The sequence below is a fragment of the Falco punctatus genome (genome assembly GCF_963210335.1).
Source record: "Falco punctatus genome assembly, chromosome: Z".
NCBI lineage: Eukaryota > Metazoa > Chordata > Aves > Falconiformes > Falconidae > Falco > Falco punctatus.
The window spans coordinates 23051497-23117463 of record NC_137586.1 but is presented as its reverse complement, the minus strand read 5'-3'; the positions used below and the strand labels follow the sequence as shown (position 1 = coordinate 23117463).

General features: G+C 41.9%; 1 protein-coding gene and 2 long non-coding RNA genes across 3 annotated transcripts in view; 2 read left to right on the top strand and 1 right to left on the bottom strand.

Annotated features, from left to right (window-relative positions):
* Positions 1 to 19345: 19345 nt before the first annotated feature.
* On the top strand, positions 19346 to 27586 carry LOC308056913. Its single transcript, XR_013925020.1, has 2 exons — positions 19346 to 19529; positions 19566 to 27586. It is a non-coding gene; the product is annotated as an uncharacterized lncRNA (long non-coding RNA).
* A 17923-nt stretch (positions 27587 to 45509) lies between these two features.
* HTR1A (5-hydroxytryptamine receptor 1A) lies at positions 45510 to 47989 on the top strand. The gene has a single exon (XM_080372847.1). The coding sequence runs from the start codon at positions 46347 to 46349 to the stop codon at positions 47982 to 47984; it is 1638 nt and encodes a 545-aa protein (XP_080228973.1). The 5' UTR covers positions 45510 to 46346; the 3' UTR covers positions 47985 to 47989.
* A 10971-nt stretch (positions 47990 to 58960) lies between these two features.
* LOC308056914 overlaps positions 58961 to 65967 on the bottom strand; it is a 26966-nt gene continuing 19959 nt past the window's right edge. Inside the window, exons 2-3 of the long non-coding RNA XR_013925021.1 lie at positions 59332 to 62179; positions 58961 to 58990 (exon numbers count right to left, since the gene is read on the bottom strand). This is a non-coding gene — a long non-coding RNA (uncharacterized lncRNA). The remainder of the gene's footprint in view (positions 58991 to 59331; positions 62180 to 65967) is intronic.

The window sequence follows — 65967 nt, the reverse complement described above, 5'->3', positions numbered from 1 at the left end:
AAAACATACTGTAACAGAGTTCTTCAACAACAGGCAATACTAAATCACAATCTGAAACACACCCGTGGAGTTCTGGGTAAGTAATCCAATCTGTAGTATGTACAGGTTGGTTGAAACTTGGTTGAAGGGGACTTACTGGTATTGATCCTTAGGTCATGTCAAATGCCAAGGTATTATTTACTTAGACTGTTGTCATTGGGATAGGTAGTGAAAGGATGTTTTTCTTTGTTGAGCAGGGATTACTTTGGTTTGATAGCATGTTCTCAATATATTAAAACCTTATTGTAAACTGTGCATGTAAATAATTTAATACATAGAAATACTTCTAGAATTCAATGCAAAGGTGATGGAACCCCCCAGCAAATCCATCTGAAAATTATCAGCATTGTTTAATTATTTACTATGTATTTGTTCAGCACTTGCCACAATAGAACTCGTCATGGCTTTGGTCATAAGGAGATGCTTTATGAATACCTAGTAATACTATTCAAAGGGAAAACACACAAACATCTTGCTCAACATAATTAATTGCAAAATATTATATTAATTTCACAGTAGCCACAGCTGAGGGAGGGAGGCCTGTTGTGCTTGGTATCATATTGAGATAGAATACTTCTCCTAAAAAGTCCTGTCTCAAGCTGGGAACCATCAATGAGTGCAATCCTACATGTATTGTCATCTAATAAAACAGAAGCATTAAATCAAGCGATGGATACCTGTGACTTACTTCAACAGTCTGTTGCAGTCTGAACATAAGGCTAGGAATTAGCAGTTTGATAACATCAGCCAAATTTGTATTCTCCTCAGAAAGGCAGGCGATGTTTTCATCTTAATTTCTTTTCTTGACTAGAATCCATGTAATCCAGATCTTAAAGGAAAATAAAAATGTCAAAAGGTAAAGGAGATTTCAGTTGTTAGCAGTGAAAAATATTAAACCTGAAGTATTACGGGATGGTAAAGACTGTATGCATTGGCATTCTCAAAAGAACACAAAGATTAATATAAAGATTTCTACATTATGTCATTAAGTCTGGTAAACATGTAATATCCACAAGAGTAAATGTAAATATTGGCAGGGAGATGCTTGGTTGGTGACCCACTAGCTATTTTTGGCTCTAGCCGCTGTGATTATTTTAGGATTTATATTATACAGAATTTAAGAAGCCAGTTCTTGTGACTTGTTTACATAGTTAGAGGGTTTGAAAGACATAATATGTTATTAAATATATGAAGGAGTATTACTGATAGACTGAATGTTTGGAAATGTTTTGCCAGCAAATGTCTTTTTTATTATTTTTGTTTTAATTTGAGGCAGTTTCTTCTGTTTTGGAGGAACACTTCTGTTTGGGAGGAAACAGCCTCAAATTATGCTAGGGGTGGTTTGGATTGGGTATTAGGAAGAACTTCTTCACTGACAGGGTTGTCAAGCATTCCAAGAGGCTGCCCAGGGAGATGGTGGAATCACCATTCCTGGAGGTATTTAAAAAAAGTATAGATGCAGTGCTTAGTGACATGGTTTAGTGATGGACTTGGCAGTCCTGGGTTAATAGTTGGACTTGATGATCTCAAAGGTCTTTTCCAACCTAAACGATTTGATGATTCTATTCTATGATACAGGTTTCTAGGGACAGTTAATAGCTTATCTTAGACTGCCTGATGTGATCAGAAAAAAATAAATCAGTATTTCAGATGGCTCACATTCTTTAAAAGAGACATCATCAGACTGCAGACAACATCCCATTTATCATGATATAAATGTCTTAAGTATTTGCAAGAACAAGACCAAGACAAAGACTTTATTCAGACATGTTGCTATACTTACTGAATTTCACCCACAACTCTATTTTCATCAATGAAGGGAATTTTCACTGATTTTTGGGCATCAAAAAGCATCATCTGCAGTGCCACCACGAGGTTAATTAACTTTTAGATAATTGTCTAATGAAATCTCTTTTTTTTAATGTGAGATATACCAATGACACTTCAATCATGTATCTTAACTCCCACTGTTGTCTCACCATCAAACTGGCTCCAAAACATCCCCCAGAATACAGAGTTCACTTAGTGCTATTTGTATTCTGGAGTTACTTTTTTCCAAGAAACATAATGCATGGTGGAAAAGACCACTAATGCAAATTGACTAAAAAACATATATTCAACTTTTTGTATGGTTTTGAAAGGACATCAGGTTTACGATAACAGAACAGTCAAAATGACTGGCACATTGGTTTTCCTCTGATTTTTCTGGGAATTAGTAACTTACCATTTGGTAAATGCTTTTGGTAGACTTCAAAAGAGATTGGAACCTACTGAAAGAAGTGGGGAAACAGAGTTTTTATAATTGGATCTTCCCAAGAGAAACCACTACTAGTAAAAATAGATATTTTACTTCAGCAGAGGTTGTGTTTCCCCATTACTGCTCCCCAGAGAGCCTTCCTTTCTCTGGCATGAATTTTTCTAGACATTCATCTGAAGTATCTTTGATGGATTTGCTGTTATTGTTTCTGTAGTCACCATTTTATATTTGGTATAATTAGCTAATTAGCTGTCAGCTCACTAGCAGTAGTATTTACTTTGAAAAGAACTTGTAGTAGCTTAAAAAGATGAAGGTGGATGTTATTGCTTGGTTTGTATGTTGACTTGTATGTCAACTTGCAAAATTTATTTATCACTATTAGTAGGAGGTTGCAATGTGTTTGCCAAAGCACAGTAACTGTGTAGTTTCTAAAAGCTCTAAAGGAGCAGTGTTTAAGAGAGTGAGGTCCAATGTTTGAGAGAAAAAATGAATGTATGAATATATGTGTAACAAACATTTGCATACACAGATATCAGTTAAATGAAAATTTTATATTCCAATGCAAAGATGTGATAAAGGTTTGCACTCAAGTGTCTCCTTTTCATAACTAGTTCAGAAAGTTGTTTCTCCCCTCTCCTATATCAGGCAGGATCTTTCTCTCAGTATACTCTCCAGGTCATCGTGCAGTGCTTTTCTACAGGCTAGTAAAGACTTGACTTGCTCCAAACTATAGAGGTGTACCAAACCTGGCCTAAGAATCAAAACCTGTCCACTTAAAGCAGCATTGAGTTAAGAACTGGTATTTACCAGGCTAAATTTAACTTCTGCTGAGCTGTGTGGCTGTGGCTAGGCTATCAAAGGTTCCTGAGCTAGCTTCTTTTTAGTTAGCATGATGATTGCTAGTACTGGTGCTGAATGGTGCTGAGTGTGAGCAGACTTGTATACATACTTGAGGGTTTCTCAAGCATCCTGGCAGTAGGCTTTCACTGTAAAATGTGGTTTCCATTTCTGTTATTGTAATTTCTTTGAAAGTTAACTTTATTTATAAAGTGCCTTGATAGGAGACAACTGAACTTTAGCTGAGGCTTTTTGTTTCTGACTGATTTTTGCCAGAATTTACCCTGTGGCATGGCAAGTGCTTTTAAATAAAAACTGTGATGTGTGTCAGTAATGGATGCTCTGAGTGGGGGTTTAGTGGCTGCTAATGGTTCTGCCAGGTTTCATGTGTAAAGTGTACACAGATTTGAATGGACTGTGATTCCCCTCTCCAACATGTACCCTAACTTTAGTTTTTATATCACACTAAAATAGAACAAATAAATACACCACTCTCTGATTATTAGCTGTCCTAGGCTGTCCAGAAGTTACAGATTTTTCCCTGAACAGAAGACAACCACAATAAGACATCAATAATGTGCAATGAACCTCTTTCGTTCCAAAATATTGGTGGAGGTAAAAACACAGAACAGATTCTTAGAAAGGTAGATTCCCCTTTTCCTCAACCAAACTAAACCAAATGAACACCAGGAAAGATGATGGGGTTTACAGGTCAGCCTAGGGCACTTTATAGCTCAACACAGGTAGCACCACAACCATCGTTGGTTTTTATGGGCTAGGTGCTGGCCATGCTTTTCCTTATTATAAAGGTATGCAAGAGAACACTGAGCCTTAGGATTTCAAACAGAGACTCTTATTGAACTTCTAGAATTGATACTGAAATCACAGATCTCTTCTGGGCTGCTTTTATTGCAAAAATATTTCCCACTTTCAGTGGGATATACTAAGTCTCTTTCTTAATCTGCAACCTAGTGACAAGCCCTTACTTCTTCAGGGATATAAAAAGTATATTTGACTTCATCTTCAGCTGAATGTTTTTAACTTTTGGCTGCTCCTTTCCCATCTGTTGAAGCGAACTACCTGAAATGAAGAAAGAGAGAGACAGGAAGGGGATGAGGGGATGAAGGAAGAATGGGAGTAATAGTACTGCAGCTTGGAATGAAGAGACACAGAGGAGACCCCTAAGTAGTCCATCCAAGAAGGCTTCCAGAAGTTGCTGACTGCCGTATGGATTTGAGTGTGTAGCCAAATGTAATACTAATGCTAATTAATACTAATTTAGCATGAAAATTCTTAAAAGCTTATGATGGCCTTTAACCCTTTCTTTGATGAACTAAAATTCCAGGGTATAGCATCTTAAAAATGAGATAACTATACCAATTTGATGATTTCTTTCATATAATTTTAATGTTTGATCTGGTACCATCTTTACATAAGGATGAGTGCACTGTGTATTGCTCTTTTGGAACCCGGCTTGGATTCATTACAGTGAGCCCTAATCCTTCTTGCATTCAAATAGAGTTGTATCAGTAATCAAAACAGAAGGATGGTAAAATAGAAGCAGCACATATGGTAATAAATCCCATGAAAAGAACACAGACTGTAGCAAAATCTACCATCTGCTCTAAGATTTACAGACTCCCTTTTTGCTTACTAGATGACAAACAGATAGATTACCCATCGTGTTAGCCCACGCTGAAAAGGATTTTTCCACTGTCTAGTAATAAAATTAGCTGGGCTAAAATTTGCCTCGTACCTAGGCTTGCTCCTCTGAACCTCCTCAGTGTATGGAAGAAGTCTAAGGTGTTAGTTCTACAGAACAATCTTCCCTCCTGCAGAGGTGTTACTCGAGAATAGTTGGAACAGCTTGTGGTTTCTCAAAGCATGGTGAGAAGGAGGGGCAAAAGTTTCTACAGATAAGACAAATCAGCTGTACACCCTCATTAACGATTTAGAAAGGCAACAGGATAAGAGAACAGCACTGTCTTCTCTAGCTAATACTTCACCTAGCCACGAATATTTTTTACCACTGGAACATCTGCACAGTGGAGCCCTTTTGTTCCAGGTGTTATTCAGCAACCTAACTTGGCACTTTTACATATAAGTAAGATTTACCTCTGCAAAAAGAGGGCAATTCAGTGCTCTTTACTTTCCAAAACTTCAGTTAAAAGGACTTACTTTTGAGCTGCTGTTTCATGCAGCAGAGCAAGACTGGAAGGAAGCTATTTTCCACCTCTTCAGAAGAGGCAGTTATTTGTTTGCCTTTCACAGAAGCCTGCTCCACACCCATGCATTTACTGCCAGGACTGCTGGAAATGTGGAACAATCTCAGCTTCTGTAAAAGGAATCTGAATCAGTATGTCCAAAGCTTAACTATTCTGTTTCTACCCTTTGCACACTGTGATCAATTAACTGGAGGGCAGGAGTCTCCCAGTGGTGAGCAAGTACAATGGTGTAACATCTATACTGGCTCAAGTTCCAGAGCTGGCAATAATGCTCATAGTGAGGCATAAACCCCTCAAGCCCTAATGCTTTGTCATCCCCCTGGAATGTCCCTTCAAATTAATTTTTTGCCTCCGAATATAACAGAATTGACAGTATTGGTATTTCAAATGCCTCCATTTGACTCCATAATTAAGACTTCACACATAAATAATGCCCTTCAACTCCTTCCTCTGTACTCCTGTTCCACATCACTGAGCTGCATTCTCATTTGGATCACACACAGGTTTCAAGCACAGAGCCACAGCTGCAGATACAGGAAGTAGCATCTGAAAGGCTTGATCTGCAAAACTGCTAAGTACACAAAATTTAAGCAAATCCTGATAGAAATCTTTGAAATTCAGAAAACATAGAGAAATTTGTTCTCCTACAGTAATAAAAAAGACACCACCACCACCCCACACACCCCCCAAAAAAACCCAAAAAACCAAAACCCACCAAAAAAAAAAGGCAAAGAAAGAAGGTTTAGGTACTATGTAAAATTTTAAGAGATATTAAAAATGCACAGACGGACCATTTCTTTTTTCGGTTGAACTGGATTTCCAATAATATTTTACTGGAGTGTTTTCTCATTGGTTGAGAAGTCTTGTACACTTCCAAACTCAAAGCATCTTAAGTAAGACAGTATTTTATTTGTTCTTCTGCCCCCTTGAAGGTTTCTGCTAGGAAGCTCATTTGCTCTAGCTTTTCCTAGTTTGAGAATTCTCAGGCTTATATGAAAATAGGAGACATCCTAGAAGGTGAATGGGAATAAAAAATTTCCATTCTGTGCACATCCTTTTAATCTCTGAGGTACTTTCTTTTGAAATGCAGCTTTAGCAGTAAAGCCCCAAATGCTTTTAACTTTTACATAAGCAGCAAAGGCATGGATCATAAAGACATACTTAAGTCAGTTAGACTTCTCTAATACCACCCATTTTCTTTTGCTTAGAATTTCTTTGATAATTCAGGATGCTTCAGATTAGGCTTTTTTCCTCTTCTGTCTTCTGCAAATTTTGAGGAAACTGAAGAACTACTGCATCAGAGGCTGGCTGGCTATCTGGAGCTCTCAACAAGTGTGCAAAGGAATGTTGGGGAAAAACCTCTTGATACTGTTTACCATGTAGGTGTTATTATTGTTGCAAAGAAATGGTGGGGAATTGCTCATGCAAGGGTTGAAATTATATATATATTTATTTATTTATATATATATATATATACACACATACAACTTTCTCACAGAGGAAAACAAACGAGCAATTCTATTTTTCTTTCAGTGTGATGACTACCCAGCTCAACTGTTGTTTTAATCATTGTTATTCTGTTACAGGAAGTAGCTGTAGCCAGCACACTTCAGATACACAGAAACTTGCATGCCTGTCTAGATTATACCAGTACTTAACCAAACAAACTACTTCAAACAGTTCTAAAGGGCAAAAGAACCCCACTGTTATCAATTGCCTTTTTGAAACCTACTAGGAAATTGAACAGTGCAAGGGAACACTCCTGAGCACTGACATTCAACTGTACATGCTGTGAAGTTTTTACTGTGGTTCCTAGAATTCTTTTGGTCCACATGAGCTTGCAGTGTTCCAAACAATCTCCAAGCTCAGTTTGTGATATACTACTATACTATCATTTGCGTCAGGCAGTTTGTACGTGCCCATGCTACTTTAGAGGCTAAGATAATTCATGAGTGTGGAAGTGAACCGTCCTCTCCTTGTTGGTGTCAGCAACTGGTATGCAGGAATATATCAAGTGACACAAGAAAGACTGCATCATTTTGCTCATTGGTGTCATGAAGGCCTAGTAACAATCTCACTCTGTGAGGTTCACTGAGTTCCCCTTTCAGGGTAGCCATCCAGAATGACCTTGGCTACTTGACATCTGGGCTGAGCATCCTAAGACCAGCTGATAGATGAATCTGCTTACTTCTTTCCCTCAAATCTCAACCCAAAGTGATGATACGCACTGTAACAAAGTCTTTACATACTAATGCACAGATGGTTGCCAGCTCCCAGTCACAGCATTTACCAGTGTGAAAGCATGGATTCTGCTTCTTAAAATGCATCTGTGAATGCATTTTATCACCCAAACTAGGCAATAAAAAAACAAGCTAAAAGTGCAAATGCACACTAAAAATCACAGACATCATACATTATTGCAGGAAACTTCATTAGATGTTATAAGTGAGAAATCCCAAAGACATAAACCAGGCAGGATACAAGCTATGTTTCTGAATATCACTCTAAAACAGGTGCCTGCTCTGTGTGTACCCATCTGTTGTGGTTTAACCCTGGCTGGCAACTCAGCATCACACAGAGGTTTGCTCAGTCCCCCTCTCCTGGAGCGATGGGGATAAGAATTGGAAATGAATGTAAAAGTTAAGGGTTGAGATAAGAACAATTTAATAGGTAAAGCAAAAGCTGCACACAAGCAAAGCAAAGCAAGGAATTCACTCCCCACTCCCCACGGGCAGGCAGGGGTTCGGCCATCCCCAGGAAAGCTGGCCTCCAATATATGTAATAGTTTCTCGGGAAGACAAACACCATAAGGCCAAATGTCCCCTCCTTCCTTCTTCTTCTCCCAGTTTATATACTCAGCGTGATGTCATATGGTATGGAATGTCCCTTTGGGTAGTTCAGGTCACCTGTCCTGGCTGTGTCCCCTCCCAGTTTCCCGTGCCCCTCCAGCCCTCTGGCTGGCAGGGCCCAAGGAACTGAAAAGTCCTTGATTAAGTAAAAACATCACCCAGCAACAATTAAAACCATCAGTGTGCCATCAACATTGTTCTCACAACATAGCCAAAACACAGCATTGCACCAGCTACTAAGAAGAAAATTAACTCTAAAAGAGTAGACTACTCTGACTTAAGGTACTCTGAGAAGATAATTTAGCTTTACTTGAAAACAGTTGCTAATACAGTGATGTAGCTGAATGAGAATAGTTAACTCATATTATTAAGGGCTTTCATACTTGTTAAAATATAAAGACATCAGAGAAACTCTTGAACACACAGAAGGCAAGAGATTGAATTGTTAATCACACCTGTCTTATGTTAAATATATTCTGCAGAAATCTGAGATAAGCATTCAAACATTTCGTGTCTTCACTAGTGATGGAAATAGAATTCCCACTTTAGGGCCAAATCTATTTTGCCTCAAATCCTAAGTGGCACTGAAGCACTGACTGAAGCCTTGAGTTTTATATCATAATTGCTAATTGTTAAGGTATCCTTTATCCATTATTCTGATGTCCTTCTACATTCTGGAGCACTCTCATTCTTCTTCCTAGATAACACAGTATTCTGCTTGCAACATACTACATCTGTGGTGCTGCAGATTCTAGCTGAAAGAATCAAAGACCCAAATAATGAAGGTACAGAATCAAGAATTGCTGAAAGTTTGTTGCTACAAATGTGGGAAGGTCTGGAATTATTTCTGAACAGTATTTCTTGCACTTGTCTGGAAAACAGTTTTGAAGACTTCAGTAATTTTAAGGATTATCTGTTGGAAGAAACCACTTTCAAAGTTCTCTGTCCTTCCCTCTGAAGGTCATTGGTATAAGGTATCAATAACTTTTGAATGGGGATTTCATATTAGTCTAGTGTCTGTCCATTGAAAATAAATGTGTTAACATTTAAGCTGCTTATTATTTTTAAAGCTGTGCGTATTTCCTTCATGTACCCTACGACTAAAGATGTGCTAAAATTGCACAGGGATGAGATATTAAGAACAGTTGGCAATACAATTAATTGCTTGTGGATTTGATAGAAGGGGAGGAAAAATACTGTAATTCTTCTGACTGCAAGTCATATATTTCACAAATTATAATGAATACCTCAGAAAAAGTGTACAACACTTCCCTGAGCAGCCTGTTCCAATGCTTGACAACCCTTTTGGTGAAGAGATTTCTCCCAATACCTAATCTAAACCTTCCCTGGCACAGCTTAGGCCATTTTACCCTCATCCTCTCACTTGTTACCTGTGAAAAGAGACAGATCTCCACCTCACTCCAGCATCCTTTCAGGTAGTTGTAGAGAGCCCTAAGGCCTCCCCTGAGCCTCCTTTTCTCCAGACTAAACAACCCCAGTTCCCTCAGCTGCATCTCATACAACTTGTTCTCTAGACCCTTCACCACCTTCGTTGCCCTCCTTTGGACACACTTCAGCACCTCAGTGTCTTTCTTGTAGTGAGATATTCAAGGTATGGTCTCAATATCTGCAAGGAGGGAGACTTCACAACCTCTCTGGGAAACCTGTGCAAGTATTCAGTCACTGTCACAGTCAAAAAGTGTTTCCTGATGTTCAGAGGGAGCCTTCTGTATTTCTGTTTGTGCCCATTGCCTCTTGTCCTCTCACTTGACACCACGATGAAGAGCGTGGCTCCGTCCTCTTTTTATATACATTGATCTCCCCTGAGCTTTCACCTATTCAGGCTGAACAATCCCATTGCCATTGTAAGCAATCACATGAATCATGAAGGCATGTCATACAAATAAGTATTTTTCACCTTTGCTGTTTTCCGAAAATAATTTTCTTATGAGAGGTTTAATTAGAGGAGTGCAAGTTTTTAGAGAAGACATTTATGTGTGGGATTTTTAACAGAACTGATTAATCTGCTTTCTATTGATCTCAGTGTGAGTTACTACAAACCATCTTTCCCTTTTCAAAAAAATACAGAATAAAATTTGCACTTCTCACAATAAAAATAAACACTCTGTGGTTATTTTCTCTTTCTTTAGAATTTTCTTTGGAACAATGTGATTGAACTCAGAATAATAAAAATAAAAATCTGATTTAGGATGCTTTTGAGCCCTAGAATATGTATTATGAGAGACCTACTCAATATCATAATTCAACAAAATCTCTACTGGCTGGAGTAATTTTTTGAGTTAGACAGCTTGTGCATGCCTGTTCAAGTGTGTAGAGAACTGCATAGTTTTTCAGTCTGCTTCGTGAAAGTTCTCATTGCCATACAAAAATCTGATAGCAATTGTGAAATGCATTATTTTTGTTGGTAGAGTCCACTGTGTTCAATGCACTGTTATTTCAAACATCACAATGATTTCTTGATCAGGGAAATGTCTTTTAAAAGATCATAGTTATTTCTGTCTCAAAACTATTTATTTTACTTCCCCCCACCCTCACCGGTCTTCATGTGCAGACACAATTGGGATCAGAAAATCAAACTTTGTTCTTTTCTTCCAGTATTCAGTAAAGATGTAGTTCTGCATGAGTCACATGTAACTGGTAAGGAGTTAAATCCTTCTTTCTCCTCTATAGCTGAGCAATTCTGTTGCACTAATAGGCACAGGAGAGACTAGCCTCTTTTTTTCGTGTTGGATTTTCTTATACTTCACTGAACACGACCCTGTGCAATGAGGGAAGAATTTAGATTCCCAGACTAGTAAAACTGGTGGTTTGTACACATCAGCAACTGAACAGCTATGTTCTTTTATCAGTATTGAAACAATACAAAATGGTAAAAGACTGCAATCTTTTACCATTACAGTAGTTTTCTTCCAGCATCTTTCTCCAAAGTTACCCTGAAAGAAGACAACTTTTGAGGGTTTCAGCTGTGTTAGTACTATGCCCCACCAAGCCCTTGCATGGAACCTCTAAGGCATTGAGGATTGATTCTAGATCCAAAAGTGGTGCCGGTGCTCGGCAGAGGGTGCACTAGGATGCATGGATACACTTGCTTTAATCCCCCTATGTCTAAAATGAGAGAAAAAAAACCAACCCCAAACTGATTTGAGGAATAAGAATTAAAAAATAGTTTCACCATGCATATAGATCACCTAAACTAAAGAATGTGTCTCATGGGAACAGAAGACACGTTAGAACATAATCATCCTGCTTCTACACAGAACTCCAAATATATAGTGATAGTTTTTAAATAATCTATCTGGTTTACTTTTAAAAAGTAGCGACATGCTTTAAGCTCACAGGTTGCTTTTTTAACAGTCCTGTTCTTAATCCACACTTCATGACTAGCCAGAAAGAAATTAGGAGAAAGAGTATTTTTCTCAAGTGAGATGAAGCCCAGTTACAACAAACCGAGATATCTGCATGAAGAAAACTGTTGAAGAGGGCTGTTGTGAGAATCTTCTCTTTGGCAAGATGTATGAGTGAAATAAAAATTGCTGAGTTTGTCTTTTCCACTAAAATGACTACGAAATTATATGAGAGAATTTTCATCTGATCTCTTCAAGTTTCCACTCTTTACAATTAGTTTAGAGGGGGTTTCGTTTTTTTGGTGTATCAACCTGTTTTACTCAATAAATATTATTAGAATAGATTCTGATAGAATTTCCTTTATTACTGAACTGGTCATTCTGTCTTTCCACACTTTCTTCAAGATGCAAAAGGTGCTCAAGAGAGATAGTCAGCATCCAGAGTTCTGCAGTTGAGAATATTTCTTAATTCCCTGACCAGGGGCTTTTCCACATATGGAAGAGCATTCAGCAATAGATTTGCCTGGCTGGGTGTATTAGTGGACATGATACACAAAAGGCTGCCTCCTGAAAGCTATAAACTATATAATTTGTCTATAAAAACATTGACCTTTCCTGACATTTGGCTTATACAACCTTCCATAGTCTTATCTAGTGCTTGTGTATGTATTTCTGTTTTCTGTTCCTGCCTGTCCCTTCAAACCATCGAGTCATGGATTCCTTAGCTCAGACTGCAGCTTGATTCTTACAGTTACAACAGTCCCCCATTTTGTCCTTTACACAGAGAAGTTCAAAGGCCTAACAAAACCATGCTTAATCTATTTTAATTATTGTTTAACTGAATTCACTTGAGTCAGTAAGTTACCTCTGCAAAATAGACATAAACAAGATTTCAACTAAATTGTCTCTTCAGTAAGGGCCTTTTTATAGTTTGGTGAGCAGTAAGAGAAAATCTGAAAATGCTTGTCTTCAGCAACTTAGAAAACAGGAACCCATTAAACATGATTTTTCCTTTGGCTTTAGAAATGCAATGTTATTTGGGCTACTTGGCAATAATACACAGGAGTAAAATATTTTTTGATGAAAAATGTTGTCCTTATTTTCCAATTCAGTACCAAAAGATTACAAGGCTATGTTTAAAGTTCTTAGTTAAAATTAAGATTTCCCTGTGCTCATATCATAGGCTGCACTCTGATGAACCGTATAAATCACAGTTTGTCTTGACACTTACAGATTACCAATTAAGTTCTGTGCAATTCATCTAAAACACCTCTTGCAAACTATTTTATTATTGTAATGGTCTTTGATAGAATAGGATCACAAGGTATTTTTATAATGGTTCTCTTCTCTGTACATCTGCCTCCAGGTAAAACGGAGATTTTTTGTTTGCTTTTAATACACATTAATTAATACCCTTAAAATATAATTTTGAAAATGCAGACATGTTGTATTTTGAATGTACTAGGTAGTCAAGATAAACTCTACCTAAAGAATTTGATTTACCCAGAGTTCTGTTTGACAAAATCTAATATTTTAGATTATAATTTTCCTTCAAAAAGTGACAGATTTAAAAGGTGTTAGCTAGCACCCTAATAAAGAAGCACAGCTACTGACTGTTGTCCTCTGAGGTAGTGGTTTCACAGTTGTTTTCATCTGATATAAATGCCCTTTCCTCTACCTCCAGCCACTTGTTCCTAGTTCCTTTCTTGTCCAGATCTTCATGTTGAGGTGAGTGAGCTGGGCCTGGGAAGTGATCCAGCTGGAAACAGAAAAACAAACAAATAGCTTAAAAGATTAATTTTCAGCAGGATCAGTTTCCTGTTCTGATCCATCTAGTGACCAAACAAATGTTCATGTGTGCTGTGAATGTGCTGATGAGGATTATGTGGATGATGTAAGTCACCTCCTTCAGTAGCAACCTGCATTTATGTTGAGATTAAAGTAGTATGAGACCATATTCTAAATGCACCCTGCAATGGTGTTAGCCAGCAACTAAAGAATCTGGTTTCAGTGGCAGGTTTTTAGAAGTGATCCTAGTTACATTTTGTCTTATAAGACATTCAAGATTGTTCAGTAGATCTAAAATGATAATGTCTTAAGCAAATCCATCTGCACTATATCCAGTCATAGCAAAGCTTTCACAGAACGATAGCTAAACTGCAGTTGCTGAGCTCAAAAGATACTCAGGAAAGAAAATCAGGGTATGAGAATAAGCAGTAATAAATGCTGAAAATGCTGAAAGTGGCTACACGTAATAATTTTTAAAGACTTCCTTTGTTGTAGCCAGTGACAAGTGTAACAGTTTTAAACAGTATTTACTCTTTTTAGGTTTCCTTGTGAACTGCTAATAGTCATTTGAAGCATACCTTCTACCCAGCTTAAAAAAAAATTCCAGTTAGAATTTCTACATCATGGTATCTGAAGGGTTGTTCAGTTCTGCATAACCTTTAGCACAACAGGCAAAAGGAGGAATTATTTGCATTTCATGATGTATTTGAGATCAGATTTTGATGATAATTATTAATGATTTTTCCACAGCAACTGTAATTTATTTGGGGGGGGGGGGGGGGGGGGGAATGAGGAATTGTCAAAATCTGTTGGTGTTGGAAAGGCAATCATTCCATTTCTTCCACAGGCAGGAAAATCTGAAATACAGAAAATTAAATTACTTGAAGTTATACACGCATTCAAACACTGCTGATGGAATTTGTATTCTACTGAGCAGCAGCTACTACATTACCCTCAAGAACAAATTACTATGGTATCAGGCAACTTTGGGGGTTAAAGGATAGACTATTTACACCTTTCTTGTCTTCCTGGTAAATCTGTGCTTTAATCAGGCACAGCTTAATTCAAATTTAATTGACTTAGTGGTTTGAGGTTTGTTCTCCACTGCCTAAACCTGGCTTTAGGCAGATGTCATCAGTGCAATTGTATCAGATCCTATGCTCAGAGGCAGTCTGTGCCCATTGCTACACTAACAAGATCTGGGTGGGTGGTGGGTGGTCAGTTACAAGGTTTTACAAGAAAACTTGCCAGACTTTCATTTTTCCTCAGAAAAAGGGATTACCTTGTACTTAAAATTAATCAAGCAAATTATTTTTTTCTTTTTTTCTTTTTCTTCATGCTGCATGCAAGAGCTGTACAGTAGAATCATCAAATGCTATGTTTAGCACTTTAAAATAATTATATTGGATTTGCTGTTTCATTGATGTTTCAGCCTTTCTTGGCATCTTAGGACCTGCTTAACAAGAAGTAGGATGAGTCCAAACCTTTAGTGTGTGGTACATATAGCATACCACCAGAGTTCACAAATCACATAAGCATTACATAATGTGACAGAAGTGGATCTGTCCATGGAAGGAAGGGATTTTCTCTTTGGCTATTCCCACTTCAGCTTCCTCTCCCCATTATCTTCTTTTTCCAGAAGTGAGTCTGTGTCATTTGTATTACTTTTTTACAAAATTATGGAATATAACACAGATGATTCAGCCTTGCCGGATGTGTTTGATCTAGTTGTCCAATACAAACACCATGCACTGATTCTCAAAGGAGTCACTGCCAGAGTGTGTACAAAATCTCCTAGAAAGATCGTATCAGCTTTTCCTGAATTATACCCGGCTCTCTCTGGAGGTGAAATTATCAAAAATGGCATCCTGATGCCCCTGCATTACAGTAGGTTTTTTCTTTGTTGGTTTTTTTTTTTTTGGTTTTGGTTTTGGTTTTGTTTTTCTTATTTTTACCATTCACAGGCAAAACAAACTCAACTTGAGGAAATTAGTTTAATTTCTTACCAATCAAATCAGAGTAGAGTAATAAGAAATAAAACCAAATCTTACAACACCTCCCCCCCACCTTTCCCTTCTTTCTGGGTTTAACTTTACTCCTGAATTCTCTGCCTCCTTCCCTGCTGTGATGAACGGGAGCAGGCTGCGGTCAGTCCATCACATGCTGGCTGCTCCTTCCTCCTCAGCAGGAGGCTCCTCACGCTCCTCCCCTGCTCCAGCATGGGTCCCTCCCACGGGGTGCAGCCCTTCAGGATCAGACCGCTCCAGTGTGGGTCCCCCGCAGGGCCACAAGTCCTGCCAGCAAACCTGCTACCGCCTGGGCTCCTCCTTCCACACGGCCACAGGTCCTGCCAGGAGCCTGTGCCAGCATGGGCTTCCCATGGGTCACAGCCTCCTTCGAGCATCCATGCTCTGGTATGGGATCCTCCTTGGGCTGCAGGTGGATATCTGCTCCACTGTCAACCTCCACAGGCTGCAGGGGCACAGCCTGCCTCATCACGATCTTCCCCGTGGGCTGCAGGGGAACCTCCACTCTAGTATCTGGAGCACCTCCTGCTCCCCTTCTGCACTGACCTGGGGGTCTGCAGGGTTGTTGCTCTCACACAGTCTCACTCTTCTCTACAGCTGCTGTTCCACAGCAGTTTTCATCCCCTCTTCTTACGTATGTTATCTCAGAGGTGCTACCACCACCACTGATGAGCTTGGCCTTGGTCAGTGGTGGGTCCATCTTGGAGCTGGCTGGCATTGGCTCTGTCAGACATGGGGGAAGATGTGTTTTCTCACAGAAGCCACCCCTGTAGCCCTGCTTCTACCAAAACTTGCTTCTACCAATACAGTGCTTCCAGTAAAAGCTGGCATCTCGCTGGAGGTTTTCTGTAAAAAACATTTTCCAAATTCAGTCTTTTTGTGAGATAGGTTTGCCCTTGGTAGGTACCACTTTTGATGTATTTTCCTTTAAAACACTTAAATATATTGGGCACTAGATTGTCAGTAGTACTTTTCTGGATGAAAAAGTGAAAAGGAAATATTTCAGTATAATAAAATAGAAATAGAAAATCAGCAAAAGTTTGGCCAAGGAAGTATGTTAGTGCTGTTATCGTCACACTATTATGTGATTTGTTCTCAAGTATATTTGGCCCCTGAATTTCAACATCTTCATCCAGCTGTTAAGAGAAAGATGTTCTTAATACCACCCAATCTCCTCACAAGTCCCAAACTAAGAACCTGTTTTCTAGTACATGTGAAACCTGAGATATAAAAAAAAGAATAAAATCTTACAGTAACAGATTTTTTTCTATTTCCTGGGGTTATGGAAGACAGTTACTTTTCAGCTTGTGTTTGTTATGTATTCAACTGTCAAGATGCATTTGAACTCCTCCTGTTTCTTTTATTTAAAAGTTCATATCAAGTTAACTTTTCCTAATGGAAGGTACTGACCTCAACCTAGGGGTGGATGAAGAGTGAGCCAAGAGCTTATAGGTAAGAATTAAGGGGCAGGCTAACAGGGGGACACTGTTATGGGTGTTTACTACAGGCCACCTGATGAAGAAGAGAAAGCTGATGAGGCCTTCTACAGACAACTGGAGGGTAACAGTCACAGGCCCTGGTTCTCATGTGGGACGTCAACCCCTTGACAACTGCTGGAAAGGAAATACAGCTAGGCACGGGCAGTCCAGGATGTTCCTGCAGACCATTGATGATAACTTTTTGACACAGATGGTGGAGGAGCCAGCAAGGCAAGGTCTACTGCTGGAACTTGTACTAAGAAACAGAGAAGGACTGATTGAGGATGTGAGGGTTGGGGGCAGCCTTGGCTGCAGTGACCATGGGATGGTAGCTCAAGATCCTGCGTGGAGGAAGCAGGGCAGTAAGTAGGATTGCAGTCCTGGACTTCAGGAGAGCTAACTTTAGCCTCTTCAAGGACCTGCTTGGAGGAATCCCATGGGTTAGGGCTGAAAAGGGCGGGGGTGGGGGTGGGGGGTGGGGGTGGTCTAAGAGAGCTGGCTAAAACTCAAGCATCAGTTCCTCCAAGCTCAAGGCCGGTGTATCCCTATGAGTAAGGAATCAAGCAAACGGGCAGGAGGCCTGCACGGATAAGCAAGATGCTTCTGGCAAAGCTCAAACGGAAGAAGGAGGTTTATGGAATGTGGAAAAAGGGACAGGCCACTTGGGATGCATATAGGAGCACTGTCAGAAATTGCAGGGAGGTGACAAGGAAAGCTGAGGTCCCTTTGGAAATAAATCTGACAAGGGACATCAAGAGCAACAAGAAGTGCTTCCTTGAGTACATCAGTAAAAAAAGGAAGAGCAGGGAAAATGCAGGCCTGCTGCCGAATGAGGTGGGTGCCCTGGTAATGAAGGACACAGAGGAAACGTAGTTATTGAATGTCTTCTTTGCATCAGTCTTCACTGTCAAGGCCAGCCCTCAGGAATCCCAGATGCTGGAGGCAAGAGAGGAAGTCTGGAGAAAGGAACACTTCCTCTTGATTGAGGAGGATCAGGTTAGAGGTCATTTAGGCAAACTTGACACCCCCAAGTCCATGGGCCCTGATGGGATGCACTGCTGAGTGCTGAGGGAGCTGGCAGATATTGCTGCTAAGCCACTCTCCATCATCTTTGGAAGGTCATGGAGGACAGGAGAGGTGCCAGAGGACCAGAGGAAAGCCAGTGTCACTTCAGTCTTCCAAAAGGGCAGGAAGGGGGACCCAGGAAGAAGCTACAGGCCAGTCAGCCTCACCTCCATCCCTGGAAAGGTGATGGAACAGCTACTCCTGGAGTTCATCTTGAAGCATGCAGAAGAAAAACAGGTTATCAGGTGTAGTCTACACAGGTTCTTCACCAAGGGGAAATCATGCCTGACCAATCTGGTAGCCTTCTATGGTGGAATGCCTGGCCGGGTAGATGAGGGGGGAGCAGTGGATGTTGTCTACCTTCAGCAAGGCTTTTGGCACTTTCTCCCATAACATCCTCATAGGTAAGCTGAGGCAGTGTGGTTTGGATGGGTGGACAGAGAGGTGGATGCAGAACTGGCCGAATGGCAGAGCTCAGAGGGTTGTGATCAGCGGCGCAGAGTCTGGCTGGAGGCCTGTAGCTCACGGTGTTCCCCAGGGGTCAGTACTGGGTCCAGTCCTGGTCAGCTTACTCATCAGTGACCTGGATGAAGGGACTGAGTGTCCCCTCGGCAGGTTTGCTGATGATACAGAGCTGGGAGCAGGGGCTGATACCCCAGCAGGCTGCGCTGCCATTCAGCGAGACCTGGACAGGCTGGAGAGTTGGGTGAGGAGGAACCTGATGAAGTTCAGCAGAGGCAAGTGTAGGGTCCTGCACCGGGGGAGGGACAACCCCACGCACCAGCACAGGCTGGGGCTGACCTGCTGGAAGGCAGCTCTGCGGAGAAGGGCCTGGGAGTGCTGGAGCACAGCAAGGTGCCCATGAGCCAGCAGTGTGCCCTGGTGGCCAAGGTGGCCAGTGGGATCCTGGGGGGCATTAGGGGAACGTGGCCAGCAGGTCGAGGGAGGTGATCCTCCCCCTCTGCTCTGCCCTGATGAGGCCACATCTGGAGTGCTGTGTCCAGTTCTGGGCTCCCCAGTTCAAGAGGGACAGGGAACTACTGGAGAGGGTCCAGGGAGGGCTACAGAGATGCCCTGTATGGTAGAGAGATGGAGCATCTCCCTTCTGAGGAAAGGCTGAGGGAGCTGGGCCTGCTTCGCCTGGAGAAAACTGAGATGGGATCTTATCAGTGTCCACAAATATCTGAAGGGTGAGCGTCAAGAGGCTGGGGCCAGGCTCTTTTCAGTGGTGCCCAGTGACAGGACAAGGGGCAACAGGCACAAACTGCAACAGAGGAAGTTCCACCTGAATATGAGGCAGAACGTCCTTACCTTGAGGGTGACCGAGCACTGAAACAGGCTGCCCGGAGAGGCTGTGGAGTCTCCTTCTCTGGAGATACGCAAAACCCAACTGGATGTGATCTTTTGTGACCTGCTTTCGCCTGTGGTTGGACTAGGCAATTTCCAGAGGTCCCTTCCAACGCTGACCGTCCTGTGATTCTGTGATGCTGTAATACCAGGTTCAATTTGCTTTTTCAGAAGTAACATTTATAGGGGAAATATTAATAGAACTTAATGGAAAAATGATTACTTCACAGAGGTTTTTAAGAACCATCCAATGTTGCTAGGTAGGGCCTGTAAAGGCAACAATCCAAGAGCATACAATTTGTAAATAAAATCCTTTTGGAGGGATGTCTTTCTTGTGTACAAATCAGCTTTTTTGAGTAAGTTCTGAAATCTGATTTTCTAATTTCATCCTTGATTTCTTCACTTTTGCATTCCATAGGACTTTCCCAGGGAGTTTGTTGTTACTCTAAGCAACTCCTGGCATGACGAATCATAACAGATGTCTGAATACTGAAAAACTGTTTTTTATTAGAAGAGAGAAGAATTTGTTGCATCTAGAAGACTGTGCAACTTTAGCCAGGCTTAATGGCAAGGTCAGGATTTTTTTCTCTTTTCCTTAAGACAAAACAGAAAATAACTTTTTTTTTGAGGCATTGTGGACTCTGGATTTTCTAACTGTCTAGATAGTCAGGCTATAGATACATAGAAAACTCTCTTCATACAGAACTGTGCTACAGTATGTTTGTTATGGGGCTTTATGAGCAAGACAATGGACCAATAGCTTTGGGAGAATAAGTTAATTTAGATTTATCAAATTGTAGTTGTCTACAGGTGACTGGATTTTGAAGGTATCAAAACTGTGGTAAATACTAGAAGCATTTAAACCAGAAGCATTAGGTAAAAGTTTCCACAGTTGCAGTAGCAAAGCAGGGGGAAGTCAAAAGAAAGATCTGTTTTCAAAGGACATCCCGATCTTGCTCTGTAACTTTATGATTCTCTGTCAGTGAACAGGCAGGAGAGATCAGGTTGGATAAAATAGAGGTGAATAAAACATCAATGTATATCAGCCATGAATTTCCATCAAATAAAGGAAAAATGTGCAGAATCACATTTCTGTTAATGTATATGAGAACTCTGTAATGATAAGAAAGTTTACTCAGCTGTGATCTGAAGACAATAAAATTTGGTACTGTGGATACAGGTAAAAGTGTGAAAATACACAATATTTTCATGACTAGGACTATAAGCAAGTCCTGCTTTGAGCAGAAAGTAATTATTTTCACTGTTGAGAATTCACTACAGAGAAAATGCAACTGCTGATTTTTTTTCATGTCCTTTTTATATTTCATTCGCTAATTTTATCTGTGCTTAACAGTCCAAGTTTCAGTGCATCTTACTGTGTTTTCTGTCTGCTCTTTCAAGCCTTGAGAAAACATTTCCCCTATGTATTTCACTGAGATCTCTGTCCTTCATGCCAGACCCTTGCCCACTTATGTAGTGGTGGCATAAAAATTTACTTGTTAATATTTGCTGATATTACACCATCTACCTAGTTCAGTGGCAAACACAGAGAGAGGTCTCTTGACTGAAGGTGGAACAGACCCTGGAGTTCTCACGGGAAGAGTAGATGAAACGCATTAGCATGCAGGCATTAACTTGCTTCTCAGATCACAGATAGTACTGAAAGTTTTGTTCCTAGAAGACTATGTGGCAAGTATGCTTGTGTAGATCGTTGTGAATGAGAAAACTTGCAAGTATATTTGGACTTTCAAAGTGAGTTACATTTCTTGAGGTATAATTGTATAAAGTTGACGGTGTGACTGTGGTAAATGTCAAAATCAAGGATGCAGGGAGAAGACTGAAAGAGAATTCTGTAATGCCATCTAGGCATGGAAAAGGGAGAGGGGGCAAGCATCTTCCCACATCTTAAATAATTTATTTTGAACAGATTTGATTAAATATGGAATTAACACCTGTAATGACAGAATTTTTTCTGAAAGGGACATATCACATGTATCTGTTCCTCAGAACACATGCTGAGGAGAAGACACACAAGATGGCATCTCCAGGAGTTACTTAAGCCACCTAAAATCCCCAGGCACACTCTTGGGTACTAGAAGGAAAAAAAACAGCTGTTCAACATGAGTGGGTGTGACCTCTAAGATTCATACTCAGACTGTCTCTGAAGGATATGCTGGAGTCAGCAGATTCCTTCTGAATTTATACCTGACAAATGTAAACGACCAAGGGAAGGATTCCTCCCACAGGCCAAAGTCCCTGCCAGCTCATGGTACTGCCATTTGGATTATCTAGGGCACATGGGAACAGGCCTTGGGAAAAGGCTCGTAACACAAGCGGAGAGCTGTGAACGTGTAAGTGCTGCCAAGAATTTGGGCACAACACTCCCAAAGGAGCTACAATCCACCTGTGCTATCAGCATGTCTTTGGGATCCTGCCTACAGAAACAGAACGGATGCCCTGTTTTGAAGGACAACACACTGCATATGGTACAGGTTTACTGAGAAGGAAAGAGGAGCATTGTAAGGGGTTTCTTCTCCTCTGTTGATGGAATTGATTTCTAACAAGTCTGAGGATCATTAATGGAATGAGTGTTTTATTTTTATGACATGTGTCTGGCTATGTGCTTACTGTGACTCTGGCTGTATAAAGTCTATTGTAGATCTGAGAAGTCGTACCTGCCTTATTCTTTCTGGTATTCTGTTAAGTCAGAAAAATATGGAGAAGCAGTGAGACAAATAAATATTTGGTATTGTATCTAATAGGTTTATTTGCCTTAAATTTGAATCTTGACTAACTATTTTATTATTTTAGTGATTTCATGCAGATACAGATGGTTCCAATAGAAAGTGATTCATCACTAAACATGATTTCCATTGCAGAGACTATTGCACAATGGCTGAATAAATCTGTTTTAAAGAATACACACTCCCCCCCATGTGATGCATGGCATGCAGCTGTATATTATTTTTATAATCAGTAAATACTGCAGGGAGACTTCTAAAAGATTAGACACCTTTAAAAGACATTGCTGACAGACTTTAAGTGTTGCATAGCAGGAGTGATTCACAACCTTTAGGCAGAAATTAGGAACTCTGACTGTCACTTTTCTATTCATATTTATGAAATAGTGAAATAGAATCTTCTTTATTGTTTCACGTGAAGATTAGGTCCTTAAAAGAATAATTCTCTATTACCTTGCATGATGGGGTAGGCATCAAAGCAGAAGGAACGTAAAATACTGTCATGTGATCTTGGGCAACATTTTAGCATTTGCTATGTATTATTGTAAAGCAGAGAAATTTAAAGGCAATAAAGGATAAAATTGTCCACAAGAAGATAAACAAGTTCTGTATAGTACAGACTTACGTGTATGAGGTGGTTAAGATTATGTGTTTACCTTTGTAATATTTGAGCACAGGTCTGTACATTCTTCAATGTTACACTGAGCATGTATGATCTACATAGCGTAAAGGCAAACATAAAGGTATAAAAACTTCTGTTCATCCTTGTAGCATCAGCAGAACCCAGAAGTCCTTAGAGAGAGAGATAAGCAGTGTTCTAAGCTTTCAGCAACTGGCCTGTCTGGGAGGTGAGCGGAAGACATACATACATAAGCATCTCTCTGTGGTTTTTTCAGCACACGTGCTGCTAACCAAAGTCCTGATCTAATGTCTCCATACAGCTGAAATGTGTAGTAGTCCTGAGTGAGTTGCCACAGTTGAATTCCTTTGGGCTTTGTGAGATGTGTGGTGTCAGAGCAAAACCAGAAAGCTTACTGCCCTAGCCTTGTGGCCTACATCCTTGATAGCACTGCTGCCTCTGGAGTAAATCCAGATCGTTAGTGAATCAGCTCAGTTTCCATTCAGCCTACCAAATTAAGCCTCACCTCACACAAATGCAAGCAGATGGATCCAAGAAATACTGCCTATGTCAGACACCACACCAGATCATCTTAGATCATCACCAGATCATCATTCATGTGATTGTTTGCCCAATTTCTAGCATAATGCATAAGTAACCCACAGGTTATAGACCTATTACCTTTTGGATGGAATCACCTGTGATTGCTTTAGATAAGGGATAATGCCATTTCTTGTCTTATGTAATTTGTTTTCTTCCAACACATGATCCTGAATGAATCTGATGTTGTTCTGAGTTGGTGGCTGGAGTCTTACCTAGGAGGAACCAGTAAGTAATTAGAAAAAAACCTAGTAGGAGATGTTTGCTAGTATGGTGTACCAGAGAACTAATGGGAATAACAATACTATTGAAGAAAATGAAAATTCCTTAGGGAACAGAAATGACTAAATAGCAAGTAGAACCTGTTTAGATTTGCATATTTAATAGTTACAACCATGCATGCAGAAGTAAGAGTACAAAGGCAAGTGTCAAAAGGCCTCCATTACTTTGGAAATCGGGAGTACTTTAATATGGAACAGAATTCAGATTTCTTGTGTTCCTAAAAGGAGAACTGAATGAATGCAAAGAACTGGTTGGTGGGGTATGAGAGTGATCGTTTCAAGGAATATGTGAGAGAAAGTAGTGAAAGAAACTATTGAGATCAGAACGACAAACTGACCTGCTGTGGAGAAAAAAAGAGAATAACACAAAAAGGGAGAAATATGACTGCATTTGCTGTTCTTTAATGGACAAGCAAACATAGGTATATAAAGACAAAATTAAAAAGACTATACTTGAGAGTAAATAACACCAAAAAAATCAAGAAGCAGACATTTTTTTTTAAGAGAAAGGAACTGATAGGCCTATTGTGTAAGGGAGAGTGGTGGTTAAATAATCATGGGCACAGAAAAGAATGAAACATTCTCTCAAAGAGCCATTTATTACCACTTGGTTAATGCACTTTTCTTTACAAGGGTAAACAGACCATAAAACAAAGGGAATTAAAGGATGTGTATATGCTGTATTGCTACAGGTTGCAAGGGCTCGTGAAACTGCATTATTGAACAAATCCTGAGCAGCCTTGGAATCAGTAGAGATTATCACTTTGAATCTGGACAGGATAAAACACATGACATATACCTTGAAAAGGAGCAGAGAAGGACTTGGAGAATTACAAGTGTGTCAGCCTGATGTCAGTATTGGTTTAAGTGCTAGAACAATCAGTTTTGTGAGTATCTGTGGGATAACAACACTGATTAAATTATTAAAATATTAAAATACTTTAATCAATATCCAATGTAGATTTGTCAAGATCAAATAGTGGAAGCAAATTTAATTTCCTCTTCCGGTAGGAGAACCAGTCTAGTAAATGAGGGAGAAGCAAGTTATATGATATAGTGGCTTCAGTTAAGACCTTTGTCATTGTCCTGTATGACATTCTTATATGCAAACTAAGGAAATGTGGTCCAGATGAGATAAAGCAGTTATCCAAAAGGGAAACACAACGCAATTCTAGGTGGCTGGCTCTCCATCTGGGAGGTCATTTCAGGAGTACTGCATAAGTCTAGGCAGTCTGTCTAGGGCAGGCTTCTGTTCAAGAATTTTGTTAATGGCCTGGATGGTGAAATAACGTATTGAGAAAGTCTGCAGATATCACTGGACTACAGTGGGTTTTAAATACCTTGGAGGAAAGATAGGAGGACTGGAATTCAGATTGTTCCTGGCACAATAAATAGTCCAAACTCAAAAGAGCATTCCTTTTGTGAATCCCATCTGTAAACCAAATGATAATAGTATTCCCTTTATTTGTATATATTCTATTTCTAAAGGTTAACTTTTTCTGTAAATTCATATAGGGGAAAATATCTTAATAAGCATTCAGTGATCTTCACGGAATTGAGTTACCCTGGAATCCACTGCACCAAAAGCCACAAAAGGACAAAGGAACTGTATATATTTTCAGAGGAATACATGAGTATGATTTTCATAATTCATTAAGTAATTGATGCAATTAGAAGCTATTTTTACTTAACCCAGAAAAACAAACCAGGCTGGACAGATGGAATAAACAGTGGTGAACATTTAGGAACAAGCAGTCAAACATAATCACGTATAAGATACACGGTAAAAATTCACAGTCTTGGATACCCTGAGGGGAGATACTAATGGAACATGATGGGAGATGAACAGAACTGATAGAGTCCATTATTACATAACTACAGTGAAAAAGCAAATTTAAAAGAACAGCTAATGTCATATTGTACACAACAGGCCACATTATTAACACTAGGGAGAATATCCATAAATGCACCATCAGGCTGTCTAAACTGGCAATACCAGTTTGTACACGTGGAAAATAATCGCATCACAGCAAAACAAGATATTCCTGATAATCTGTTTTTCCTTTGTGGTTTTTCTCTGTGGAAAAGGACTTTTAAAATGGACTGTGAACTTTTCCTCAGCTGGGTTTCATATGGCAGGCTGTTGACTCCTTTTCTGCTCCCTCAACAGAGCTGCATTAGTTTTTTGGAAATCTGTCAGGGGAGACTCAGGCACATCTGACCATCTGCTGTGTGCTGTGAAGTGGAGGAGTAGCCTCTGCAGTGGTGTTTCATGAGGTGTGACTCCAGAGCTGCTCATTATAATAAACGGGGATGGGGTTACCCCTTTAATATTTCTAGTTGGTTTTGTTTTGGTTTTTTTTTTCCGGGCTGAAAGGATGAGATGCTGGTGGATATCTGACATACCTTCTTTATTGTAACTCATTAGATAAGTAGAATCCTTGTGCTGTCCTGCAGGTGGGTCCAATTGACATACCGAGTGAAGGTATTTCTTCTGTCTTTTTAAACTAATTTGTGCAAAGTAGGAAGCTAAGTAGTAATTCACAAAAACTAGCTCCCTCCTAACACATAGCAAAACACTTCATACACTTTGAACAATTGTTTACAGTTATTTAGTCAGCTTAAGTCTCAGTTCCTATAAGCCTTGTCTCCATTCGAAGGTACAGCCTTCTTTTTGCTCACCAACCATGTTCTGTGTGGAGGGGGCTTTGTTAGTAGGGGGCTTCCTTTGCTGGGGAGTGGATCTTTTAGTATGGTGATTAGGGTAGTTCACACATAGTGAAAGTAATTTTCTGCTTGGTCTAGTTAACTGTTAAGTTCTCCTTGAGTTTACGTTGTTTTGCCCCAGATTGACATAGTTATGGCATCCATTCCTTCTCCCAAATTGTTTGTTAACTGTTCCTAACATCCTCTGTTTTTCAAATTCTTTTGTATTTTTCATTATTAAATATTTACATGTTTTGTCTAGACCTAAAGTTAAATAACAGACTGGACTTCTATTAATCGCCTCTCTGCCAGACAGTCGACTATACTTGGTCTGATCTTCCTGCAAGGGCTGTGAAGGGAGCAATTTGAGACCAGGAGAGCTGTGTACCAGCAAACCTTTCTTCAGCCACTGTGTGACACTCCTCTTTCATTAATAATGTGAACAATAGTTATCAGAAAAAGATTACAGAACTCTTTATTACAGGATACACAGAATCTGTTATTTAAATCTGTTCTAAGAGAGGGTGAAAGAGGGGAACAGAACGTTGTCCTGCTTACACAATTCTCAATTCAAAGAAAGGTTCCAATTTATTACACTCAGTTTGTATCTGAGGAGGCAAAGGAGTGGATATTGGAAGTATACGTATGTGTATATAGGAGAAGAGGTGACACTTGATGCCACCACCACCTAAACTCTGTATGATGGGATCTTTTTCCAGCTTTTGCTGGAAATTCACATCAGATATCAGAGTTAGAAAAACAGGTACCACTGATGCCTCTTTAATGTTTCAAGCTGTCTCACTCCAGAGTGAGGACATAGTTTCACAGTCATCAATACCAAAGTAACACATTATTGAATCACTTGTTTATAAGAAATTGATATAAATCAGGCATGCAGTTTTTATGTTTTACTTTAGGCTGTGTTTATGTTGCTCTAGCTGGAACACACCATCAAATTCATAACTGGTTTTATGCAGAAAGTCAGATAATGTTCTTATTTTTACATTGCTGTTTGTCATCAGCTCACTTTTGACAGTGCCAGCATGTATGAGCTGTGCTGTGCCCTGGGCCATGGGCCATGGGAAGGAAGTTTCCCCCAAAATGTTGCTGTCATTCCTTTTTAGACTGGGTGATCTTAGTGTATTAGTGGTTCAGTTTGCAGCTGGACTCCACCAAGCTGTGCAAAACCAGCTGAGGAGCGATGCCTTCTGGATGAGGTAGGAATGAGGAGCTGGAGACAGGAGTCACTTAGGTTAGCTTTGTCACTTAGGGAAATTTGCATAGAACAGCACCCCCAATAAAACTAAGAAGGTCATCTGGAAAAAAAAAAAAAAGGTTTAATCTGGGAAGAGGGGGAAGAAACATCTATGACAGCTAAAATCACCATGGAAGGAAATAAGGGCAGTGTAACATACTATTGAGTCCAACTGTAGCCAAATTCTTGACTTTGCCCTGAGCCTACCAGTTCTCAAATTGTCTCAAATGGCCAGTACTCTGCAGGTGACCCAAAAGCCTCTGCTTTGGAGTGGAATCAGCACACCTTAGCATACTGAACATTACAGATTTTTTTAAAAAAATATTTTGAGAAATGCTGTGTATTAAATATGTATTTATTATACCCAGCCAGTGTGAACATCATTTACAAGGGATGATAGCATCACAGACTGGCAAAGGCTTTGTTAAGGTTGAAAATGTAATACGTCTCAATTATCCTTGAAAAGGAAAAGTGATTTTGAGTGTTTATTTTCAAAATGAGTGAGTGCTTTAGTGTCCAAACAATGAATCAGGGGAAGCAGCTGAGTGCTTATCAATAGCTACAGAAATACCTCCAAAACTGCTAGTGAATATAACTCTTTATGGAGACGTATAATGAAAAACATTTCACAAACTTTTATAGAGGTTTTCCAAACTGGGAGAGAGGCTTACTGTGAAAATTACTACAATCCTTTCATTTTTTTATTTGAAATATCCTACAATTAAATACTCTTTTCTCTGACTATAAAGAAAAAAGATTATTAAGAAGTGTAATTGCTCTAAATTGGAACTGGAAGCTGGAATGAGACTAATTCAAACTGGATATTAAGCTTTAACAATGCAGGTGTAAAATATTGGAACAAACTGTCACAATCTTTCTTTTTTTATGACCAAAAGCTTTCAAATCAAAACCAGATAATAAATTATTTGGGTAAGTATAGGAGTAATTGGCAGAAATAAAATGGCCTGTGCTGTGTAGAAGACTGGGTGAAATGATCACAGATTCCTTTGGGACTCAATTTTATCAATCTGTGGAAAAATTCTTAACTACTGCCAAACCTGCCCTTTCACTAGCTGAGGATCCTGCATAACCAGCTGTTGCACATTTTCTCATTTTATGACTATTACTAATTTCAGCAATATCCCATTTCAGCAATCCTATGCCAAAGGCTAGTAACTGCAGCCTTGTTTGGTGCCAACATCAAACAAAATGAATAGCAGAAAATCTGGGTGTGGAAGTGAAGTAAGATTAACAAAATTCAGAATTATATGAAATTTGTATCTATTTAGACAAAGGAACAGTCAGTCCTTCCTCTTCTAGAGTCTGGGCAGTTTATCACAGAAGATGTGTGAAGTATGCAATTTTAACTGTTCAGTTACGTGTGTGCATGTGTGTGTGTGTAAGATCAGACATCAAATTCTAAGTGCGGCAATATACCTGAATTCTGCAACTGCATCTACCACTGCAGTTTACAGCTTTCCAGCTTGCTAGGCAGTAGTCCAAACATGCCCATGCACTGGAGTTTCTCCCCTTGTTCTGCAGGGGCTCTCCCTGGGATGCCTTCAGCTCCAGTCATTTGCCACTTCCAGTCAATTCATGTGCCTTCTCTGGGACCACTCGTAAAAGACATATTGCATGCAACTACTATCTTTCAGGTGCTAAGAAATTTTGTTAGCATAGCTGTGGGCCCTTTCACGCATTCGTTTCAGTGCCCAAGAGCATTCCCATTTAATTTACTAGATCAGACAGTGTGAGCTGCCTATCTTGGTCTTTATGTGATTGCAGAGCTGGGTGCTGTTGATGGCTGATGCTCCCCAAACTGTTTAAATTATTAATAGAAAATAATAACTGAAGCAGTAATTAAATATATTTTAAAACCTACTTGTTCTGTTACTACTTTCCATTAGGGAAACATTTTCTAATTTACTCAGTGTTAGCCAATTTTTTTTCCCCTGATGTCCATGAAATTCCCAGCCCATAAATATGCAGCATCTACAAAAATGTGGGTTTGTAACATGTGACAAAACAAAAGTGTGTTTTACTTTATACCAAGTGTGACCCCATATCTCAGAGTGATAAGCAATGGACATGTGTAGCTAAAAATTGATCAAACATATTTCTGTCCAATTTCTGTCCATTTACCAAAACCAGTCATCTTGCTGAGGGAAGATGGTCCTGGAGCGTACACAGACATGTGAGCTTGCTGTCCCTTGGTCCCTCCACATGGCCAGACTCCACATTGTTTGACCTCTATGCCTATCAAATGAGAAACGTACTAAGTGTGAGCAGAAAGTGTTTCTGGAGGAGAGATTGCTAAACAGCTATGGTTTTACTGCTTTTTCCTCACAAGCTTCAATACTTGCACATACGCCATATGACTGCTATAACCTAGATAGAGTCACTATTATTTCCCTTTAAAGGAAGGATTGTTCTTTCAACTACCACTTGCTTTGATGGTGGATTATATTTATGCCAGTCAAAAAATGTTATTATACTTCTTTCAAGTCTAGCTATAAAAAGCATATAACATGAAACCTTAACCAGGGTATTAAAAGATGAGCTACCAAAAATTTAGTGATAAAGTTCTTCCCAGTTTCATTAAGTTACACTGCAAAGACTTCTTTGCCTAAGAGATTCATATTATAATATCTTATATTTGTTCATTGATTTCTTTTCAGCATTTCCACCCTGTGTGTATGAGGAACATTTGCCAGGTTCCCAGCTAAAACAATGACTTTTAGCAGCTCAAGTCAGCCAGGACACCGACTTCTTTAATTCAGGTGCTGATGAGTGTTTTCTTCTACAATGTGAAAAGTGTTCTTCCTGTTGCCTTTGCACAATTGACTTCCTGATGTCTGTAATCAATTGATTAAGTTCCTCTTTAAATATTTACTAAGCTATATTCCCCTGGTCCCATATGCATTACTTCCAAATATATTTGTTAGTTCCTGACCAGAAAAATCTACCCCCCAGCCCCAAACAAGCAAAAGGTCCCTGGAGAACATGATATAAACTGAGCCAACTTGATGTTTAAAGCTATTGCAAAGTATTTCACAGATACTACATCGCTTGGATCACTTCTGTTTGAAGCAGTTTGTGAAATTTCCTGCATCAATTTCCACCCCTTTCAGTGTGTTCAGGTGCACATGAGGTATTAGCAGCACTTCTGGCAATTCTTTATACCTCACTGCAGTCCAGGCAGCAGCTGAGGTCTGGTTTAATTTTAGGATTGCTAACCTGAAGTGGTATGAGGACTAAGATCCAGCAAGCTCTATAGGAAGTTTATAAAATGATGTTTGTTAGGCTCAAGACTGAGTGTTTTCATCTTGGAACTGCTGAGGATGTATTACTTTAAGGCTTCTTGCATTTTACATATTAACTGATTCCTAATCACAGGTGGCTGAAAGAAAAATTTAGGGATACCTGTCTAGAGTGCCATCACATACTGGTTCATTCTGACCACTGCTTGTACACATATATTTAAAGGACATTCTCACCTACCCGTGGTTTAAGATTGTGTGCCTTAGTATTTCCCTCTTGTGTCCATATCACCATTTAGTGTGTCGATTTGGTTGAGAGATTAGACAGCTTTATGTTGTTCCTGAGGCAGAAACACCACTGAAATTAGTAAAGAGTACTGACCTGTGGCCTAAAGCAAACATGCAGCTATGTGATTTCATTCAGCAGCACTGAAGAATGTAAATATCTGCTAGTTTCAACATTTTTTCAAGTGTTTTGCTGAATCAAGAGTTATCTCTAACCATACAGTTGTCCCACTGAGGTCCCTGGAATCACTAGTATTTAAAGGATGTGTCTTGCTACGAAAATTCAGGACTTTAAACTGTTCACAAGAAGACTTGCTACATGCAGAACATTTACCAGTCCACTTAAATCTGCCCTCCCTTTCTGATGAGAACTGGTATAGCTTTTGCTGCTTCTTTGCTCTTTTTTGTATTTATTAGCTGACTTCTGAATGGAATTACCAAAATCTGGATTACCTTCTTGCAGCTGACATATTTAAGATTAGTCAGACTGGCAGTTTCTGATTGCCAGCTAAAATACATTTAAGCACATTTTAATTTAATTTCAAAAGATGGAGTTTTTTTTCTTCCAAATTGTTACCTAATGCATTCCACCAGCCTTTTTCTTTTTTTCAGAAAATAAAATACATTTTATCTTTCTAAAGATATACATTGATCTAACTTACAGTGTTCATATTTGAAAAGTTGCTTGGCTTTGAGTAGGAGAGCTGCTCACATCTGTATTTGGTGTGGAATTTTTGCCTTGTGAAAGTGGATGGGAGCTTTGAATTTTGGTGGAAACAGGATTTTATTCACAAGTTTCATACTGTTATCTATAAGATTTCTCTTTTTTTCATGCTTCTAAGTTGTTTTTGGTTTCCTTTCTCTGACTTTTCCAGATAGTTTGTATCAAGTGTTCAAAACAGGTGCATCTACATTTTCAAATGCAATTGTATGTCCGCAACTGTTTGACATAAAAATGTTTTTGCAGAAAAAGCAGCTCAGTGTTGTGGTCCCGGGAAACAAATAACACATTTAGTTTTAGCCATAGAAGCTATGACAGCAGAGCTGGTAGTGCTTGCTACACCATTACACATTTTAAACTGCTGAATGCTTCCTATCAGTGCGGAAAACCATTGTCATTGATAGTGACTTGTAAATCATATGGGGATGGTCTTTGCTTAGGAAAAGAAACAGCAATGACAGAACTTTAATTTATGACAGCAGTGTTCAAACCAGGGTGTACATACCTCAGAGGATGCACAAGACAATCTGTTGGGATGTGGGAAGCAAATATTTTTGTGCCATGAATAAACAAAATAATATAATTTTTTAAAATGTCTTTATTTCTTCTTTATCTTATACCTTTTTAATTTCTATTTCACGTGCATTTTATAATGTGCATAATATATTAATACAATAGTACATGTATATCATGTATAAATAAATAAATAAACAAATGTGTATTTGGGGTGTGCAATCAAAAAAGGTTTGGAGATGACTGCTGTAAGACAGAATCCTGAACCGATGGCAGAGTAGTATGCAGATGGTCATACAGCTGATTTTACTTTTACTTATGTAAATTTTAAACTAATGTGGTTCTAATTGAATTATTTCTGATTTATTCCAGTATCAGATCATTGCCCTGCCATTTGTAATGGGAAGGGTGGGGGCTGAATGCAAATGGAAACAATATCTTAGCTGCAGGTTTGCAACTGCTGAATCATGTATAGAAATGTCTTACATCTGTGCAGCATGCTGTGGGCTTGGTTTTCATCACCTTGTTGTAATCTAGGAGAGAGTGCATGAAATTTTACGGGAGTAAATCTGGTGCATGGGAAAGAAGCAAATGCCTAGTCACTGTTAGGCAATGTATGGCTGAAAGCTTCTTAGAGACTTGACAGAGACTGTGCTCCTAGGAATTAATTTTTGGGACTGAGAATTTATTGGACAAGCTATGGGCTGTAGCTTGATTTTTTTGAAAATATATATCCAGGTACAGTTAGTATACAGTGCACAGATAAAAAGCCATAAGCACTGCACTTAGGGAGTATTAGCCATTTGGTCCAATTAAGGATCCTGTTGGGAAAGAAGATCCACCCTGCAGCTATTCAAAGCTTCTGTTCTCTCACACAGCTCATGGTTCACCAGTCTAAAATCATGAATGTGGAGACAAGTGCTAGTCCCTGGCCTTTGCAGCCAGGGTGTTACTGTAACAAATTCAGAGAGAGATGCTGAATAACCAAATATGAGGCTGCCAGGAAGGTAAAAACTGTCTAGCCTGGATTATGCTAATTTTTTTGAAAACTCCTTCCTGGTGCAAAAATGCAATTGACTGATTAATCTAGAGCCTGAGAAGAGATCTCCGGTCTCAGTTCAGCAACTAACAGTCTCCTTGAGTGTTGTTACACTGCTTAACAGTCAAATAAACTGCCATGAAGACGTGGGAGATGTATAGCTATCAAGGAAACAGTCACTACCCATGGCTACTCTGGATTGCAGTTATCTGTGATAACTTCTGATTTTCAGTTTGAAAAATGTTACATCTCAACCAGCTAGAATTTGTTCGAGTTCGAATTTGAACGAGTTAGATTTCCATGACAGTCTAACTCCAGTCTTCAGTAAACTCGCCCAGACACCTAGAATAAAGAATGTGACATTGGAGGAAAAAATATTAACAGTAAGAATAATTTTGTTCTAGGATAGATGTAAAAATTTAGGGATAATATCTGTAGGAAGGACATTAATATTTAGATGAGATTACTTTTCCTCAGAAAAGGCCTGAAACTGAGAAATAATTGACAGCTGGATCATTAGGTTACATCCCTAAGGTCTTGAACATGTGGACTGAAGTCCTTCAAACTGTTTGATTTATGGGAGAGACTTGAACTTAGGTCTTTTCCATGCTCTGAAGGCACCCTGGCTGTGCGGCTAGTGGCTACACTAAAGTAAGACACCTTTCACCTCGCGGTGCAGATATTCAGCAGCTTGTGAGAGCCGTGCCACGTTGTATAAACAATTAACTTGTCATAAGGAGAGGCATCTGAAATCACTTTATGGCTATATGCATCAAGCCACTGAGTCATTCTCCCTATGGAGTAAAGGATATTTATTTGTTTATAGAAAGTAAAATAATCTCAAAAGAGAGTTAGAAAGACAAATACTCACTCTATACTTTGCCTTGTCCTTCTAACATTTAGGAAATGAATGATCGGCTAATATCAACAATAAATTAACAGAAGAAACATTATTTGAATTAAGGTGACTACTGTGTCTCATCTTCCTTTAAATTTAGTCAGATGTGTTATTTGCTGATAATATTCATCATTAATATTAATTTTTATTAAAGGATTTTTGATTGGGGATTTTAATGTTCTGGAAAATAAGATAATCTGTTCCAGCAGATGATAAACATGAAAAGAAAATGTTGAAAGAAAGCCTATCCTGACAATAGACAATGGAAAGAACTTCAGTGTAAAAACATGTTCCTTTTAACATGGCTAGAGCTTCATTCATTGTTTCGCTCTCAATTCTGAGTATTTGTGGGATAGTTGATTTGCCCATATATGTCAGTGGGACACACCCACGCAGACAAACCTGTATGTTTGCTGATCATTACATATGTGCTTAAAATACTTCAAAAAGCCTGCACCCTCAGCTCCCTCTGGCTGAGATGGATTCCAGTCATGAACAGAAGAAAATAATTTGTTGTTTGTCAAAGACTCTTATTCCAAGAGTCTATTCATGAAAGGATTTTTGCTTGCCATAATCTTAATTTTCATGTAGTTCTAATGAAAAATTGTATTAGGAACATGTTCATATAGATTTGGTAAATGTGTAGTGGCCCTTATGACAGCAGAACTTCCATTAAACTCAGTGGAGTTTTCCCTGGGACATGAGCTGCTTTAGCTTATGACTGTCTTCAACCTTGTCCATTCTGTGACCACCATCCCTCTGGAGAACTGGAACATCCACCTCAGGTATGAAGGAAACCAGAAGCCTAGTATAACCATAGAAGAAAGAAACTGGTATAGATCTGTCTTCAGTGAACCTCAACAGATGACAAGAAATGGAAAAAAGAGTTAGAAAAAGTAACGTTTATACCAGAACTTCTCTTTAGGTGGTCTTCATTACAAGGACCCCCAATGCAGCAGGCAAACAGAGTTACTATACAAGTAACAACTATTATAAAGAGACCATTTATTAAATTCTGATCAGAATTACATGACCAACATTACAGCAAAAATTGTCAGATACCCAAATGTATCTGGAATATGGCACTAACAGTGGTGATCCTGTGGATGAAGACTGGAGGGTGCAGGATTACAGCCATCACCCAGCAGAGCAGATATTCCAGCATTGAATAATTCATGAAACAGTTTTCACTTATTTTCATGGTCTTGGATGTATATATACATTTCGATACTGGGCTATATTTTAAAGGAATGACACATCTGCATGCAGATACTTGTGTCTGATGAATATCACCCTCATTTGCACCTCATTAAGAAAGGTGGGACATACTTTATTAGATGAAAAAGATGCAACTATTATTGTGGTCCAGAGTAAACCAGAAACAATTTTCTTTTAACAGCAAAGTTTTCAGCCTGACTTCTTTCCCGCATTCAAATACCTTAAAAACATGAAATAATGGAATATTATTTAGAGCAGCCAAGATCTTTAACCTACACTGGGTGTCCAAGTGCAATGGAAACCAGTGTTGTATTTTTGTGCTCATGTGAAAGAGGATATTCTATTTTAGCTCTCACAGACTTCTTTACATCTTAGTATATTCTCAGCTTTTGTTATAATTTGTAGCCATTGATAATCACATTTTGATTTAACTATCCTGATTTACAGCAGCTGGGAAACCATACCCACATCTCTTAATAATGACATTTATTCTAACCAATTTCCACTGTTCTTAATCCAGGAACTTTCTTTAGCTTTTAAATTTAAATACTGATTATTAATTTCCATCTGCACTCATAATTAATAATATGACTAAAGCTATTAGTTATTGAAAAGGCTTGAAATCTATTTCTTCTAACCACCACAAAGATGGATGAAGAGGAACTGAATATTATACAGAAGTGCAAGTTTGCTCCAAAGTATGTACGCATTGAATAAGGTAATTCAAGAGAGAGAACAGCTGTTTATAGAACTGGTTCCTGATAATGCCTTCTGAAAATTGAGAATAGAAGCAATAACTAAATTAATTTCTCAGGTGAAAATTTCACATCTGCTGAAGTGAAAAGAACTCTCAGGAAAAAAAATCTTTACAGGCTCTCTTCTCATGGGACAATGCTTCCAAGAGACACAGCAGGCACTCCAGTTTTGAGACAAGCTTAGAGAGCTGGAAAAGCTTCCCTATGATGTCAAGAGATGGGAGTAATTCTGTTCAGTCAGAAACTTATTAGGAAGATAAACAAGAGGTAGATAAAATAAGGATTTAGAAGGTATTTCAGGCTTTTCTTAATACACAAATAGACAGCTTATTAGTAAAAAGTAAAACCCCATTTATAGTACTTTACACAACATATAATTAAACTATTCAACTCTTTGCCAAATGTGAAATAAGGGCCAAGAGCAAAATATGCTTTCTTGTTGAACCTGACATTTTTATGACCTTAATTACATAAAGGTAAAAATGTATGTAAAGAGACAGGAGTAGATTCTCTCTTGGTTTTTAACATACATTAATCATTAACTGTGTGGGACTGCAACATCTTTCAGTAATTTCCCCAGTAGGTATATTGTGCATAATTGTTTGGTGGGGGTTTATGCCGTCCTCTGAAACTCCAGTTTGTGGCCCTGATGGATAAAGATGCATCACATCTCTCAGTGAGTGGAGCTTCTCCCAGCTGCAGGTTGAAATTAACATAAATGGACTTCAGAATAAAAGGGATGAGGCCACGTTTCCCTCTGAGTTATCCTGACAAAGCCCCTTGGGCTTCAGCAATTTCAATCCAATTGACTCGACTTTTTGTAGAATAATAGGGAAAAAATGCACTTGGTTATTGGGAAGAGTCAGATACAGTGTCCTGATCGCACAAGACCTAAAAGGCAGGATTTCTGGTGACAGAAATGAAGGATAGGGATTTCTCCCTTCTTAAACCTCAGATAGGTAACTACCACTTCGTGAATGATCAGACAGAAGTCTGAGGAGGAGGATACAGCCACATATTTTAAAATATGAATCTGTAAATGAACATCCAGGATTTGATCTGTGTAAGGAATAGAATGGGTAATTATTCCTTTCCTGTGATCCTCTGTTGCGTGGTTTAAAGCTAGATAGATTATTAACTTGAATGATATTGCAGTCACAAATAATCATATACGATCTTCCTCAGCTCCAGTCCCTTTCATTGCCTTGTAATAATCAAATACAAGTAGATTTATCCCCAAGATGGCAATGTTATTCTGATATCAAGATAAACAAAAACAGTTATGTGCACTTATGCAGAAAACAATTTGCTCCCTTTTTTGTTTGAAAAGCCTTAGCTAGCATAATTACTTACCAAAGTCCTGCAGAAATAGAAGAGTAAGTAAATTGAATTCAAGGGCCATGTCATAATATTGATTTCTTACTAAAAATGGAATATGATGCAGAAGAGAACTGATACAAAGTGAACAGATATATGAAGTATATGTCTGGCTACAATTTTAATTTTCACGGAACTGTCTTTAGAGAAAGCCAGGAATAGCTTTGGTTAGTGAATAAAGCATGTTGTTTCTTAGTTCACATATTCAGTGTTGGATGGGGGAAAGAAGAACACCCCACAGGTATTCAGGTAGGGAGGAAGAAAGGCTTTTGCCATACTCCTTTTTCTTCTAAAGGAGATGGACAGACACAGGTAACAACTGGCAGTTTACTCTCCCCTCTGGACAAGTGGAAGGAAGGAAATGTACTGCTCCTCTCCGAGGCATAATTCTATAATTCTATGCTTCTTTACAGTAATGCAACTATATATTGCACCAGAGTACAGGTGAAAGAAAGCTTATTTAGCCTTTCATGACTGACGTAAAATGTGTCTTAGCAAGAAGAACTGTGAAGACCTTCAGATGCACATGAGGTACACAAAACACATTGTGACTCTTTTGTATGAACAGTCATGAAGATAAAATTATTGGAGAGAATGCACAGAAAAGACAAGATTTGCTACAACTTTCTTAACACCTTGTTCTCAGATTTTGTTACAAAACAAAATAGTAGTAAAGATACTGGTGCTACAATGCTATGTTCTTGGAGGTAAGCAATTTGAGACAGTATCTAACAAAAGTAGTTAGTGGCTACCTTTACACCTAAGTTTGTTATTGCAACATGTGCCTGTGTTCAATGTTTTGATCAATGCAAAGGCTGCTTGTAGCTTGTAGACGAAGATTCCTAGAAGTTTTAGCAGGACTGTGTGCACTACAATTATACTTTACAGCCTCCATGGTTGTAATGTGCCATGCAGACAGTTTTGAGGGCCTCAATATCTGATCCCATCTGGTCAGATGAAATTAAAAATGAGGAATTGATAACTAGGTGATCTCAGGACAAAAAAAAAAAAAGAAAAGAAAAGAAAGAAAAAAAAAAAAGAAAACCAGAAGTTTTTACTTTTTCTGACCTTAATTGGGTGAAAGCAGAGGGAGTTCAGATGACCTTTGCAACTATAAAGTGAAAGTTCAGTGTCTGTGACACATGTGATGAAGCTCCTGAGTACAGAAATTTTCCCTAGCACTGATGTGCTTACAAAAAGTGATTAACGGGATAGGAGAGCAGAGAAGAAAAAAACATTGGGAAAGAACTAACGTCATCAAGGAACAGCACCAGCATCCAAGAAATAATGCCACCCCCACTCCCATACTTTTATGATGATGTTTAAGATCTGATCAAATCTCACTTAACTGTAGTTTTGTTAGATTTATTTCTTTGTAGCAGACAGCATCTGTTTGGCTTATCGGGATAGTAAACACCCATTTATATATGTTACTCTCTTTGCGTTTCTAAGTTCTGTGGTTAGCCGGAGTACCTATTTCCCCTCATTGCATGTTTTCCCTTGCTGGCCTCCTTTAAGGATGGTCTGGTGGATGGACTAAAAGCAAGGCTGGGGACAGTGTGTGCTCATCTGTATCCTGGACTTTTCCATTGGTCTGCTTTCCACTGGTGACTTCCCTAGTCAACTTAAGAGAGCCCACATTGCTGCTGTGATAATACACCAAACTGATTATTTCCTGGTGACACCAAGCTCAGATCTAAGCTCTTGCTGGATTCACAGACTGTGACCTCTGTCCAACAGGTTCATTTTGAACTGCTCTAATCCCATACAAACATAACCAAGAAGATGTAGTAGTGGTGCCTCCCACTCCCTTATACCCAAAACTTCAGGATTTTTTGAAACTATTTGAAAGTAAACAGCAACTTCCTGAGGTTTCTAGCTCTGCTGATGGAATTAGGTTTCTGAACTACTTTGGTGAGAACAAGCTAAGTAACACTCTCCTCCTTAGCATTTGCTATTGGAAGGATTAAGAGTCTGTATGCTCAACGTGCCAGCTTTTGGGGATCTGGGTTTTTTGGGGGATCTCTGAACTCCATTTGTTACATAGGAGTCCTGGGTGATTAACTTAACCTGAACCCTGCTAGGTAGTTAAGGCACTTAAAAGTTAATGAGCAACAAGGAGTCACCCTTTAGAAACCAACATCAAGTATGAGATGCTGCTAAAAGGGGTGTTCCTGCCTTACACCATATCCTTGGCCATATACTCCAGCTGCCTCAAGCACTAGCATTTGTGCATGGTACAGTGATTGTACTAGGAAAACTCGTAAAGACAAAGAAGGGGGTTGCAGCTGAGTAATTCCTCAAGGGCACATTTACTTCCAGCAAAAAAACAAGACAGCCTTCCTCCATGAAGAAGGTCTCAGGGAAGATACGGTGGTTCAGTACTGTGTCAGCTAATGCCCTAGCTAAAGGAGGTTAATATATCAGAAAAGGCAATATCCTCATGGCCCTTGTCAAGGTCACTCTAAAAGCAGGGTCTGTGTGGGCCTCTATGACTGGACTTGTGACTTGTCCCTGTGTAGATAAAATAATCTTTCCTTTGAAAAGGTAGTTAGTCTACAAAACCAAGACCTTCCTAAAATTTAATGTCTAAAAATCAGCCTTGCCTTTTCCAAATTGTATTTTTTTAGTAATAGTATTATATTAATTTTAATGTAAGAAAATTAAAATTAAATAACATAATATTTTTTAAAAATGCACTTGGATTAATATACTGTTGAAGTACAGTCAATACTGTTAAGCTCCAGTCTGTGCACCAAATAACAGTTCATATCCTTTATGAGCAATGATGTTGAAACTTTAGCTGCCATCTTTATTGATTAAGGAGACAATGGTGCAACATAATTTAGTTTTAATCTCTAGTGTAGTATTGAAGCTCTGATATGATGAGAGCAGAGGAAGTCATCAGTTGGTACACCTGCAATTAAATTCTAAGTTTCAAGTACCTTAACTTTATTTTGGAAAATACTGAAAAACTCATTTAGATTGGTCTGATATTTAAACCTGAGGCCTGTTGAAGTTTAGCTAGAGAAGTTAGATGTTCTTTCATAATTTGCTGTTATTTGAAATTAATTTGTCTCTTACTTAGTCTCCTCTGAACTGAAGTAATATTTGTGTGTAAAAGTGGCAAAAATGGCCCCTGCCATAAAAATATTTGGAGCATAAATCTCCTTAAGGTAAAATTTACTTGAAAGTCTTTTAATGCTCATTGTATAAAATGTCTTCTCCTCTAGAAACTAGGGGGTGGGGGTTTTTTGGTGTTTTTTTTTAAGGGGGGGAGCAGGGAGGTGGGAGGCAGAGGCAAGGAAACAAAAAAGTCTTGAATATGTCCACTACAATGTACCCATAAATGAAGTAACTAATAAGTGGGGGAAAAAAATAACGCGAAGCTTGGAATAGATTGGCGGTCCTTGTTTAAACGATCATGTAAATATTGTTTAATACTTGGAAAAATTGCTTGAGATCTAGAACACTACTGGAATCTGGTATGTGTTGTCAGTAAATGCTTTAAGTCAGTTGTGTATTTTGCTGTAAGATGAATGTGAATGTTAAGTAAACAGATGGAATAATCTTAATTAGCTTCAAGAAAAAGCCTGATTTAACCAAGAAGCTGCTCAGTGCTAGTCAGCAATTTTAGAATTGTATAGTCAATGTTATTAAGATGATTTATTTTGCAAACTTTGGTTGAGAAGAAATTACTTGTGAGCTACTATTTTTAATTAAACTACAAATATCAGCTTGCAGTTTTTAAGAAACTATTTAGCCATATCCTAACCACATGGGTGATTCTTAACCAGCTACAAAATCCTTCTTCACAGAGACCAGCTCCTAATGCACCAGCTTTGTGCACTGCTATCCCTTGTCTCTGACAGATGTGCTGATAAAAACCTCAGCATAGCTGGAACATTGCTTTGTTCTCCACAGCATGATTGGAGTTGACTGAAGTGATTTTCCCAGAGTTCCTCTGGGATCGAATCTGTGTTTAGCAACTTAAGTATCAAGAAAGTGCACAAATGGTTAAGAGACAATCTTCCAGCTCCTTCTTCATCACAGCTGCACTGTGTACAGAAAGGGCAAAGCAGAAAATTTAGCCTAAAGTTGTGTTTTCCCAGAATTTCAAAATTCTGAGAAGTTTCTATAAGCTTATGAAAACTTATGCTTGAACAAATATGCTTGTAAGTCTCCTTCCTTCACAGAGGAATATTAAAGTGAACATCTTTCAAAATTAAACTTAAACTTCTAGGCTTGCGTAAAAGCTGCCCCGTGATTTTGATAGCAGGCATCACTATTAACAGTTTCACTTCAGTGATGCCACTTGAATATTTTTTGTATATTCATCACTGCCACTTGAAAAATAACATTTATTCATTTTGGATTTAATGTTTACCTACTCTTCTAGTATTTCTAAGACTGTGAATGAATTATCTCCTTTGGTGGGTTATGCTGCTATGCTATAATTTTAGTTACTACTGTAAGCTCTTGGCAGAGAAAGGCAGAAGTAGCAAATAAATACTTGTGTATCTAAATATTTCATTTCTGGCCTTACTAAAAATTATGAAGATGAGATTTGTGGTAAGGCAGCTGAATGGAATGATAATAGGACAGTACAACTTGCAGTCAGCTCACCATTTTCTAGGATGACAGTGGCAACTGGGATATCTCAGGCAACGGAAAACATGATTGATAACATGGGAAGCATAACAGACAGGCACTCCAGCATTCTGAGATAATGGTTATTCCTGCCTCTTCCAGGTTATTCCTCTGGGAATTCCTTGGGCCTGGATTATTGATCTAGTTCTAACTATCTAATGAAGAGGGAACAGAAATCTGACTGAATTCAGTGCGCAGCCATCAGAAACTGAATTAGCAGAGAGTGAATCCAGCTCTACAACTCCCAAAACCTGTAAAAGCCATGAAGCAGGACTGCTGCTTTGGCATGACTGGCACCAGAGCCAGCAGATCTTTCCAGGCCTGATACTGGGTGTCACTGTTCTGTGTTGGCAGAATTGGGAGTGTTAAAGAGCAGGGTGAGGGACATATCAGTACCTTGCAGGACCTAACTCAGCCCTGAAGCTGAGTTCTGTGCTGATGCTCTTATTTCCGTTAGACCCAAGATGATTCTTGCAGAGCTACTGGAATGTCTCAGCACTGCATGGCTAGGCAGCTCTGACCTGGCTGGGTGGGACTGCATGAAGAACTAGCCAAGCCACCTCCATGCCCCAAAAGGGAAGAAAACCCAAGCTGGCACAGGGGTGATCCAGAAGCTGGGAATTTAGGCTTCCTTACTGCGCTGTTGCATTGAGTTTGTGGTGTATTGTTTCTGAGCAGACTGGTTGCAGGATTCAAGAGGGATTTTCCCCTCCCTTTTCATATACATGAGTTGGATGTGGGGGGCTTCACAAACTGGCCATAGCTAGATACAGGACATAGGGAACAGTTCTGCTACTGGTACCGAAGGTCACTTAGGTTCGGGGCTGGTACATCTTGTCCACAAAGTCAGGACTAAACAGATTGTCAGACTTGGACTCATTTTGATCCAGAGCAGTTTGGCTGGGAACTATGCAGGTACAACACTAGAAATTGCCTTAAAGCTTTGTCCCATTCTTACAGCTTCTGGTCTTTCACAGTACAAAGTTTATAATTTGTTAAAGTACTGGGAAACATTTTGTGCTTTATGAAAGGTGGGAGCAGGTATCTTGAAGTGGGTTTCACAGTGCAATGTGTGTGCTTGTGTGAAAGGGATGAGTTTCAATGATAGAGTCACTTCAGCCTTGTAATTCTTGTTTGCTTTTCTGTATTTTGAAGTTAATAACTGTTCTTCCGAAGGTTTCAAACAAGCGTGGAGTAGTGCTAATTCCTGTTAGCTATATTCCCAAGATGCCCAATGACAAAATTCAAGGTGGCAGTAGTTGGTGGATTGTCTCCTGGGACATCTTTCCTTCCACTGAAACTGTTAATTTCCTTAGCTCCCTAGTAAAGACTACTCATTTTGAAACCATTACTGGAATGTAATTTCTTGAATAACAAAAATGCTGTATTTTATTCTGGTGAATACTAAAAAACTACCCAAGACCCAAATCCTTTTCAAAGCAAAGTGTAATATGCAACCGCGTGAACAAAATGCTGCAATCAAATTGTAGCATTTTAGTTGGACCCTGGCAAATAGACAATACAGTAATAATCTGAGAGCATCAAGAATACATAGCTCTCCCCTTTTTGGAAATGTGTAAAATGAAATTGCTCAGGAAAGCATCTTCTGACACAGTTGTTAATGCTTTTTCTTTTCATACTTACTGAGGAACGACTTGTTTGCTGCAGCTGTGTCATAACTGAATAACATTAATATTTTAGTTGGACTTTTAAAGGTTGTGCGATGTTAAGGTTTCATTTATTTTCAAGTCAGCTTGGATTTTGTGAGGATATGGCTTTCCTTAAAGAAATTCCCTAGGTGCTTTACCCAGGTTATCTAAAGACATTAGCACATCATTTAGTTGCTTGAAAGTTTAACTGGCTTTTTGCTCTTTAAATGCTTAGTAGGATTAAAAACACAATCACATCAAAAGAGTGAGTTTTCCCTTCGTCTACATCTTTCACCTCCTACTCCCACCCTTTCCTCCACGGTTGCCTAAGTTGCTTCTCAATTTAATTCAGAGTGAAATGACTTTCAGTCCCTAAACAAAATTCAAAAAGCCGATTTAAAAGGTTTCCACTGAAAGCGGACCCTGTCGACTTTTACGCACTGGAATTTCTCGGCAAAAAGTGTCTGGGATTGACTTCCCTTGACCGTGTCAGCGCAGAACACCTCTAGAAACAGTTCCTCCTAGAGCCCTTCGTGGACTCCTAAAACCCCCATTCCCCGTGGCTTTGAAACGCTAATTTCAGGCTAACCTAATTAGGCTAATGACTTGCCCATCACCGCAAAAAAGCTGGGAGAATCTCCTCGAGATTTCCCTGCCTCCCAGATTTGCACTTTCTTCGTTGCATCAGGCTGGCTGTAAACAACAAGAAGCACAAACTGATTTCGCTGAAGGTGAAAGGGTCCTGAAACAGGTTGGCTCAGAAGCCGACCGTGCCATGCGTTTGAGAGGACATCAAAAAGAAAATAGGTTTTGGTAGTGAAGGAGCAAAACATACTTAAATGCCGTTTACATTTTGTTTTGTCTGTGTCTCAGCAGTGTAAGCCTTCATTCAATAGGGCACCGATCCTCTAAGCGTTAGTGCCCGGCTGGCACCATGGGCAATGCAGGGGTTCAGCTCTGCTCTGCTTATCCAGCGCATCTCTGCGCCTTGCTGATTCTCAGTAAGGAATGCAAGCCTAGAGGCGGGGAAGTGCAGCCTGACCCCCTCTCGTAAAGAGGAACTGGCCGAAATCTGGCCAAATGTGCTGAAGTAGTAAACTCAGCTTTATTTTTAAATGTTGACTGAGAGAAGATGAGGAAACTTGGGCGTTGCAAGCCAGGCTTTGTGATCTCAAGTTTGATTAAGTTAGAATCTGGCAAATCTTCCTGTTAAGCAATTACTTATTTGGCTTCCTGCGTTTTCTGAGCTTGCATGGCACAACTACAAAGCGGAGTGAAAGATCTCATATCATTAAAAATACTGAGACGCAAGACAGTAGAAAGCCTGCACAGAAGTTGTGTCAGAGGGCTTCCTTTCACGGACAGTTGGAGTTAAGCCTATCAATAACACCAAGGGTTGGTTTTTTTGTATGTGTATGTGTTTTCCTGGTTGGTTGTTTTTTTTTTTTTTTTCTTTTTTTAATGACAGATGGTTCTCAGGTTTGTGATTGTTTGTTCTATTTACTGGATATTAACTGATTTGCTTATGATGTGTCAACCTGACACTCTTGTATTCAAGATTGTTCCCAGAGGTATTTTTCTCATTTCATTTGCAGACCTCAGCTTTTCTCCCTTCTGCTGGGGGGTGGGGTGGAGCTGTAACGCATTCCCCCCCCCCCCCCCCCCCCCCCTTCCTGTTGTTGTTGCTGTTACTGTCTTGCGAGGACAGCGATTTCAACAGCGTGCTGCGCGGTAACTCCCGTCTCGGGAGGGCCGGGGACAAGGCCGTCCCTCGGCGGGGATCGGGACAGCGGGGACCAACGCACCGACGCGCAGCCCCCGACGGCAGCGACCGCGCTCCCCGCGGCAGGACGCTGGGGCGAGGGCACGGGCCGTCACGGATGGGGACTCCACCGCGCCAGCACTCGCAAGGGACTGAGCGAGAGCCCTGCCCGGCACCGGGCTGCACGGCAATCCCTTCCGCGACACCCGTGCGACACTGTGATCCCTCTCGCCCGGCACCCGCGGCGGCATGGCTGATGCTGCCCCCCGAACGACCCCGGCAGCACCGGGCGGACAGGGGGCGAGGGGGCAGACCCAAAGAAAGTCCCGCCGGCCCCGTGGCGGCGGGTGCCCGGCCGACACCCCCCGGGCGCCGCGCCCTCGGGCCGCAGCCACCTGCCTGTAGGTGGCGATAAGCCCCCCCGGAGCACCCCCGGCACACCTCTGCGCCCCCCGCCCCAGCTGGCAATGCCTGGCTACGGAAAGCCTCCCCCCGCCTCGCACACCCCGCACCAGCTCCGGCGCCGGTCCCGAGGGGAAGCCCGCAGCCCCCGCTGCCCGAGGCGGAGGACATTTGGAGGCGGCGGGGATGGTGGGGAGTCGTGGTGGGTTTCTCTGCGGTGTCCCCACTGCGAGCAGGGGAGGGCGGAGAGTGACGGACCCCGGCGGCCGCTCCGCCGGCGGCGCTGGGAGACGATGGCGACCTAGCGAGACACCCCCCCCGCCCCGCGGAAGGGCGGGATGGGGGGGGGGGGGGGGGCGGAAAGGGAGGGGAAGGAGGGAGGGAAAGAGCGAGGGGAGAGCGGGGAGGTAGAGCAGGAAGGAGCGGCGCGGGAGAGCGGCGGAGCGAGGGGCAGCAGCTCGGCGAGCGGCGGAGTGAGGGCCGCCCCCACCGCCCGGGGCTGCGCGCTGGGCAGAGGCGGCGGGGATGGGCGGGCGCGGGGCGGCTCCGCCAGCCGCCGTCCTCCGAGCCTCAGCCGCCTCCCGCCGCGCTATATAGGGGAGGGAGGGGTGGCGGAGGGGGGGTACCCGTCGCGGCCAAAGCGCACGGGGCGGCGATGCCTCCTGCCAGGGGAGCGCACAAGTGACCGGCGCCTCTTCCCATGCCCGTCTCCTGAAGCCACCCCCCCTCCCGGCATGGATGTGGCCAACAACACTACCTCCCCAGAGCGCTCCCCCGAGGGGGCAGGCGGCCCCGGCTTCGCCGAGGTGACCCTGAGCTACCAGCTGCTCACCTCCCTGCTCCTGGGCACGCTCATCCTGTGCGCCGTGAGCGGCAACGCCTGCGTGATCGCGGCTATCGCCCTGGAGCGTTCCCTGCAAACCGTGGCCAACTATCTCATCGGCTCGCTAGCCGTCACCGACCTCATGGTGTCCGTGCTGGTGCTGCCCATGGCGGCCCTCTACCAGGTGCTGAACAAGTGGACGCTGGGGCAAGTCACCTGCGACATCTTCATCTCGCTGGACGTGCTGTGCTGCACCTCTTCCATCCTGCACCTGTGCGCCATCGCCTTGGACAGGTACTGGGCCATCACGGACCCCATCGACTATGTCAACAAGCGGACTCCCCGGCGGGCCGCCGTGCTTATCAGCCTGACCTGGCTCATCGGCTTCTTGATATCCATCCCGCCCATGCTGGGCTGGCGGACGCCTGAGGACCGCTCGGACCCCGACGCCTGCACCATCAGCAAGGACCACGGGTACACCATCTACTCCACATTCGGCGCCTTCTACATCCCGCTCCTCCTTATGCTGGTGCTTTACGGTCGCATCTTCAAGGCGGCCCGCTTCAGGATCCGCAAGACCGTCAAGAAGGCAGAGAAGAAGAAAATCGCCGACACCTGCCTCACACTCTCCCCGGCCGCCCTGCAGAAGAAAAGCAACGGGGAGCCCGGCAAGGGCTGGCGGCGGACTGTGGAGCCCAAGCCCGGTGCCTGTGTCAACGGCGCTGTGCGGCAGGGTGAGGACGGGGCCGCCCTGGAGATCATCGAGGTCCAGCGCTGCAACAGCTCCTCCAAGACTCACCTGCCGCTGCCCAGCGAGGCGTGCGGCTCCCCGCCGCCCCCTTCCTTCGAGACGCGCAACGAGAAGAACACGGAGGCCAAGCGGAGGATGGCTCTGTCCCGGGAGAGGAAGACTGTCAAGACCCTGGGGATCATTATGGGCACCTTCATCCTCTGCTGGCTGCCGTTCTTCATCGTGGCGCTGGTCCTGCCCTTCTGTGACAGTAAGTGCTACATGCCCGAGTGGCTGGGGGCAGTCATCAACTGGCTGGGCTACTCCAACTCCCTTCTCAACCCCATCATCTATGCCTATTTCAACAAAGACTTCCAAAGTGCTTTTAAGAAAATTATCAAGTGCAAATTTTGCAAGCAGTGAAGCCCACGCTCCTGGACGAGGCAGCGGGGGTCCTGCCACTCGCTCCACCCGCCTGGCCCCCGTCGCTGCGTGTTCCCCCCCCCCCCCCCCCCCCCGCCCAGCCCCTCTACAGCGCCGGCAGAAGGGCCCGGGGAGGGGGGGCGGCGGGGGGGGGGCGGGGGGAGCGGGGATCCGAGTCCCTCGCTCCCTCCGCCTGTCGGACAAGACCCGGGGGACAGGGCAGGGCTCCACCGGGGACGGCGGGCGAGCGCCTTGCCCGGCAGGGCGCCCCGGCCGCCCTCGCCTGGCCCCCCCCGGCGCCCCGCTGCCGGGCGCCGGCGCTCCTGCCTCTCTCCATCCTTCTCCTTCATCGTTCTGGGTAGACTTAGGGTTTGCAAGTCGTTGCTTGTGGTCGCTGGAAACCACAGTGTCTGCCCGAGTAGCATCGGTAAAAATAAACCACCCTATGCAGAAAACCGGCGTATTGGGGATCTTTCTTGGATTTGCGAGGAAACGGCGGGGAGCTCAGAGTCCGACCTCGGTCCGCAGTGTGAGGCTGGAGGCCGCTTCCCGAGCGGAGGAAGGGGCGTCGGGCTCGTCGCTTCCCGGGCTGTGAAACCACCAAGTGGATTTTCTTAGGGGAAAACCGACTATGTTTTGTAACCTTGCAGGGTACTTACACTTACGTCTTGTGTTACGTGTGCCTAACAGCCCTCCTGCTATGCTGGGACCTTCCAGTTCACAGAGCTTCGCTTCCTTACAGCGCAGGGAGGTGATGTGATGGGGCTTAAACGCCAACCGCAGGCCTCATTTGTACGCTGATTTTTATTTTTTTTTTAAATGCCTTTGACCGAAAGTTTCCCACCGAGGAAAGGTTTGGCGCTGTGCGACTGTCCCTGAGTTCACCGCGCACGAAGGATCACAGGGAGTTTAAGCAGCCTCAGAAGCTACGTTTCTTTTTTTTTTTTTTTTTTGTTTGTTTGTTTTGTTCTGTTTTGGGATTTGTTTGTTTTGGTTTGGTTTTTTTAAGCCTCTTTAAAGTTTCTCCGGAGACGCTTGCGGTTGCTCCGGAGGCAGCCACCTGCGGCACATTTTGCTCGGGGGAAAAAAAACAAAACCAAAAACAACCCACCAACAAACAAGAACAAAATGAACCAAACCGATCAACCAAACCATTGCCATGTGCTCCGTGGCAGTAGGGGAGGGGCCCGACAGCATCCTCCGGCGGCAGCCGCGGATGGCGAAGGCGGCACATCGGCGCAGGCTGGGACGGGGCAGAGCCTCCTTCTCCCGGGACAGCCCCGGGGGGGGGCAAGCACGACCCTCCCCACAAGCTGAAAGCTACGGCCAGAAGCAAGCGGTGTCACTGCCATGCCAAGGGCAGGGAGAGCCAAGCCTGGCCTGGCTGGTCCCCGCGGCGGCCCCGCCAGCCTCTCCCCGCAGAGGGTCCCCCCTCTCCCGTCAATCCTAGCTGCTTGGCTCCAGGAAACCCGGCGTGCTTCCCCCTCCCCGCCTGGCCCGGGGCTGGAGCAGGACAGCAGGACACCTTGCCGGCCGCACACACCTCTGCCCGCCCCGCCTCTCTCCTGCCGTGTCCCGGGCTCTCCCGCCAGCCGCGGCCGGGCGCTGGGGCCGCTCCCGGGCGGCGCCGGGTCGAGTACCGGCACCGGGCAGGCTGCGGCGTACCTTTGCGATGGGCTGCCTGAAATGAATGCTTGACCAAATATATACATATATATATATATTTTTCCTGTTTATTTTTGTGTAATCTGTGTTACCTGTAGGTAAAAGGGAATGTTAAATCTGTGCGTCACGTGAATGTAAGTGTCCAGTCATTTCTGAACTTCAACCGCTTCCATTAAATGACATTAGTGCATTTAACAGCGTCAGATATATAGCTGATTGTCTGAAAATCTTATTTGACCTCATTTTCGCAATTAAAGTGATCTTTGATCTTACCTCCGGTTTGATCACTTCTAACCACGTGCGTCCTGTCCTAGATATTCCTTAAGTGCCGGAGTGTCAGAGGAGTCAGCCTGCAGCAATTCGGGAGCCGAAGATTCTCCCGAGTGCGGGGGTAACCCGGCTTTGTGAGCCCCACCGCAGGAGTGCGGGCTGGGCAGAGCCGCTGGGCGCCCCGGGGCGGGTGCTGGAGCGGGTGCGGCAGCGGGTGCGGGAGCGGGTGCGGGAGCGGGTGCGGGAGCGGGAGCGGGTGCGGGAGCGGGAGCGGGGGGCCGCGCCGCCAGGGCACAGCGCGCCTCGGTGCGGCGGGAGAGCCGCCCTGCAGCGGGTTCGCTCCGCTCGCCGCCTCCTCCCCCGGGTCCGGCCGATTCCTGCCGGTGCGTTTCTGCACGTTTTGCCCGTTTCCCCTCCCCGCCCCCATGGCAAACATTCCCGCAAACTCCTCGGTAGCGATGCCAGCTGGGAATGCGCGGCCGCCCTCTGCCCCGCACCACAGAGCGCGCAAGGTCTCTCCCTCCGCCCCGGGGACTGACGCCCCACTGCGACTCCGCCGAGACCCCCGGGACCTCGAGGCAGGGCTCACCCGGAGCCGCACCAGGCAGGGCAGCAAGAGGGGTGCAACTCCTGTGCCCTCTGCCTGCCGCCCGCGCGCTGCGGGGCGAGGGATGGCGGGGGCACGGGCACGGCCCTCAACCCGCAGCGAGGGCTGCAAGGTGCCCCAGACGCCCGGTGCCGCTGCCGCTGGGGCGGGGTGAGCGCCGCAGCTTGGGAGCGCTTGTCGCTCCGGCTGGCACAGGGCGGCGGGGTGCCTCGTCCCGTCCGGCTCCGCCGCCTGCCCCCCCGCCCGCCCCTTGCTCGGACAGAGGCGGGTCGCGGCCCCGCACCTCCGCTGCCCCGGGCGGAGGGTCCGCGGGAGCGGCGAGGGCACCGGCGCCTCCGCGCCCGCCACCGCCAGCCTCGCTGCCTCTTCCCGGCGGGGAGAAGAGCCCCGCGGCTCCAGGACGCACCCGGCGGCGCCCACGGCTCCCACCGCACCCCCCGGGCCGCTGCCCGGGCCGCCCCCTGCACGGACCGCAACGGGACCATCGCCCGGCCCTCCGTGGGGAGGGTGTTTCGCCGAACGGTTTTACATTCCCCCTGTCGTCTCTTCTTTTCCCTCCTTTGTGTTAGATTTTCTAATGTGGAAGAAACGCATTGCTTTAAAAGATGGGGCTTTTCGTTTCTGCGCTGTAGTTTTCATATTCTTAATTTCATTTCCACTAAAATTAAAAATCGAAAAAATACCATCTAAACAGAGGATTTAGTGTTTTTTAAAGAGATAAATCAATTCTGCATTAAATCAACATTTGTGGTTGGTTGCAGTATTGTATTTGCTCCACTAACGAGCAACCTCCTCACAGTTTAGAGAACTTCATTTCAGTTTTAAAGGACGCATGGAAGCTCAAGCAATGAATAAATAGAAATCTAAGTAGAAAGCAAAAAGTTTTATGTTTTAAACAGAGCTGCAGAAAATTAAGTTTTAACAACTTGGAGTCGATTGTGAATACCAAAGATGGGCATAGATGTAAAAGGCTTTAGCCTTTTCTTCCTTTAAAAATGCTGCTTTAGAGTGCTGTAAAATGAGAAAAAGGTTTCATAACTGGATTTTCTGTGCTCTGTGGCTCGGGTCCAGGCTGAATTTGGGTCTGTATCACATATCTCACAAGAAGTACTTGCAGAGCAATCCGAGAGTGCTTACACTGGCCAATTGTACTTATGGTTAGGGCTGGGGAGATGAAGGGGTGGGAAAAAGGGAAAGACCTGCTGGCATAATCTATATTGGATCAAACTGCAAAATGGATTTTGTGACGATGCAGTTTCATTTATTTAAATAGAAATGTTCCCCATAAAATGTTTGACTCCCTACTTTTCCATGACGTTCCCATCCTGACAGAAACATGCTGTAAGTCTGGTAGAAAGAACAACAAAAGCCCCCAAACAAATGTTCCCCAGTCTCCTCATAGTTAAAAATCTAGTCTTCAGAATCTTTTCTGAATGTTTGCCTTTTCAAACATTGCTCAGGGCAACACTATGAATCTTACTCTAAAACACATAACCAAGAAATTCATCCCTCAGAGGGAAGAAACAGAAAAGGATGCTGGGAGTGAATTTCTGTTTCATAGCTGCTCAAAGAAGCACTTTTAACAGTATGGGTGACTATTACCTCTTTGGATATGGCTGGATATATCCAAAACGGCATGTAGCTTGCCAACAGTCCTAGTGGGGCTCTACAAAACCTAAACCCAATAATAACTCTCACACTTTCAAAAAATACAGTTTCTTCTGTATTTCTGGATCTCAGCTGGGGTCATCCTGCTTGGGTATATGTTGCTGTGAGCCTCACCTTATCTTGCTGCCTACAGCTGAGCTCCTGTTCTCTCTGAGTAGCCAGTATGACTTCCAGCGACAAAAAGCGGCAAATCTGTAGCATGAAATTCCTTCTGCTGGACTGGAAGCACAAAACTTTTGGTGCATGATCCTTTCCGTAGCAAGAATGGAGTCTAAACTGTTTTACTTAATGGGGTGACTCCTTCTCATGGTTTAACTAAAGCTGGCAACCAAGCACCATGCAGCTGCTCGCTTACTGCCTCCCCCTGCCCGAGGGGTGGGGAGGAGAATCGGAAAGGAATGTAAAACGAGAGGTGGGATAAAAACAATTTAATAATTTAAACAAAAAAAAAAGGAAAGAACAATAACAATAATAACAATAACAACAACAACAATAATAATAATAATAATAATAATAGTAATAGTTATAATGGAAAAGGTGGAGGAAAGGATAAAATTCGAAGGGAAAGGGACAAAGAAAGAAAAGTGATGCACAGTACAACTGCTCACCACCTGCTGACTGATGCCCAGCCAGTCTTTGAGCAAAGATCCACAGGCCCAAGCTAACCTACCAAGTTTATATACCAAGCATGATGTCCCATGGCATGGAATACCTATTTATATTTGCTAGCTCAGGTCAGCTGAGCTGGCTGCCTCCCCTCCCAATTCCTTGTGCTCCTTCAGCTCTCTGGCTGGCAAGGCCTGAGAAACTGAAAAGTCCGGGACTTAGTGTAAACATTACCTAAGAACAACTAAAACCAGTGTGTTACCAACACTGTTCCCTCATTGGAGCCAAAACACAGCACTGTACTAGCTACTAAGAAGAACATGAATTCCATCCCAGCCAAAACCAGGACACTCCTTGATTTGGGCAGTGGGTGACAGAAGATTTGTTGGTGTTTTCATACCTCTCTTGATTAAAAGAAAGGGCAAATGCTCAGGTGCACAGAGAACTGGAGACTCAACCCTTACAAACACTTACAAGTGGCTACAAACCCCAGCCTTGCAGATGTCTTGGCCAAGTTAGTGTGGCAGGCTGTCAGCATTGTCCTGCAGAATGTAGATGAGGGACGAGAAACAGACGGATTATAAAATATTTTAGAAATTACTAAACCTGAACAAAATTTGATAGGACTACCGGGAGAGAGAGAGAGAGAGAGAGAGAGAGAGAGAGAGAGAAAGGCACATAACTATCCAGATGGTTCCCAGAAGCTTCACAGACCTGTTGAGAATAGTGAGGGTCTCATAAAGGAAAACCAATATTCTTACAAGCAAACAAACAAACAGACAGACAAACAAATGAAAAAGGCACAGGGATGTTGTAATGAAAATGCTGGCCACACAAGCAGAGACCAGTATCTGCTCCTGCTGTAACAGCATCTTGTTTTATTGTTTGTACTAAACAGCACTTGAAACACTTCTGTGATTAGGCAGAGTCAATACGATCCTGTCAAATCGACTTTCACATTTCTGAGATATTTACACCCAGTCTGCTGAACCCTAACTTACGGAAGCCATGAGGGTGATGTGAGCTAAAGGTGTTATCTGTGGCCTATTTTAACTTGCATCTTGTTCCTGATTCTTGGCATTCCGACTGTGGTTGGTTTGATGGGTGGACACAGGCCTAAGGGGTTTTGTACATGATGGACTGGAGGGAATGCCATGCAGCATATGCTATACCATTTCACATATATCCCCACAAGGGATTGTCATGTGCAATCCAATCTTTAAACTGAAATCTGCTTTGTAGGGTGAAGCTGGCTTACACTGTAGTCTTTTGTTCAAATGGCTAAGAAGCAAAACATCATTTTTCAGTTTGATATCTAAGTGCCTGGTTATGATTTTAAACTATCCAGTGAGAAAAGAAAATAGACGTAATGGTCCTCTGCTTGGACTGCTATGGTCCAAGCATAAATCTTTTGAACCAAAGTGAGTTGTGAAATATTTGGGAAGCTATTAAATTTTACATTTAAACATTATGTCCTTGAAGTTAAGATCTTAGTAGACATTAATTTCTAGGTGGGCTTTGGAAGAATGCTGCCAGGTGAAGTGAAGGTGGCTTGAATTTGAAGACAGCCACCTGAAAAATCAGATGCAACACCCGGACCACGCTCAGAGGTGTTGCCTGGACTCAGGTTTGGCTGGCTGCCTGTCATCCAGCTACTGATCTCAGGCTGGGTTGTGGAAAAGTCATGTCTAGTGCAGATGAAATACCAGGCTGGGTGTTGCCTTCAAACTGGTGACCCTTTGACTTCCATCCTATTTCAGCCTCCTTCTCTAGCTTCTCATATATGGTGAATAACATGGGCAATTCATGCGTGGGACTGTGCTGGCAAAGGCCCTGGGGGAGAGCTGCCAGTCAAAAGCCTCTGGGGTTTGCCCTGGAGTTTTTTGGCACTAGTCAAGAAAGGAGCAGCCGGAAGGTGAGAGCATTCAGGACAGACTGCTTTCAGAGAGGAGACTTGACATTGAAAAGCAGTCCATAACTCAGGGACTGGCTGTACATTGGTCAGTGGGTGGTGAGCAACTGTATTGTGTATCAATTTTTTTCCCTTGAGTTTTATTTCTTTTTCTCTTTTTGTTATCTCCCTTTTCTTCTTCTTCTCTGTCTTCTTCTTTGTCTTCTTCTTCTCCCCTTCTTTTTATTCATCATCATCAGCATAGTTATCATTATTACTACTATTACAATTACTACTACATTTTACTTTATTTCAAATATTGAACTGTTCTTATCCCAATTTACAGGTTTTATCTTTTTCTGAGTCTCCTCCCCATCCCACCAAGGGAGGCAGAGAGTGAGCGAGTGGCTGCATGGTACTTAGTCATCAGCTGGGGTTGAACTGTAACAGTCCTTTCTGGTGCTCCAAGTGGAGCACTAAGGGTTAACAACAGATCTGACCAGAGTGAGTTAAATCAAACTTGTTATAAGCATCCATTGTATTGGTTTAATAGTTGCTGGTCACAATGTTGATTTATTTGCTCTCAGAGTTGTTGCGCTTGCTCAGAGTTGCGTTATGTCACACCTCACTTGCTGTATGTGTTCACTGTTTTGGTATTTATCACCCTTGGGGTTGGGGCTAAGGTTCTCTTTTTGTTGTAATTTGTAATACTGGCTTGTGATATGACAGAATTGCTGATCATGAAACTAATCTGATACATGTACTCTGTCCTGTCACCTCTGTACTTTGGGAGTCATCTAATGGGAACTGTTAATGATGACACATTTTGTCTTTTCTCCTCAGAGAGCCAATATATGGAGGAGAAATCCTCCCACACCTTTCCCTTCCCCACCAGGTGAATTAGAGTAACATTTGAGAATTTTGAAAATTTGAAATATCCTTGGGATGTTGAAACTAGCATGGTCTTATTGCTAGGAATGCTGAGTGTGTTCCAGGTCTTGCTTAATGTCAAACAACTGTTGAATAATACTACACAGAGTTCTGCCCCAAAGCTGGGTAGTTATGAGTGACAGGGTGTGTGGGATGGTATGGGAAAGTACCTAGGAGAGTGGGCACCGCCAGTGTTTTGGAACTTTACCCTTGAACACATGCAGAATCTGGAAAACTAGTAAAGTATTTGGAAGAAGTATGCTGTCACCTTTGCAATTTCAGAGTCACAAATCATTGCAGTGTGCTGGAACTTGGTTCATTCAGTACCCTCAAGAGGAAGACAAAGTCTCTGGATCTGATGGCAAAGTGACACACACTGTGACAGCTCCAACCCCAGTGACAGACACTGCAGCTGCACCACAGAACCAACCCATGCTGGGGTCAGTCACCCCTATATGCAAGAAGAAATGGACATGATAGACAGCTCATTTGGTAAAGAAGGATGAAGCAGGGCCATCAGAGGAACAGGAGGAAGAGGCAGAACAAGAGGTAACCACTTGATTCCCAATCCCTGAGTGAGTTGAGGGATATGTGAAAAGATCTCAGCTGTTACCAAGGTGAGCACATTATCACCTGGCTTCTTTGATGCTGGCATAATGTGGCTAGTAGCCTGGAATTAGAGGATAGGGAAGCCAAGCAGCTGTGATCATTCTCTAGGGAAGTGGGCAAGGTGTTGGTGATTGAAAGGGGGACACAAGTTCTCAGCCTCTGGACATGACTCCTGTCAAGAATGAAGGAAATTTATTCCTTCAGGGAAGATATATGTCACCCAGGCAATTGGACTGCTGTGGAAAGAGGTACCCAGTACCTGAGGGAATCAGTCGTGCTAGAGATGATTTATTATCACCTGAAAAATGCTCAGTCACCCACAGATCCAGACAAAGTCCAATGCAGGTGAGAAGTGGCAGAAATTTGTATGGAGCACACCATTGTTTCATGCCAACTCATTGGCAGTAATGACCCGGAGAGATGAAGAGGCACTAAGCATGGATGAATTAGCTTGCCAGCTCTGGCAATATGAAGAAAATCTCTCTTCCTCCCTACAGACTTCTGCCTTGGCTGTGGAAAAACTGTCTGAAAGGTGTGAAAAACTGTTTCAGGAGTTCCAGCAACAAAAGGAGGATAGGTCCTACTCCCCACCTGTATGGTCCAGTATCTTAGCTATTAACAGTAAGTGTACTTCTGGTCAAGAGAGATGATATAGAAAGTATACACCACAGGGTACCTTGTGGTTTTACTTGTGGGACCACAATCAGGACATGAGGAAGTGGGATGGGAAACCTACCTTGACCCTAGAGGCACAGGTACGTGACTTGCAAGGAAAAGCAGTCGCAAATGGGGGTACTTCCAGGAAGGGTGCTGCTGTAGTCTCCACTGGGCAGGTTCCCATGCAGAGTGGAAGGTATGATCTGACTCCTATGGAAAGGAATTCTAATCTATTTTAACTAGAATCTAAGTGAGGAATCCTATGCTCAGGTCTAGAGGGAGCCTGCCTCCAGCCAGGTCGAGGACAGGGCTAACCGAGTTTGCTGGACTCTGTGGATCACATGGCCTGGCACATCTGACCCACAGGAGTCAGGCTTTAGCAGGTACAGGTGCACAGTGTACCTCCCAACAAGAAGCTGGGAGGGGACACAGCCAGGACAGCTGACCCAAACTGACCGTACCAGCATATAAACTGGGGGAGTTGGACAGGGGGATAGATCACTGATCGGGGACTGGCATTGGTCAGTGTGTGGTGGGCAACTGTATCGTGCATCACTTTTGTTTTGTTTTCTTTTTTTTTTTCTTCTTGAGTTTTATTTCTCTTTCTCTTTTTGTTATCTCCCTTTTCATTTCTATTTCTATTATTTCTATTTCTATTTCTATTATTTCTATTTCTATTATTATTATTGTAATATTTTACTTTATTTCAATTATTAAACTGTTCTTATCTCTACTCACAGGCTTTAACTTTTCCCTGTTCTTCTCCCTATCCCACTGGATGGGGAGGGGAGGCAGGGAGCAGGGAATGAGTGCGTGACTGCGTGGTACTTAGTTGTTGGCTGGGTTTAAACCACAACAGCCTAACACCCTGTTTTAGCCACCTTATGTGCAAGGGAAGAAAGATCCGGGGAGGAGGGAAGGGGGAAGACAGGAAACTTATTGAATAAAGTCTGTCCCTTGAAGAATACTGCTGTCTTCAGAACAATTGCAGAAGACATGAATTTAGTTTATTATGTCTTGAGCCTGTCAATATGCTACCTTATTTTGTCGTAGTTCAGTATACACGCATTTAATCAAAACACATACAGGTCAAAGAGGCAGTTTTCCCCACTGTACTTCAAGTACAGATAGTATTGTGAAAATCCTTGGGCTAGTTGCCTGAAAATGCATTTTCAGTAGTCTTCAGAATTTATTTCCCTCCTTTCCTGTGGGCAAATCAGCCAGTTGCTCAAAACTGCTGGGTAAAAAGTTCTTTAGTTTTTCAAAATTAATACACTGAAATTACTATGAGATCTGCTTTTGAAGCCTCATTTTCTTCTGCAATTCTGTAAAACTTACAAAAAAAATCTGATTTGCATTCTGGTTAGGCTTCAGCAAGGGAAACAGAGGGTCACAAGCACTGCCTGTGTCTCCATCAACCCCCTTACATTGATGTGGCTTTATTTAGTAACAGGCAAAATGATGCTTCCTTATGGAATTTAAGTAAATCTGTGTGGAATGTTTTTGAGAGTGTGGTAAGTTTCCACAGCATCACAAGAGAATGTGATCTATTGTAAAAGGTCACTGTAACAATATTAAAAGTATATTGAAGTTATTAAAATGAAACACAGGTAACGTCTTACCTAGATTTAATCGTCTCCTTTATGAACCACTCAGTGAAGAAAAGTGTTTCAAGCAATTCAAAGTATCAGCTGCGTTTAGTGACAGTTTTATAGACACAGTTTATATCCTGTAATACATTGCTAATATTGACTTTGTGAAATTATGTGAAAATAGTCATGTAAAAGGCACTACCCATGTTCAGATTTGAAATAGTTTACCAGTTACAGAATTTTACAATATCTTATTAAAAACATTTGTATTTTATACAAAAGTCATGTTTTGGCTAAACTGTTTTCTCCTCATCAAATTACTGCCCAGCACAAGAGTTCCTGAGGTAGCAGTGTTGTTTACAGGAAGGCTGAGCACTTTTACATGTGCCTCTCCGCTGCCCACCCCTGAAGTGTGCAGGGGCTCTGCACCTGCCTTTGCAGGGTTATCACCTTAGGCACCGGCAGCTGCCCCAGAGACCTGCTTGTCCAGGTCCCAGCTTCCAGCAGGGTACTGCAGTACTTAACCTCTGCTAAGCATTGGTGGTGTGATGCTGACCACAGAAAACTGCATCAATCCCACAGTGAAGTAAGAGATTTACATTTCTGGACATGTAATAAGTGACAGTGTTGATGAAAAGCATGTGAAGAATAAATAGATAAATTACATTCGGAATTGAAGTCTTTCATAAATAAAAAATTAGTTGGACCTGTTTTTACAAATTTTTTATTTACTTGTGATGTCCAAATCAGTCTTGTGCTGCCCTAGGAAACATTACTAGGTTGCTGAAGACAAATGTGGTAACTTGCTAAAATGGGAAGCTAGCAGTGGATTGTGGGGTAATCAGAATGCACTTGCATGGCAACAAGTAGAGAACTTCAGTAGCCTTCTGCTATGTCACATAGACCTCTTTCTATTTCACTGAAATACCTGAAGTCCTGATTATGACTCACCTTCCCAGTTTGGAAACTTTTTAATTTTCAGTAGCTATATTTTACCAAAAAAGGAGAATCAAAGGATGCTGATACATACCTTGGAAGGAGAAACAATTACATTTCATTCTACGAACTTTCTGCAGATTTTGATAAATAGAAAGGGGGGAAAAAAAAGGCAATGTAATTTCACTCGTAATTCAGTCAACTTTTACTGCTGTGTTTCAAAAAGTAAGGATGGTTATAGTCAGCACTGTCCTTGCAGGGAAAATTTCCTGTTTATTGAGCAATTGAATTTTTCCTTTCCTTTCCTGGGTAGATTTTAGGATTTATTGTATGCAGAAGATTAGTAGCTGTAATAGTAATATGAAAGAGTATAATAGAGTAGATTATGATAGAGCAAAATAATTCACATATACAATCTCCAGTAGAAGTCTTTACAACCAGAATAAAGATTTGCATTTTTTCCCCTTTTGTTGGATTTGTTAAATGTTCTTGTAGAGTTTTACCATTTTAGTCTTGTGTCATAAAATAGCCTGATAAATCTACAGTTCTAAAGCCAGTTATTATGGTTATCATTCTGGAAGGCTACTGGGTTTTGGCATCACTGCTTATGAATAGGGATAGTAGTTGCTGTAATGCAAAATTTGTCAGTAAGATTATATACTACATACTGCTTATTATAAACCTGACTGGCTATATCTTCTTTTGGATGTCATTCCCCAGGAAAGTGTGCACAAACACACCAGCCTCTCCAAAGGATTTAGCATTGCCTTTGTTGTATTAGAGCCCCAAAGAAAACATTTTAATTTAAAGAGTTTGCATCTGAAACCAAGCACGCTGGATTTTTCCCAGAGTGCAGCTCATCATTGTACTCATGGTTGCTGCATTCTAGGTGAGAGTGTCCTGATCTGGAGCTCGAGAGACTGATAGCTGCACAGCTGGCAGCTCTTCTCCTGCAAGGTGAATTTTAAATAAAACCACAATGTAAGAGCTGTTCAGGTTAGTAGCTGAAGTGCTACTAGCATTGAAGATTGCAAAGATCAATATTAGGATGCACCTACAGTGTGCTGCTAAATGGAAGAGGAAGTGAGAAAACAAAGAGTTTCTCCTTCCTTGCAACTTCATCCTTCTTTTGCTGAGGAAGCAGGTAAAAAAAGCAAAAGAAGGATCATGTCAGAGGAAGCCTGAATTTGAAATCTAAAAGTAGCTACTTCTGTTGTATATTGAAATTGTAATTTGAAATTTTAAAATATGCATTTAATTCAGGCGGTTTTGTTGAAAAAAATATTTGTATTACTTAAAACATAGCCAGTTCTAATCAAGTTATTACTTCATCAGATGCGTGGTAGCACTTTGAGGCCTGTTGGTGAAGGGTGTTTGCGCTGTGGGGCTGGTTAGACATTCATTAGAAGGCAGCCAGGAGGGCAAAAGACCTGCAGCAGTTCCAGTAGAAAATGGGTTTTAGCTTGAACTTGAAAGCCTAAAAGACTGATAAAAAGAGTGTTGCTCCTGAAGCTTGAAGATACGCTTGTGATCAGAATTACAAGGCACTGCAAGCAAGTCATATTTAATCCTTTGATACCAGCAATGGCCCAGACAGTCCATACAGCCTTATTCCTTTCTATTTGCCCATCAAAATAGGAAAATTGGCAGCAGTCACAATTCCTCTGGGTTTTTTTTTTTTCTTTGGCTCTGTGCGTGTATGTGTGCAGAGCAGCAGGAAGGAATGCAGAAGAATATCAATACTTAATCCCTATCCCAGCCAGACAAAATTTAAATCAAAAAATATATTGCAGCAGGATGAAATCCAAATGTTAAACAAACTTGGGATACAGTCAGTCTCTGGAAGAAGAATGAGGAGGTGTAGGGAACTCCCTTATTGCACTCAGCGCTAGCATTAGATAAGTAAGCATTTATCAAACACATCAGTCATGCTGGCATTTTTAAAAATCAGATAGAATTGTTTTAAAAAAATGTTTTGACAGTGTCCTTCTACTGTTGGTTTTATATGTTAAGGATATAACTTTATAAAAATTGGGAAGTTAATCATAAAACATGTCTCAATAATGATGTCAGAGGCAAAATGCCTGTGGCTCAGTCCACTTCTAGATATAAAAATTTGTATGCAAGAATTTTTGGTGAGAATTCCTAGGGGTCAAGATGGAGCAGGACACACAGGAAAATTGGCCCCAAATCCTTCTCCTAGAGCAAAATCTTTCATCTTAACATTTGTGGCCATCATGATTGGCAGAAGGTTTAAAATACCAGGAGGAAGGCTGTTCTTACTCTGTTGCTAAATGTTAGGAAAGGAATTATCCAGATGCAGTGCCCAACCTCAGGCAAGAGAGAGTCAGAGTTCAGTTAAGTGTTGAATGATGACCTGGAGCTGGGCTAGCTGCCTACAGTGAACCAGGGCTTTGTGGCTCTTCAGGTTCCTCTCTCTACTTGTCAGCCTCATCCTGGTAACCTGTTTTACACAGCTATTTCTCCCAACAAACCTGGGCTATCTCTCAATCACCATGTTGGTCAAAAGGAAGCATTGTAAAATAATACACATTTATACCTGTATCTGTATCTATATCTATACCTACAACTGCATTTCAGCTAATGGTGTACGGCAATTGTTATAGAATTGCACACTTTGTTTCACTGTAGGTATGATGCCTTGCAGGTTGAAACACATCCCTTGAGATGAATTATTTTTATCTAGAGCTGGACCCAGTTAATCTTTTCATAGAATCATAGAATAGTTTGGGTTGGAAGGGACCTGTAAAAGTCCAATCCCGCTGCAGTGAGCAGGGACATGTTCAACAAGATCAGGTTGCTCAGAGCCCCGTCCAACCTGACCTGCAGTGTTTCCAGGGATGGGGCATTTACTACCTCTTGGGGCAACCTGTGCCTGTGCCTCACCACTCTCATCCTAACAAAATCTCTTCCTTCTGTCTGGTCTGAATCTACACACTTTCAGTTTACAACAATTAGCCCTTGACCTGTCCCAACAGGCCCTACTAAAAAGTTTGTCCCCGTCTTTCTTACAAGCTCCCTTTAAGCACTGAAAGTCTACAATAAGGTCTCCCCGAAACCTTCTCTTCTCCATGCTGAACTACCCCAAACTCTCCCAGCCTTTCTTCACAGGAGAGGTGTTCCATCCCCCTGATCATTTTTATGGCCTTCCTCTGGTCCTGCTCCAGCAGGTCCTTGTCCATGAGCTGTGCTGAGGACTCCAGAGCTGGACACAGTACTCCAGGTGGGGTCTCACCAGAGAGGAACAGAGGAGCAGAATCATCTCTCTTGACCTGCTGGCCATGCTTCTTTTGATCCAGAGCAGGGTACGTTTGGCCTTCTGGGCTGCAAGCACACATTGCTGGCTCACATCCAGCTTTTCATCTACCAGTACCCCTAAGTCCTTCTCCCTAAGGTTGCTCTCAATCCCTTCATCCCTCAGACTGTATTGATACCAGAAGTTGCCCTGACCCAGGTGCAGGACCTTGCACTTGGCCTTGTAGAACTCCTGAGGTTCACATGGGCTCACTTCTTGAGCTTGTCCAGGTCCCTGTGGATGGTATCTCATCCCTCAGGTGTGTCAACTGCACCACTCAGATTGGTGTCATCTACAGACTGGCAGAATGAAGGCTTATGACTGCAAAACTTGGCAGACAGGCAGTCAGACCACATTAATTCAAATAGGTTCAATATAACGTTGGCTGAACTACATGGCTACCTGTACTCCAGCAGATGCAGACCCTGATGAATGTGCTACATTGCCCGGCTTTGAAGTCTTACACTTTAAGTATAGAACTGCTGTAACTGCAAATTGTACAAGTCAGATGACGAATCTAAGGGAGGTGTCTGAAAAAGAAACAGCCAAGGGGAGTATTTTTCCACCTAGAATGGCAGCTGAATGTAGACCTTGCTAGGTGGTAGTTTATCATTTCTTTGCTTGGGAAATCAAGGCACCATATTCAGGTAGCTGCTTCACATTGCTGTATCTAGATTTACTCTAGTGACTTGCAGCTACATAATTTAAAGGCTTAGCATTAATTTAAACCTCTATGTCCCCCAGTTTTAATCCTTGGTAAGGCTGATTTACAGTTCAGTGAAGTTCCATTGTATGGGATTTGCAGCACCATGTAACTGGGAGTGATTTGCAAGCAGCTTTCATTATACAGGAGGGCTGGTAAATGCCCCAGCAGTGTTTTCTCCATGAATGCTTTGTGAAATCTGGGTTCTCTGATGCTATGGTGTATCAAAAGTTCCCTCCTATAAAAATCTAAGAGAGGTCAGTTAAAATAGGCCACTTCAGTGAAAGCTGGTCAGGGCGCAGGTGCCTTCATCTATGTTTTACTATTTGCACCTTTGGGGTGGAGAGGTGATTTCCAGAGCAGGTGTGTATGGAAACTGAGAAGCTATAGTACTTGCTTTCCTTCTGCACTTTCAAACAGTGGTTGAAGTGGAGATATGCATATTACTGGTAAGTAAAGTTAAACTGGTCATTATGAACAAATTACAGAGAATTTTTCAGTTCTTTTTTCTGCTCACAAGCTATTAATGAACATAGTCTGTGCAATTTTGACACCCATCTCTTTCTGGTCTCATAACATTGCCACTGGATTTAGAAAGTCACATTGCGCACATTCTCCTAAGCATTTGGTGAACATATTCTGGTTTTGGGTGTTCATGAACACTGGCATTGCCCATCTCCAGTTCTTCATCTGTGGGTGCAGCTGATCACCCATGTCACTTAGTATAGACTCTGCTGAAGGATTAGATGAGACTATTTAACAGCAACAGAGGTGTGGTAGCAGCAGATGGGCTATTGTGGATGGATATGCTCTTTCCTCAGGTGCAGTGCCTACTGTTGTGGAAGGAATCATCCTTTGCCAAATGGTCACACAAAAGCTCCTCTGGTGCAGGTGTTCACAAAAGCTAGTTAAGACTGATGTCAAAGCTGCAGTTCAGAGTATGACTATATGTAAAGAATGGTTTTGCAGAACTAACCAGTTCTGTTTCACATGACTCATTTATGTTATCTTTTTGCTATGTAAAACATAATGAATGTTACATTTCCATATGAGCAAAAGTGAAAGAACAAATGATGGAGTTAGTCATGTGTAGTTATTTTTTGTAGGTATATTATCTATAAATACCCAATACTTTAATTCATGTGATGTTGAACAACCTGTCAATGATTTCTCTTAAGCAAATGCAGATCTTCACACATGAGTAAACAACCATTTCTCTTAATTTAGTCTGTTTTCCGATTTTCAAGGCCTTGTGGGTCACACTGTAAAAAATTTAACAGCTTTCAGAATGGGAGCAAGGACAACTGTTATTTGTATAAAATTGTACAGACTTTCTCTGAATATTCTTGTTAACAAGATCTTATTAGCAATATACAAATAAAACTAAATAAGAAAAGGGAACAAAACCTTCTTTTACTCTTGGTTATGCAAATGCCTGGTGTTTTTTTTCTGTAACATATTTCAGATACACAGTATGTTTGTCCAACCACTCCATCCCTTTCTGTGAGTGTTGCTGAAGGCTGTTAATGGCCATTTCAGTCAGCTAAAATAGACTGTGCCATAATGAGGAGAAACCAGTACAGAGAACAAGTAAATTCAGCAGATCTACCTGTAACAGTTTGTCCTTTAATGTATGCCTCTCACCCCAGTATCAAGCCTCTGTGGCAGGTGCAGCAAGAACTGAACAAGCAAACACCTGAGCATACCTGGTCAGAATTACCCTTTGTCTGTGTTTGGGATGCTCATGTGAAGGCTGTGATATCTGCTGGCACTGCATAGCCTTTATCAATCAAAGGACCACCTAGAACTTCTAAAAACTCACCTGAGATGGTCTAATTATTTTGAAGTAATCCACATACTGTTTTTCCGATGCTTACACCACAGTGTTCATTTTCAACCAAATAAAAGCTGTCATGCTTGTAATGTTTATTACTTTTAATCTCTCCAGTTTTATTCCTTTCCCATTCACAGGGAGGTTTTTGTGTTTTCATCATGTTCTGCAGTTGTAACATTTCAAAATTTATGGCCTGCCAATGATACAGTGAACACAGATTGATAAATTGCTAGACAGGGACAATACAGGGGACATTCAGTCTTGTTTTTTTGCAGTCTTGTGAATATATTACTTTGGCTCTCAGAAATGTGTGCTCATCAGAATTAATTAAAAAAGTAATAGCCTCTACTCTCTCTGTAAATTTCTGAATGCAGAATACAAAGGTATTTTGGCTTGGTTTTCCTGAACAAATTCAACTGCTTCCTGCCATAAGCATTAACTGTTAAAATGAAGCAATTTCGTTCCTGTGAAAGAAAGCATGGGACAAATTAAAAAATGAGTGGTGTCTAATATAGCAGGAAAAACTCATCTAGCAGTGTAGTTACCATCCTTGATGTCAGATGACATCCCTGTTGATATGAACACAATGAGGCTTATTTAATGATGCCGATCTACTTTCATTTTGTTGCAAGAAGGTTATCTACAGTGCGGAATCTTACTCACTTGGCATAATACAAATAGAACAGGCTATCAGCAGGA

Bases quoted from the DNA above. Each gene is read 5' to 3' on its own strand.
- HTR1A (XM_080372847.1), top strand. From the start codon at position 46,347: ATGGGGGGGGGGGGGGGGGCGGAAAGGGAGGGGAAGGAGGGAGGGAAA.